The 72089-nt window shown below is 40.7% G+C and overlaps 4 protein-coding genes across 5 annotated transcripts in view; all 4 read right to left on the minus strand.

Moving 5' to 3' along the window:
* Window positions 1-8249: 8249 nt before the first annotated feature.
* On the minus strand, window positions 8250-21860 carry LOC117497001. The gene is made up of 11 exons (XM_034148884.1): window positions 21699-21860; window positions 18085-18290; window positions 17819-17956; window positions 14253-14391; window positions 13927-14158; window positions 9919-10060; window positions 9650-9793; window positions 9486-9557; window positions 9301-9359; window positions 8911-9101; window positions 8250-8654 (listed from the first exon to the last, which is right to left on the minus strand). The coding sequence occupies exons 1-11, from the start codon at window positions 21813-21815 to the stop codon at window positions 8250-8252; spliced, it is 1845 nt and encodes a 614-aa protein (XP_034004775.1). The 5' UTR covers window positions 21816-21860.
* An 8788-nt stretch (window positions 21861-30648) lies between these two features.
* LOC117496995 lies at window positions 30649-41123 on the minus strand. The gene is made up of 14 exons (XM_034148877.1): window positions 40954-41123; window positions 38294-38499; window positions 37997-38134; window positions 37381-37519; window positions 36611-37289; window positions 34929-35070; window positions 34685-34828; window positions 34521-34592; window positions 34128-34186; window positions 33581-33771; window positions 32793-33193; window positions 32203-32302; window positions 31777-31972; window positions 30649-31121 (listed from the first exon to the last, which is right to left on the minus strand). Exons 1-14 carry the CDS (start codon window positions 41068-41070, stop codon window positions 30985-30987), a joined length of 2721 nt encoding a protein of 906 aa, XP_034004768.1. The 5' UTR covers window positions 41071-41123; the 3' UTR covers window positions 30649-30984.
* LOC117496997 (oncoprotein-induced transcript 3 protein-like) lies at window positions 31128-54650 on the minus strand. Of its 2 annotated transcripts, none has more exons than XM_034148880.1 (9): window positions 54603-54650; window positions 54334-54477; window positions 54181-54241; window positions 53995-54054; window positions 53589-53779; window positions 52934-53334; window positions 52414-52513; window positions 51932-52184; window positions 31128-31716 (listed from the first exon to the last, which is right to left on the minus strand). In XM_034148880.1, exons 3-8 carry the CDS (start codon window positions 54203-54205, stop codon window positions 51939-51941), a joined length of 1023 nt encoding a protein of 340 aa, XP_034004771.1. In that variant the 5' UTR covers window positions 54206-54241; window positions 54334-54477; window positions 54603-54650; the 3' UTR covers window positions 31128-31716; window positions 51932-51938. The 2 variants fall into 2 exon arrangements, with proteins under 2 accessions (XP_034004771.1, XP_034004770.1); XM_034148879.1 differs by lacking the exon at window positions 31128-31716 and adding an exon at window positions 49841-50189 and having other exon boundaries at window positions 51992-52184.
* Window positions 54651-71125: 16475 nt separating this feature from the next.
* LOC117497015 overlaps window positions 71126-72089 on the minus strand; it is an 8590-nt gene continuing 7626 nt past the window's right edge. The window contains exon 14 of the mRNA XM_034148900.1: window positions 71126-71517. Within this exon, the coding sequence (XP_034004791.1) occupies window positions 71381-71517 (137 nt within the window). The 3' untranslated portion in view covers window positions 71126-71380. The remainder of the gene's footprint in view (window positions 71518-72089) is intronic.

The following is a 72089-nucleotide window of genomic DNA, read 5'->3' on the forward strand; positions in this document are numbered from 1 at the left end:
GGGGAAGAGAGGAGTCGAGGAGGGGTATTGGGATGAGGCTAGGGAGAACATAACCACAAAACAACACCCATAACAAGACATACAAAACTAAAAACGTGACAAAACATCAAGATCGTGACACTTTCTTCTTAGAGGAAGTACAGAAACACGTAACTCTGGATTTGTTTTAATCTTTGAGGTGCAATAAACGACACAGCAGCTTTTTGGCATGATATAACTATTATTTTCTGCCTCGCTCATGAGAGTAACAGCTGGCGAAATTACAGCCTCGCCTACTGATTTTAATTTAACCATATATCGAGCCCGATTCTCGATTTCAAATGTGTGCTCTAAAATGATATTTATAAATGACTATTATCATTATTATAAGTAAGACAATAAATGGCAAGATATGTAGAAAATAAACGTATTTGAGATACGTTCATAACAAACGTAACTTGGGAGTTAAGGCTGAAAATGTAATAATGACATTTAGCATTATTATGATTGGGCGGCACACATTTCAATCAAGTTTTAAATCATAATGCAGTACATGAAAGAGGAATCACTTGTAAAGCCAAGTAGTAGTACATATCCCGCTTCAATCTCATTAGTATGCATACAAAAGTGACAGGTCACACCTTCTAAGTCCCGCCCCCTAATTATGTTAATGACCCCCCTTTGATATGCTAATGAGCCCCTTTGTTCGAGGTGTTATCGCGTACAGGTGTGACATCCTCCCCGGTAGCCCCCACCCCCATCAGCCCACCCTCCTCCCCCTCACATACAGGTGCTACATCCTCTCAGGTACCCCCCACCCTTCTCAGCCCCCACCCTTCTCAGCCCCCACCCCGCTCAGCCCCCACCCTCTCAACCCACCCCTCCTCATCCCCCTCCTGTCCGGTCAGCAGGGCCGTTACAGTTTAAATCTTACGGACAAAATTAGATATGATTCGATATTAAACAAACTAATTATAGTAGATTAATTAACTATTCAAACGTGTACAGTAATTTATAATAACACGGGAATAATAAAACGGGGGCGCTCTCCCTCCTCTCATGACAACACGCCAGTATCATGCAGCTCGCGGGTCCAATAATGAGTGACTCGACAGTAAAACTAAAACATATCTATAAATAGTTTAGGTAGTTTGAGAGGTAATTAAAATAGCTACGTGTGATATCTACGAGTGTGTTTTGTTCCGCTCACCGCATGCAGAGATGCATGTCGAATAGTCCGCAGCACCGGGGTCTCCCTCCGTCAGCAACAACGGGTCTACTCCGTCAGATTAGACGTTACTAGCGTTTATGTCCATGCATAATCAGCCCCTATAGGACATCTTTTGTCTGTCACACACTATTCTTGTATGTCACATAAGAGGTGCAACTGATGCGGTATTGCGCTAAAGGGGGTATCATTCTGGCCGGAGAGATTTCCCTCCACACACACACACACACACACACACACACACACACACACACACACACACACACACACACACACACACACACACACACACACACACACACACACACACACACACACACACACATACCCGTATTCCCCTCCTACCCCGCTTTTTTTTTTTAAATAAGAGTTGGGTTAATAACTAAGGAGGCTCTCTTGAAGTGTACGGATGGGTCACACACTATTCTTGTATGTCACATAAGTGATGCAACTTTAGATACACTTTTGAAGTAAGCACCACTCTACAACTGGTAGAAAGTTAAGTACTTTGTATGGAATTGGGTTTTCTTTAGAGCTGTTTTCAGTGAGACAATGCAGTTTCTGATCATTTTAAGTTTCAAGTTTCAAGGCTTTATGGCATATGCCCATTAGCTACAGTGTAGATATGTCAATGAAAAACATAGGTCACAGGCTCCTCCAACAGTGCACATAAAACAGATAAAATACTGCAATTTGTGCGTAATTCTCTCACAAAGGAACTGTAAGATACACGTTTATGTATGGAAAACTATATAACTTGGTAAAATATTCATTCATTTGTAATGAATTGAGTTTTCTTCAAGAATCAAACTCTAAATGGAGAGTTTGTGATTTTAACACTGTTTCGATGAAACAATGCAGTTTTGATAACTTGACTAACATTACTTTTTTTAAATATATGTTTTTAGATGCTTTACTTTTGATTTCTTTCATATTATTTTAACACAACATTACTTTTTTCATATTTTTTCAACATACTGTGATATATATATATATATATATATATATTTTTTTTTTTCTCTCCATTATATTTTTGAATATACAGTGATTTGTATCAAAATACAACATGCAACTATTACATTATACAATATTATGGCTTTTTGCGATATTTTCAACACAATATACTTTTTTTTTTTTTGTAGGGCTTCAGGATATTGGGCATGTCATGCATAAAACCGATGTAATCTTTCCTGAAACTGAAGTGCTGTCCGTTTTACAAACAAGTTATCTTTCTGCTTCTTCAACCTCTGAATTTTCCTCCCCCGTCCCTCTTACCTCAGCCATCACAACAGCAATCAAGTCAGATCTGTGAAATTAAACACCTCTTCCCAAAGCGTGACTTCCCTATTGAGGGAGTGGGGCAGTGGGGTCTAACCCGATTTGGCCAAATATACTAACATGCAGAACATATGGTATGTTTGAAAAAAGACTAACCATCTATCCAGTTCAAGCTGTCTTTAAGATGTGACATTGCGCTCTGACTTTTTCCCGTAAAATCGTGACAAACTATTACTTATTAAATTTGACCTCATGCTGCTTGGTTGAAAATGATAGATGAGCATTTACCAACAGATCAACGCGCAATCAACCCATACAGGAGATCTCTCTCTACACATTAATGCTTTTTGCTTTTGTTTTTGTTACTAAGATACTTTTTAGCCTTATGATAGGATGAACTTAAGCTGTAGTCAATAAAGACATGTTTAATAGAGTGTTGCTGTTAGAGAACATACCTGCGCAGCACTCCACCACGTCTTGGCTTTGGCTTCATGGCCTTCACTGTCCTCTCCCTTTGAGTTTTTTCAAAGGCTGGGATACATTTTTCCAAATGATCACTTGTTACCTGGTAACAAACATATGGTTATATAACCTTAAAGAACTAACAAAAAATAATTAAGTATTTGCAATGCATAAACATAGAAGTTATCACTGTCAATATTATTCACCTGGGCATTAGTGGGCTTGAGGGTCTCAGGGAGCGTGGACAAAGTGACTTGTCTCTGTATTTGAGGATTCTCAGTGCAGGCACTAACAGGAAGCTGCTGTGCATTAGTGGAGAGTCCTCTGAAGGCAGCTGTTATTTCATTCACGCACTCATCTGTTACCTGCTGACTCCTCATAGTAAGTCTAGCCAAGTCAGCTGTTAAGTTGTCCATACCATCGCTTGATAACTGGTAACTTTTGATTGACAGTCCAGCCATGGCAGCTGCCAACTCGTCCATATAATTCTTAAGAACGTGGTGACAATACTACAAAAAAGTGTATATATTAGGTCAGTTAACCTTGAAGAGCTAAACAGTTCAAGTGGTAAGTAACTAAGTATTTGCAATGAATAAACATAGAAATGATCACTGTCATATTATATAATCACTTAATATGGAGATAAGTAAAACTGACACAGACAGTTTAAACTGCTTGTTAAAACGCTATTGCTTATTGTGTTTTCTCAGCACACTAACATAAATAAGGATGTATAATATAAAAAACTAGAAAACGATATAGTATTTTCAAGTCTTACTTTAGTATGGTAAAATTAAGAATAAGTCACATTAAAGTGTGTCATGATTTTCCGTAAAAAAGTCAAGTATAGTTTGTCAAAAGAATATGAAAAAATCATTTTGTAGAGTAGTATGTTGAAAATCTCAGTGTTTAACTGAACACACCTACATGTGATAACGCCTCGAACAAAGGGGTAATTAGCATACAAAGGGGGGTCACTAGCATCAGTGCGGGAAAGGTGCTACGGGAATGAACTTTGAGGAGGGGGAACTTGTAAGAATTTCCAGCTTTTGAAGACAATTATATGGTACCCGTCCTTACAGCTAAACAAATCCTATGCCAGGTATTCAACAGACCACAAGAAGCACAAGAAGCCCCAGAAAGGATTACATTCAGAGCTAATAATGGTGAAACCGAAGAAGAAGCAAAGCAGATTATAATCGTTGCGGGTGAAAGGATAGAGAATTTGCAAGTGATGTTAATGCACTTATCTGATATAAAAAATGCATTCATTTACTTCCAAGAGACCCCTAAACATCTACTTGGGCAATGTGAATTGAACGATAAACCGATCACTGTAAATGAAACGCAGAGAGAGGCAGCAGTGCAAATCGTTAAGTCTATTGCCTTGTATGCACTACGACATTAACTTGGTCAAATGTAATATGTCTTTCTGAAGATGTGGCGAATGGTGTGTTTTTCAATTAAACAACCATAACAAATGAAAATGTGTTTTATTTTTGCTTTCATATATAGTAATAGTATTAACTCCTCTGACTAGACTGTACTAAAATAAGACGTTTCACTGTTAAATAAAAATGGAAGTAGAAAATCGAGATAATGATGAGGCTCGTTATGTATCCAGTAACTATGAACAGCAGTTTGAAAATGTTATTTAACCGTTTAACTCTAATTGACAAATCTAAAATAGCCTCTAGCTTATCTATAAGTTTGTGATTTTAACACTTATTCACTGACACAAGGCAGATTATGGCTTTTTTCTCTTGCCAAGATACTTTTAGACACACTCTGAGGTATGCAAAACCTTAAAACTAGAAAATGAAGTACATTGTCTGATTAGTTTTTTCGTAAAGACTGTTTCTCTAAAAGGCAAGTTTGTGATTTTTAACACTTATTTACTGACACAAGGCAGATTTTGACTTTTTTTCTCTTTTCATGTGTTACCAAGATACTTTTTTAGATACACTTTTATGTATGCAATACTTAACAAAGGGGTATAATATGAAGTACTTTGTAAGGGAATGGGGGTTTCTTTAATACCCCTTTTTTTATTTCTAAAAAACACTTGTACAGTTAAATAATGTAGGTTTTTCTCTGATATTCTAGTTATTTTCAGCTACCAAGATACTTTTGTTGATACACTTTTATGTAGGAACATTTGGCAACTGGTAGAATGTCAATTATTTTGTAACAAAAATGTATTTTCTTAAAGACTGTGACTCTAAAAGGGAAGTTGGTGATTTTAACACTTCTATTTTTCCCCCGTTGTCTTTCACTTACTGTTTTGATACAGTTGTATGTATGACAACTTTACAACTGGTAGAAAGTTAAGTACTTTTTCTTTCATATTATTTTAACACAACATTACTTTTTTCATATTTTTCAACATACTGTGATATATATATATATTTTTTTTTCTCTCCATTATATTTTTGAATATACAGCAAACTCCTGGACTACTATCGTCACCACCATTGTGGACACCCACATATTGCTGTACTACTGCTGCTGATGTTACTCCTGGGGCCAAGACGTCTCTGTTTCTGAACATAGTGAAATCGGAGTTGGTTGATATTCTGGAGAGGGTGCTGCATCGGTACAGAGAAGAAATCTGCAATGGATGTCGAGTCAGCCACCCCAGTCAGAGGCAACACGATTGTCTGAATGACATTCCAGAATATTTCTTCAGAAACAATTACAACGCGTTAATGAAAAGACTTTGGCTCGCCGACTTCATTACTGTGATTGACCAGAGTCTTAATGATAAAAACATTTACACGGCTGAATGGAGGATCCAAGGCGCTTCGGAGGCTTTTCTGCACAACCTCAAAAACTGCAGACGCCTCAAGGAGAGACTTGAAAAGATCCATGCCGAGCTGGATGGAGAAGAAGAAGACTAATAACCAGCGGTTGATTGAAGCCAGGGATTTTTATTTTATTTTTTTTTTCCGATACTTTGACTTTTCTTTAAAGTAAAATTTAAAAAAAAAAGGGATAACTACTATGGAAAACAATCTGTATATATTTATCAGAATGCAGTCAATACCTGTTTAATAAGTGTGTTGTTGATGACGATTGAAAACAGAATGAATAGTGATCCCCGTGTAAACAGAATGGCTGAAGTTTGTAAACTAGAAGACATTTTGGATATCGTTCATTCTGGCAGTACTATTCCGGGTCATTGGGAAACGATTGTAAACGAAACATTTAAAGTGGTACTGGAATCTTCATTTTCCGAAACATTCTGTAACATTAGTCAAGTCATAGTATAGTTTGACAAAAAGATCTTGAAAAAGTCATGACATTGTGTGTTGAAATGGTTTTGAATAAACACATCAGTATTTAAAAAAGTAAAATTGTATCAAGTGCATCAGACAACTCAAATTACTCCATTTGAACCATATTATAAATAAGTAAAGAATGGTCATAGTATATAGCAGGGCTGTTTAATAGTTTTCTGTGTTCTGTGTTTCAGTGTGTCAGTGTGTGAGTGTTTCAGTGTTCTGTGTTTCAGTGTTGCAGTGTTTCAGTGTTGTGGGTGTCAGTGTGTCAGTGTTGCAGTGTTGCAGTGTTTCAGTGTTTTGTGTGTCAGTATTTCAGTGTGTCAGTGTTTCAGTGTTTCAGTGTTTTCAGTGTTTTGTGTTTCAGTGTTTCAGTGTGTTTGTGTTTCAGTGTTTTCAGTGTTTTGTGTTTCAGTGTTTCAGTGTGTTTGTGTTTCAGTGTTTTCAGTGTTTTGTGTTTCAGTGTTTCAGTGTTTTTGTGTTTCTGTGTTTTTGTGTTGCAGTGTTTCAGTGTTTTCAGTGTTTTGTGTTTCAGTGTTTCAGTGTTTTTTGTGTGTCAACGATCAAAATCGAGCAAGGGGGGCCAGAGATATAGAAAAAAAAACATTTTCACCCAAATCACCTCAGAGGTGGGGTGGTTTTGGCTAAACCTCTCTAAAAAGGTCAAATGTCACTTGTTTTGCATCAATCTTGATACAGGGTACTTATTATATGTTGAACTTTGGATTCCTAAAGCTTTTAGTCTACTAACCCATCATCCAAGGGTAGTTTTCACTATCTGTAAAAAATAATTTTTGGACGGACACTATAATTTACAGTTTTTTACTATGTAAAATCTGAATTTTCTTTAAAATAAAAAAAAATTATATTGATTCTGACACTACTACATCCAACTCACAGATGTAACCTTGCTTTGATAAAAGAAATTATTCATATAACCCTTTTAGAAGTTAAGTTGTAGTCATTTGTTTTGGGCATGTCATTTTCGAGCCTGAAACATGAAAAACAGGCTAGGTGCTTAACAGGTTAAGTGTATTTTTAGATACCTTTTTTAACCTTTTTCGAAACATACTATGAAAGCAAAGTAGACCAAAAACAATGCATACCATGCATTGTTTTTTTTAGTTTAAAGTGGACCTATCATGCTATATTTGAACCATATATTGTAGGGCCATACCTTTACAAAACATGTCTGTAAAGTTTTCAAAATACCAAACAGTTCACCCATTGTAGCCATCCCTCATACTGCTCAAACCCCTCTTTTGAAACCCAGTTAGAGAAACGCGGATCTTGGGTCCTTAGCTTGAAAAAAAAGAAAGAAGAGGAGGCGGAGCTAATGCCTGATCAGAATTCTACCGGAGATAAAGTTAAATACTGCTGTGATAAAACGCCATCCTGTTTAAACCACGTCAAGGATTATTTCTGAAATAGTATGGAGCTCAAATGCTTTTTCTCTTGCAGGTTTATCACAAGGTAAGTTCTTTTTTTATTTCCTGCTTTTTAAACACATGTGCTCTCCAGTACAGGTTAGCTCTGAGTGTTAGTGAGGCTTGCTAATGTAAACAAAGACGAGATTACGTCCAAAACACGTCAGGCATTGTTTCTGATGACAACTTTCTGTGGGTCCGCTGCCGATTTGACGTCAGTTCGGATGGAATCTGTATCCGCCCGTTGTACACCCGTTTTTAAAAGATTTGGGTACGGAGGAAAAGAGAGAGGGTTTTATTTTCTGACGCTGCGTGAGTTCCCTGACGCACCGGGGACACATATGTATGTATAAAATACATCACAAAGTGCATTTTGCATGATAGGTCCCCTTTAAATTAATAAAATGTTGTACCTGACGGAGGAATGCAGATGAATGTGTTTGCCTGATTAATTCCCATATAAATCCACTGCCTACAAACATCTCATTCACACGTGCGGGCAGTTTAGTTACACACCTCTCTTATGAAAGAAAACCAATGCATTTGTAAATATATGCATTGGTAAAGATATGCCACTAGATGGGGTGCTCATGCCTACCCATTCTCGATGATGGAGTATGTTGGCCAGTAGTTGGGGGTGTCATACGGCGCCGCGCTGCAGGACTCCACAAACAGCTGGGTATTGTTGACGGTAAATTTGGCCTCTATCTGCATGTAGATCCTTTCCGTCACATCGTACTCCAAAGGGTACAGCCCTGGATCAACCATTTTTCTATATTGGCTGTTTGGGTAGAACTCAAACTCATAGGTGAACTTTCCGAAGCCTTTATCCCACACCACCACATTCCTCCTGTGTGCTGTGAAGCCCTGCGACACGTTCCCACGTTTGGGGTACTGGCAGTAGAACTGGACCTCCAGCAGGTGGTTCCTGGTGATCAGGTCGTTAATGTTGTCCACCGTGGTGATTTCATTTTTGAAAACCAGGTTTTCCTCATCTTCCTGCAGAGTTAAAGGGGACATATTGTGTTCAAGTTCATACATGTTTTTGTGGTTTCTACTACAACATGTTTTCATGCTTTAATGTCAAACGTGTCATTTTACTTTCTTTTATTTCTTAAGACCAAGTCACGAAAAAAAATCCTATGGCCCTCATGGTGTTTCCCCTCTAATTATTCAATCCTCATACTCCTAATAAAAAGCAACAATAGTTTAGAGAAAAACCCGACGGGTGATGAAACAGATGCCCGATTGTTACCTCGATCTGAGTGCCGCAGGAGTTGAGGGGTACGACCGCGATGATGTGCGTGCTGTTGGAGTTCCTCTGCAGGTTGCAGGCCGTGTTGCTGGGGTCATTGAGGCGTAAATGATGCTCATGAAGTCCAGGGAGAGAAGATCTGGTAACCTCTACCGTCATTGAGGACTCATGGCAGGTCACATGGGATTTAACTAGAGCAAGAGATAAATAGTTTACAAAATATATACACATGATACCAGGTGGCAATTGTTTTGTTTAAGATTCTACACAAACACAACAGCCTTGCAAAAGCCCAAGAAGCCACGAATGGAATTTAGCCTTTTTGTTAAAATATAATAAAAGTTGTAGTTCTACTATAAAATGTTGACGTTAAACAAAAATTGTTCTTACTTAGTCTTTTACCGATGTTCACCAGAACGCACCTCATCTCGGACTGATAGATTCCGGACCTGAAAAGCATCAGTGAAGATTTATCTTGAATCATTTTTTCTTTTTTTAGGGAGGCATTTGCTTCTGACTGTATTATTTTAAATCCTAATTTGCTATTTTTATTAAAAAAGAAAACTGTTACTTACTGTGGAGATTCGGGGACGTGGACATGGTCCTTGTGATAGGTTTTGGCTGGGGTGGGGATGGTAGAGGCGGGACTGTAAAATGTGTGAAAAGTGAAATCAATATTTAACACACACACATGCAAACTAAATGTATCAAATAGAATATGAATGTAAGGCTCACTCACTCGATTACTGATTCAACAGCAAAGCAGATTGGGTAATGATCCCCCACATCATCAGGGCCAGGCGTCCACCTAATGACAAAGTCTCCACGTGTGCTTCTGTGCTTTCTGGTATTCAGTGGCCCACTGATGATGATATCATGTAGTCTGTGTGAACGCAAAAGAAAGAAACCAGATATTTCCTCCTTCTCGCTGAAGTTATCTCACTAGCAGAAATGCTGATAATGTTCTTACGCCACAAGGCAATACTCATCACGTTGATTCTCACTTACGTTGCATGTGAAGCTTTTGCTCGGACTCTGATCTCCACTTTTTTGTTGTCCTCGGCATTGATGTGTTGTCCATTTGCAGGTGTTGGGTGCACAAACTTTGGCAAGTAGAGTCCATCAACACACGAGGGAGCAGGTGGGTCCACTGCAGTTAAAACAAATAGTTCTTGATCAGTTTTTAAAACCACTTTTTAATTTTCTGTGGCTCAAATATCAAAGCTGTCACAGCAGATTATATTAATTAGCTGTCAAAGGCGAAATATCTGCAGCTTCAGCTTAATTTCTTTCCTGATATTTCAACACACTCTCACTCCCTAAACGTCCAGGAGCGACGCTTGGTCAGGGTCCCGTGGCGTGCAGTTGGGACACGCCGAGGCTCCTTCAGCTTCATAAACGGACGCAAAGAGCTTTCAACTGATTGCATTGTATTCCCATCGGCGGCGTTATTTGACGCTCATGGAAGCACCGCATCGGTCCATGTCTGCGGCCCTTAAAGGCAATGTGAGCGTCCATTCCCATTGGATAACGGAGGATTTTACACCCTGAAGTAACTATTCTCCTTACTGTCGATTGACTTTACAGTGATATCTGCACTACTCATCAACTCAAAAACATCAGATTATCCTTGTTAATTACACAACATTGATTGGTTTAAATTGTGTGCAATGCTTTTGCATTTTACCCCTTCGATTCGGAGAAACAAATATTTTTTCGGAGTTTAGGATGGATACACTACCCAGAATCCTCAGCTATCGTTTAGGACTACACCATGTGCTTTGTTTGACAAACCCCGTGATTAGTTCTCAAGCTCTGTGATTGGTTGACCTCCAACTGCATTCCATATGAAAAAAAAAAACGTAAAAGATAAAATCATACTTTATTCAGCAGTGCTTGCTTTACTCTTTGAAAGTCATCACATGAATGCATTGTAATAAATGGTTCGGCTGCATTAAATATTACACATCTGTCGTAGTTCTTTATTTATCTACAGCGATCGGGCCTCAGAATAGACCGGAAACTATTCTTTTACCGTTCTGTTTTAATTTCACAATAAAGTTAGTAGTAATATTTTGATTTGATATTATTGTTTTTTATTAACTACTAGACCGCTGGGTCATGTTAACACCATCTTTTCTGTGTTGCTGTGGGTTTTTTTCATCGCTTTTGTGTTACAAATATCAAAACAATAACAAAATATATCCGTCGTAAACTAAACCGGAAACAGCAGTATATTTTATTTTGTTAACACTGTAAACTTGACAGCTTTTTAACCCAAACCACCTACTGGTTAAAGCACGTTATTACATGTTTAGAGTAATTGCAATGCAGGTAGATTGTGTTGCTTTTTAATGACTGTTTAAAATGCCTTTTTCTTAATGTCTTTCATTTTTGTAAATAATAATAATAAAATTATAAAATGCAATAATGTGCTTTAACCAGTAGGTGTCCCTTTCTATCAGCTGTGCACAGTTATGGCGTAAATACAGCCTATCTACCAATTGGATCAAATATAAAAGTCAGCCGAATTAGTGTTGATACTGCAAGGAGACGTATTGTGTGAAAAGAAATGTAAGATGTTTTTTAATTGCTTATATATTTATGATCCACGTCACGTTTTCAGTTTTGGCGGCAGTTCTTCCTGTACGGCAGATATGTAATATTTAATGCAGCCGAACCGTGTATTACAATGCCGTTATGTGATGACTTTCAAAGAGAAAAGCAAGCACACTCGGAATAAAGTATTATTCTATTTTTTTTAAATGTGTTCGGATTGCACATCGCATAAACAACAAATCCCAGCGTGCATTGCGGCTAAACCATCCAATCATCGAGCTGAGGATCTTGCCTACGTCTGTTTCCGGTTTCGTTTTCGTTTATGTATTTTGTTATACACACATTCCTTCCCATTTAAATTTTAATTTACATTAAAGTATTTCGTGAGGCCTTCTAACATGTTTTTAAATATAACTACGGTTGTAGTTGAAGAGTTTGTAAATTAACATGAACCGAAGCTGTTGCCTGTTGCAACAGAGGATTGTGGGTAATGTCCGTCAAACTTCCGGGATCCTCCATGGGACCTTATTTCGGAAAAAGTATGCATTGAAGTCAATGGAGAGACAAAGATTATCTTTCGATCCCGTTTCAATTGTGCCACGAATTACACATATGATGTTTGTCAATCTTAAATAATAATTTCCATGTCAAAAAAGTCACAGTTTGTCGTAAAACTGTTGAAATATAAGACTATGAAAAATACGCAACTAGAAAGACTACAAATCCCAGAATCCCGCATGCTAGCTCTTATGAACCGACTGACTCCCCTTGTGTGTATGTACAGCTCTCAACATGCCCAGACTTGTAGTGATTTTCATCTCTTTTAATACTTTTAATACCACATTACATCACACGTTTGATGCGCGCCCGTGATGGAAAATCTCTTTATTTAAAAAATACGGGGAATACGGATCTCGGGGTCTCCCTGCTCCCTGTGCGCAGATGCGACACGTCATATGACGTCACATGTCTCGATTGAATATGCTTTATTTAAAACAAAAACAAGGACAATAAACAAAGCAGTCTTCACAACGGCCGGACAAAATACTTTGAGCCGCCCTATAGCCAAAGCCCGAGACACTGTTTAAAGCATAATAAAGACAATATATAAAGAGCATAATGTTTTTAATGCAATGCAGTCTCGCAACGTATGCTTCAGCAGAGAATGGCCCGCGGCGGGAAGCTCGCGATCTCAAGTCATCTACAACATACGTTTAGGGAGCTATATAGAAGCCTATGGACATCCCGGAAAGTTGAAAATGTACGCTATGGGCCGCCCCCCTTGCGTTGGAAAAAGACCACAGGGGACCTTGACATAACGTCAACATACGCCGATCTGGGAGTGAGGATGTGTTGCCATGAGCGTCAAATACCGCCGCCGATGGGAATACATTGCAATCAGTTGAAAGCTCTTTGCGTCCGTTTATGAAGCTGAAGGAGCCTCGGTGCGTCCCAACTGCACGCCACGGGACCCTGACCAATCGAACAGAAAGCCCTTCAGCTAGCTTCCACTGAGGAAGTTGGCAATGCTAAAAATCACTGCTGAAGAAATCACTCTTTTTGGTCAACTTTTGTAAGGTAATCATATCCTTTTTGACATATTTTAGTGTCAGAGCACTGACAAAACATATTTAGATAACTTGATGCACAAAAAAAAGTTTTAACAAGGGTGTAATTATTTTTTTGAAAATATGCTCAACCAATCGGTCGAATTGGCCTTTTATGGTAAGCTAGTAATATGACTTTTTCAGAGTTTCAGAGATGTTTTCCAATAAAATATCGTAAATAAATGGCTAGATTCATGGTAATATTACTAAATCTAGTACTGCCAGAGTGAAAGAGTGTTAATAATTTATATAGCACCTTTCATGCATGGCATTCAGCCCAAAGTTGCACACAGATGAGCAAGTTAGGCCAACACAGGATATAGACATTTGCTGTTAAGCCAGTGGTTTCTTGTTAGGCCAATTCAGCATATACAGCAAAATGAGAAAGTATTTTTTTTATTATGAAAAAACCTTTACATTACTTTTTTCCATCTTTTTTTTTTTTTACAATTATAATTTATTATCTTTTATGAATATATCTGATTGTATATATTGCTCATTTTCCATAAAAGAAACAAATGTATTTGAGTTAGTGTTTTATTTGAGTTTGATGCATACAAATACTGTACTGTATATGATGATTGTTGAAAATGCACTTTTACCATAAAAGGCCAGCTCGACCAGTTGGTAGAGGCTCATAAAAACAAAACTGTGTGGTCAGTCAAAAAAAAAAAAAAATTGTTTGTGGTTATTTGTGGCCCATTTGATAAGAAAATGCAAAAAAAAAGGGTTAAGTTGCCACTAGAGCTGCAAGAGGTGCATAACATTCTACACCCATTGAAGGCAGTGCAGCAACAGCTTTGCTGTAAGTATGGATTGAATCATTTAGGACAAGTAAAACCTGACTCACCAAGAAAGGAGAATTGCAAAGGCAGTTTACTGAGAGGAGGCGTGGTGCCATGCAGGTATGTATTGTTCAAGGCTCGTTTATGCCTCATGGGAATCAGTGGAGCCTTGTAGGATTGGGTTCCATCGGTGTAGGACAGAGAGATGGGCCTTTGCGGGAAGTCCTCCACCACCAACTCAAATCCAAAAACACTTGGGTCGGCGTTGGCATTGCGGTAATGTAATGAGCAGGAACCCTAACAATGTAAACATTCAGACATTTAGTGAGGCAAAGGCTCTGTCAGGTATTTTCGAAAATGTATAAGGACATTTATTTGTTCTTTTACAAACCTGATCCAAGACAAAGCCTGAAGGTTGGTTACATCCGCTGCACTCTATATTTCTGATATTTCCATATCTGCAGCGAACTGTGTCACCATCAGGGTCGAAGGACATCAGCTTGTAGGTCCGTGGGCAGTTCTGGGGAACTCTTGAAAGGACACATTAACAAGAGTGAGGAACACTCTTCTGCCCATAATCCCATACACAAATGGATTAAATCATTAGTTATAACTGCACATGTGAGTAGATAGACAAATAAAAGAAGTAATATAAAGACAGTGAATGTATTGACTGTAATAAATTATAAGAACAATTAAATAGTGTATTTTATTGGTTTGGTTGAATTATCTTTTGTTCTTTCTTCTTGGAAAGATGGAAAAAAAATCATATTACATGAGCTACAAGCAAGTCAACAACAAGTCCTCCAACTCATACGACCAAATGGGTCGATTGTTCAAGCCCTTATTACGACCAAATATGTTGTTTGTTCAAGCGCTTAATACGACCTATAATTACGTTTTAAAGTTTTTCGCCCTCTAGTGCTCCCATTGAATGCAAACGTTACAGAGGGTCGTTTATTCACAAATAACCCTCTCTGTAAAATCCTATATTGTAGGATAGTTTGGCCATTAAAATGCTTTTTGATTAGATTTCTAGCGAGAAGTGTATATTGTACTTGTAGATTCCACGTCCAGTCGATATGTAGGATCTATAGTTTGATAGATATTACGAAGATGATTTGAGGTTTCGTCAGGAGAACGTGTATATGCGGCAAGCTTCCATGTAAAGTTACGGGTTGAAAACAGTATTTCCGGTCTCGACGTTTTCATAATAAAACCAATGATCAAATGATTTAACAGTGATATCTGCAGTACTCATCCACTAAAAAACATCAGTTTATCCTTGTTAATTATACGACATTAATTGGTTTAAATTGTGTACAATGCTTTTGTGTTTTTCCCATAGGTTTTTCTCTTTAGATTCTGAGAGACACTTTTCTTTTTTCAGAGGTTTTGATAGGCTAAAACATCGAACTACACCCATAATCCTGGATGTTTTAGCCGCAATGCACGTTGGGATTTGGTGTTTATGCGATATGAAATCGGAAAACATTTAAAAAAATAATAATAATACTTTATTCCGAGTGTTCTTGCTTTTGTCTTTGGAAGTCATCACATAACGGCATTGTAATACACGGTTCCGCTGCATTAAATATTACACATCTGCCGTAGTTCTCTATTTATAGAGCCCTGATGAGAAGACTTCTGGACAAACTGGAAGAAATGCCGCCAAAACTGAATACGTGACGTGAATCATAAATATATAAGCAATTAAACAACATCTTCAATTTATTTTCACACAATACGTCTCCTTGCAGTATCAACACTAATTCGGCTGACTTTTATATTTGATCCAATTGGTAGATAGGTTATATTTACACCATAACGGTGCACAGTTGATAGAAAGGGACTTGTAGTTTTTAAAGATATTACTGATTTTCTGAACTACCTTTCCAACTCCTCAAGCAGTTGACTGTTATAGGTCTATACAGGTTCATGGTACAATGCATAAGCTTCAAATCGAGAGACTGAAACTGTATTTTCCTTTACCGTTCTGTTTTAATTTCACAATAAAGTTAAAAGTAATATTATCTTTGATATTATTATGTTTTATTAACTAGACCACTGGTTTTTTAACCCGCACCGCCTAGTGGTTAAAGCACGTTATTGAATTTAGTTGTTGAATATGTTATATTTGATGAAAACATTTCAATATTAAGAGTAGCCTACATACAAAATAGGGGTCAATGATAGAAATATAGAATAGAAAATATCAAGAAGATACTGTAGTGATCTCTACAATAAAACAGTTTAGTGCAGGACGTCCAAAGATATTAACAGGAGGATGTGCAAAACAGACAAACTAATAAGGCTGAATTTTACTCGGGTGTAACTAAAGTCTGATTTAAGGGTTGTTTATATTTCACGTCATTAATCAGAATCTGCAAAGTAACAAAAATAAATGTAGTGGAGTAAAAATACCAGGTTAACCTCTGAATTGTAGTGGAGTAGAACAAAGTAGTACATGCTGCTGTTACAAAAACATTTCCCAACTTGGGATCAATAAAGTATCTTATCTTATCAATTCTTAAGATGATCGATGGCTACTGCCATATTTGCAAAATTTGCCTCTGAACCTATACAAGTGCATGTTTCAGGCTTATCAATTAACAACAGGAGGGGTCACAGACATAAGACCAGCTGTTAAATAAAGCTCTTCTGACCTTAACTGTCATGTGGGTATATTAATGCTGCCCATTATACAAGCAATTTTCACCCATTTATTAATTATATGTTTTAAATGTGATAACACCACTGTGTTTCGTATCCCCTAAACCTCCAGGGGTGTAAACAGTTCAATACTGGCAACTTCTAATTGTGGGAAATACGAAAACGTCTTTTAAAACTACAATTCCCAGTAGAGACATGCCATAGAACATGTTGCGAAACACACAATAGCCAGCATGTGTAGTTCTGGGGGGGAGGGCTGGGCTGGACCCGTCCAAGTCCAGTTTTGGATAGTCTGCCGTGGATCCATTCCATTTCAAAGAGCTGTTGACGCTCGGCGTAACCTTGTCGCACTGCCACTCCAACATCCAATCACATAGCTTGAGGACTAATCACGGGGTTTGTAAAGCAACGCAGATGTTGTAGTCCCAAACGATAGCTGGGGATTCTGGGTAGTGTAGTGTCTTCGGAAACTCTGTAGTGTCTAAACTCCGAAAAAACAATTTGTTTCTCCGAATCAAAGGTTAAAAACACAAAAGCATTGTACAAAATTTAAACCAATCAATATTGTGTAATTAAATAAACTGATGTGTTTTAGTGGATGAGTAAATCAGATATCACTGTGTAATCATTTGACAGTGAGGGGAATACTTCCGGTTTTATTATGAAAACTTCGAGACCGGAAATACTGTTTTCAGCCACGCTAACTTTACATGGAAGCTGCCCCATATACACGTTCTCCTGGCGAGACCTCAAATCATCTTCGTAATATCTATCAAACTATAGATCCTACACATCCACTGGACGTGGATTATAAAAGTAAAATATACACTTCTCGCTAGAAATCTAATAAAAAAGCATTTTAATGGCCAAACTATTCCACAATTTAGGATTTTCCAGAGTGGGTTATTTGTGAATAAACGACCCTCCGGAGCGTTTGCAATCAACGGGAGAATGTTGTTTCTTACACGACCACTAGAGGTGCTACACTTTAAAACGTGACCCTGGGTCGTATTTAGCTACTGAACAATCGACCTATATGGTCGTTTTTTGTAGGAGGACAGGCGGGTAGTCAAAGTACGGATTTTCTGAATGGTTCCAATGTCATTTGTGATTTCTTTAAACATACTGTTGGAAAACAATCCCATTGATTCTGGTATTTATGGACTTTCAAGGCTAATGTCCACAGTGTCTTCTTTTACTGCCATTGGGGGGAACTAAAAAGGTTATTCAACAACATAATAAAAGGTTAGACAAAGCCTTTCATGCTTACTTCAGGGAGCTTACCGTAGGAAAGGTAGAATGGCAATGTCTGGGGATCTGTTTGGTTTGCCAGTGTCAGATCTTGTTCCCAAATCTACTTGAGTTAGAAGTCTCCAACCTGAAACTCTGTTTCGTGTTCTGGTCCAACAACAGCTACTTGCCCTGATAGGTGTGGAAACAAAACTCTTGAAATACTGCATCTTACAGCTGCCTCTTGTTATGTTTGCAATGCAATTGTGGAGACTCCACAAATATAACATTAGCGTGATTTGAGTCAAGAAACAGCTCACCTCATCTGAAACGGTTTGTCAGTTGCGACTTTTCTTTGTTGAACTGTTTCTGTTTCACACCATTGTCTGTTAAATTGCGGTGCATTGGTGCTCCTGTCAATTGTGCCTCTCTGTTGATTAGTGACATAGCCACAGTTGTTGTTGTAACAGCTCCAGGAATGGGAATACTGACACCCATCATAGGTCGCCCTGTTTCGAAAGTCCACCTTTGAAAAGAACATATACATAGTTAGATGTTTTCCTCAAGTTAACTTTTTTTATTAACATTTAGTCTATTTTGTAAAAATCAATAATATAATTATACAATACTGCCAATTTTAAGAAAGGCATGTATCTTTTTGAATCACTGTACTTTCTGAAAGTCTTTCTGCCTTAGTCAAATAAAGTATACATAAAAAAAGGAAAACCAATAATGTTGCAATATGCTTAAGTCACTTATTGGTTCTTGAGAATTGTAAAAGGTAATGAAATCCCTAATCATAACAGTGAAAGTATAAAATACACATCAGAAAAAGGTAAAGACGATAACCAGCACCGACTAAACTACAGTTGAAAGATCCAATAAAATTAAAAGTAATCGTCAGATCAACACATTCTCACTCCCAACTCGGCCTATGTTGACGTTATGTCAGGGTCCCTGTCGTCACTTTCCAACGCAAGGGGGGGCCCTTTAGCGTCGAGTTTCAACTATCAGGGAGTCCCATTGGCTTGCATAGAGCTCCCTGAACGTTGGTAATAGACGAGTTGGGATCGTGGCGAAATGCTCTCCGCAGATCAATTCTCACAGCGTTTATCAACCTTTTTCTTACTCAATATCAAGCCACACTTATTGTTTTTACTTCTTTATTTTAATTGAATAATTTTGGGCTTTTGTTGCTGTCAGTTAGGGGGAGAGTACGGGGCTCAGAATACTGAAATCTGTATTGTTTCATCGTTTTTTCCTTCTAATTTTGTATTCTCTTCTAAACTACACACTGTTCACACTGTTCACACACTACACACTACTCAACAATAAGACACAATTATCCTTGTGTTTATTTATTTGTTTGATTAACAAACACAAGTCGGAGTCCGTCAGGACCGAGGGTCAGAGCAGCTCATAGTAGTTGCTTTAGAGAATTTTACACCCGGAAGTAAGTATTCTCTCCGCTTCGCTTTACAAACCCCGTGATTAGTCCTGAAGCTCTGTGATTGGATGTTTGAGTGTGCGCCGAGGGTTACGCCGAGCGTCGAACAGCACTTTGAAATGGGATGGAACCACGGCAGACTGTCCAAAACTGGATTTGAACGCACCCCGTCCCCCCCTCCCTCACCCCGTCCCCAGAACTACACATGCTGGCTATTGTGTGTTTCGCAACATGTTCTATGGCACGTCTCTACTGGGAATTGTAGTTTTAAAAGACGTTTTCGTATTTCCCATAATAAGAAGTTGCCAGTATTAAACTGTGTACATCCCTGGAGGTTTAGGGGATAGGAAACACTCAAATTTAAAATATATAATTAATAAATGGGTGAAAATTGCTTGTGTCCATAATGGGCAGCATTAATATATACCCACATGACAGCTAAGGTCAGAAGAGCTTTATTTAACAGCTGGTCTTATGTCTGTGACCCCTCCTGTTGTTCATTGATAAGCCTGAAACATGCACTTGTCAAGGTTCAGAGGCACATTTTGCAAATATGGCAGTAGCCATCGATCATCTTAAGATAAGATATACTTTATTGATCCCAAGTTGGAAATGTTTTCGTTACAGCAGCATGTGTAACAGTTGTAAATATGCAGTGGTGTTTATTTGTAAATCATTTAGTATAACCACACAAATTCTGTGTTTTATATTGAATAATTCTGTGCTCTTTATTTATTGAATGTTCAATACCTGACAAGGTCAGAGATTAAAAACTTGGGTCGCAGGTTCCTCAACAGTGCATTACAAGACATCTATCGATATGTGTGTACCTCCACCATTAAACTGTCATATTCTGCACATTTCTTATTCTATCTACATACATCTTATAAGAGTTTAATACATATGTATAATATCAGTTAAAATAAGTGCTTCAACATAGTTAACATTGCAGGAAAGTTGATTGTCAAGTCCCAAAACAAATTATGCAATATATTAGACGTTAAGTACTTTGTTAGGCTTAATATTTATCAGATACCCCCAGAGCTTTTTTCTTATTCAAAAGAAGACCTTAACTTAAAGTATTCTTTAATGTTTAAATAAAGCCTAATTAGTTTGTCTGTTTTGCACATCCTCCTATTAATATCTTTGGACGTCCTGGAATAAACTGTTTTATTGTAGAGATCACTTACAGTATCTTATTGATATTTTATATTCTATATTTCTATCATTGGCCTTCTACTTTCCCCCTATGAAAGTATGTACTCTTAATATTTTTTTTGTTTTCATCAAATATAACGTATCATAAACAAATCAATAACATTCTTTAACCACTAGGCGGTTAAAGCACTCAGGTTTACAGTGTTAACACAATAAAATATACTGCTGTTTCCAGTTTAGTTTATGATGGATGTATTTTTTTATCCACACACATATTGTTTTTATATTTGTAACACCAAACCGACAGAAAAAATATATTATCAAACATAATATTAAAATGAACTCTTATTTTCAAAATACAGCTTCCTGTGTTCGAATGAGCTGCTCCGACCGTCGGTCCTGACGGACTCCAAAAGTCCAACATTATACAATCAAACAAATAAATAAACACAAGGATAAAAGTGTCTTATTGTTGAGTAAATAACAGTGTGTGGTTTAGAAAATAATATAAAATTAGTAGGAAAAAACGATGAAACAATACAGATTTCAGTTTTCTGAGCCCCGTACTCTCCCCATAACTGACGGCAACAAAAGTCCAACATTATTCAATTAAAATAAAGAAGTAAAAACAATAAGTGTGGCTTGATATTGAGTTAGAAAAAGGTTGATAAACGCTGTGAGAATGGATCAGCGGAGAGCATTTCGCCGCGATCCCAACTCGTCTATTACCAACGTTCAGGGAGCTCTATGCAAGTCAATGGGACTCCCTGATAGTTGAAACTCGACGCTAAAGGCAACACCTAAAGGGCCCCCCCTTGCATTGGAAAGTGACGACAGGGACCCTGACATAACGTCAACATAGGCCGAGTTGGGAGTGAGAATGTGTTGGTCAGATATCGAGTCAGATACTAGAATTACACTTTCTGGAACCCATTCCTTTTTTTTTGGCAAATGGGAAATTCCACAGCATTCTTCATTTAACGTGATAAATCGTGCAATCTTTCTTGATATGTGAACAAAAGTACATTTTTGTTTTGAAATCTGAAATTTCTTTAATTTCTTTCTCAGAATTCAGACTTTTTAGAATTTTTCAGAGACTTCGGAATTCATTTCTCAGTTTCCTGAGTTTTCTCTCAGAATTCAGATTTATTCTCCAGATTTTGAAAACATAGTTGCAGGAAAAAATAAGGTTAAATATATCAGACGAAATTGTCATATTCTACAAGCACAATCAGAGTAATCAAATCCAAATAAAATACCAATGGCAATAGTATGAATACATTAGTCAATTGTTAACTGATGCATGGGTTTAAAAGTAGTTTCTCTCACCCTAAATGATCCATCAGGGTTTCTTCCTTTGTAGCTGAAGGACACGGTTCCCCCGTAGTGATGTGCTGCAGACGCCAGTGAGACCAGCTGAAGCAGGAGCAGCAGAGCGGTGGCCATCTTTTCCCGAATCCACCTCTGTCTCCAAGTATCTGCTGCTCACATCCACCTGCAGCATCAATATATACACACCTGGCCATGGCCCCTCCTGCCAAGTTATGAAATCGATCTTTAGGAAGAAGCCGGCTGCAAAACTGGTTCCACAACATTTGACAATGCCTTAATTAAAACGCCCACAACTACAACAAAACTTTTCTTGAAAATAATGTTTGCTGGCAGCATGTGGACCTATTGTTGTATTTGTGAATGTAAAGGAATTGAAACCATGAGCAAAACTATTGTTGTATAAGAGTGCTTTAAACTGACATTGTTGCATTAAATGTACTGAATGCAGGGAAAATGTCAAAATAAGTTGGTATGCAGTCAAAATAATTGCAAATTTTATTTTTCTGGCCGCCCTTTTACCATTTGCAGGATTGGTCAATGTGCAAATGCAAAAACAATCCATGAATTAAATGTTATTAAAAATAACATTACACTTCAATTTGTTTCCCCATATTTTCTGCAATAATACAAAATCACATTGGCTTTGTGTGGAGGGATCCAGGTAGATGCTGCCTTCAGAGTCCACTACAAAACATGGTCGACATGCAAATGCAAATGCAATAACAATCTATCACTAATAAAACACTTCCTCCTCACATCTCTTGACTTAACAATTGTGAAATCCAAATTGTTCTTCTTTCGTCTTTCATCTTGCATCACTTCTTGAAATGTAGGTATTTTCCTTTCTGTCACATTAAGGAGAGGCAACAGAATTTTTTTAAATCAAAACTAAAAACACACTTCTTCTCTCTGGCTTTCTAGTTAGAGCGGAGCACGACTCCTGACTTTTCCGTGTGTTTTATTTTTATTTTGTTTTTTAAGATATATCTGTTGTAATTTATTGTCGTTTATTGTGTTTTGTAGTAATGTGTTTTTATTACATGTACAGCACTTTGGCTCGACCAAAAATCGCTTTTAAATGTGCTATATAAATAAAACCTGATTTGATTTGATTTGAAAGCAGCTGGAGGCACAGAGAAAGCTTTTGATGAAATGTTGATTAACTGTTATGCTGATTAAACACACTCTTTTTTTCCCTCCGCTTAAACATTGACTGTCGGTTTATTGGTCTGTTAAACATAAAATACGTCATGCATGCAGCGCTCCATTAACCCTCCTGTTGTCTTTGGGTCGAATCTGACCGATTTACTACTTTCATCAATCATAACCTTTTTGTTTTACATTTGATTGCATTAAGGCTTTATGATATCCTTCACAGTAGACATTTGAACATAGACAATTGCTGATCACCACTTTCATTGAATTTTGGATGATTTAGTCAACTTTGTAACACCCATGGTGTTCTGCCATAAAGAAAAGGAATTAGTAACCATCCGGATCAGATAAAAGACACACACAAACACACACACACACACACACACACACACACACACACACACACACACACACACACACACACACACACACACACACACACACACACACACACACACACACACACACACACACACACACTCACACACAGAACAATTTGATACATTTCCCACTCTTATGTGCCCATCCCCCCACATGGATCACACCTGGCACACGCGATACATGTTCAGTGTCTATTCTTTGTATATTTACTGCAGTTGTTCATGTATACCAGTAGTCTGATACAATATGTACAGTTTGAAAGGGTGTTAAATTAAATGTGGTGATGATTAATGGTTTTTATGTTAATGTAATAGCAGTTAAAACAGGACCGGTCAGATTTGACCGCGAACACCAAAGTAAGGAGGGGGGGGAAACGAAGACAATAGGAGGGTTAAGAATAACAAGCCATTTCCTGCTTTGGCTTCCTGTAACATTAATAATCAACGCAATCCTGTCCTTACTCTCGGTTAAATTTCCCCATTCTCGTTTTTTTCCTTCCTCATTGTTATTCACTATGATTCTCAAACATTGGCCTTTTGTTCATACCGTGCTTCGACAGTTTTAGCCCTCAACCCTCTGTAATTATCTTCCCCAACCTTCAAATCACATTTTTGGGTTTATTTTTCAGAATCTTTAAACAGTTTTAGGTTGCTTGTTTAAACCCATCTTTACAGGCCTCCTGATTAATCTTTAACCCTGCCATTTTATTTGGTTCTCTCTTGATTGCATGTGCATGTGTATTCTGTATAGTGTGTGTGTGTGTGTGTGTGTGTGTGTGTGTGTGTGTGTGTGTGTGTGTGTGTGTGTATGTGTGTGTGTGTGTATGAAAAAAATAAAATAATACAAGCCAGAGTGAAAAACTGAATTAATAAACGTTAATCTTTTTCTTCTTTTATTGCACTGTGTTTTATATTGTAGTGTCTCCTTATTTCATATGTTGTACCTGTGTGAAGTAATCTGTAACTTTGTGTACTGTGCTATAAATATAAAGCCTAACCGATAAGTACGTATATAGTTACTTACCTTTATTTCACTCTCACTTTCTGAGCGAAAAACAGACATATGAGATGGAAAGTATTGAGAAAGGATTGCAATGTTCCTGCAGAACATGTCATATTGCACTACAACATTCCTCATCTGCCATCTCTTGATGTTATCTCTTGTCTTCGGGTATATCTCATTTGGTTTCTGTTCTACGTAATCCTGTAAAATCGTTTTACTACCGCCCTATTATCAATGGCTATGTTTTTTATGCAAGCATCTGTAAAATCCCCGCGGTTTCCAAGGAAGTTGAAGCTATCTCAACTTTTCTTGTATTGGTTACTCACATTTATATATATGTTACGGTCCTTTTTATGGATGTACACATCACAGTAAATACATTTATTTTACTACACATAGTTTACCTGTACACATCACAGTATGAACATGTTTGTTTCCACCTTTATAAGCATTTTAAATGTTTGTATTATTGTTTTACACATTCTGAATAAATCTAATCAAATTACATTACATTACATGTTACTTGTTAGACGCTTTTATCCAAAGCGTCTTATATACTCAATACTGTGGGCAATCCCCACAGGAGCAATTTTGGGGTGAAGTGTCTCAGGGACACAACGACATGCTGACTGCAGTGGGGTTTGAACCTGTGACCCCCTGATCCAAACACCAACGCAAAACCGACTGCGCCACACACCTCCATCAAATCAAATAAGCTGATAATTCATCACAGTACATATGTGTATTCAATCTTCTATATATACATATCTACATATATGCAGTGGAGGAAATAAGTATTTGATCCCTTGCAGATTTTGTAAGTTTGCCCACTTACAAAGAAATTAACAGTCTATAATTTTAATGGTAGGTATATTTTAACAGTGAGAATAAGAATATCAAAAAGAAAATCTATAAATTGACATTATATAAAAGATAAAAATGGATTTGCTGTGGGAAATAAGTATTTGCTCCCCTTGCAACCCTGGTTGCGGTCGAATAGTCCAAAAATCAGCTCCTAAGTTCTAACCCTATCGTCTATTCCTTGACCTCTGAGTGAAACGTCATGGGGTTAAGGGATAGTGGATAGGAGAATTCAAAAGGATTTAGGAGAAGAGACTGTGGTACTTTAGAGAATCCGACTGCACTTTCACTATCCGACGTGTTTATGATGCGCCAGCGGAGGTCATAAATGTGCGCCTGCTGCTGTGGGGAAACTATGGAAACTACAGTTTTCTATACAGCGGACTACAACAGGGATGTTTAATAAGAACGAGGGACTACTGTAAACTCATCTAGAGACTCTGCACCGTGCTCTGATGCTGTTGCTTTATGCTTTATGAATGTGGACAACAGAAAAACATATTCTTCATGACCAAAGTTGGAATTGAAATAAAAAAGGAAAGTGAAACTTATGCTCGTCACCCTCTCCCTCCGGTCCACATTAATACAAATGATCCCAATAGGTATGATTGTATGAAAAGATCTTAAAATCAATACAAATGTGTTTATTATAAACGTTAGTCCTTAACATCTATCACTGTGTATATCCCCATTCAAACATCTTTTAAAAGTTGAACAAACCCCACACAGCTCAGTAAAGACTGTGAAATGTTGATTTTATTTGATCATTTCAGTAAAAACTAACGTTCATATTTCTCTTTTTGATTATAATACTGATGAACGTTCAAAACAAAGCACTTTGGCAACTTACCACATACGTTTTAAAATGCTTAATAAGCACCGTAACTTTCATGATATCATTTCTCGTTCATAATCGGTTGTTTCCGTGAACGGCCGACTGTTGTGTGACGGCAAATGCCGCGGCCGCAAGGCATTGTGGGGCAGCATTTTCTCCTCTCCTTTAGGTTAGGGAAGTCCAGTGGTTCCTAAGCTAAAGGAGGTTATAAAGGAAGTTTGAAACCTCCTTTCCTTTCATTTAGAGAATTCGAACGGCACTTATCATGGCTGCCACTGAGGGACTTCCGGGTCATTTCACTCCGTTAGGAAGGTTCCTAAGCTAAATGGACTATTCGACCGCAACCCCTGTCTCCTAAAAATTACGTTCCCACAGAACTAAACTGCATTCCCAATGACGTTTAGCTAGAAACTTATTTTCTCCCACGTTACGTTTGTTATGAACGTATCTCAAATACGTTTATTTTCTACATATCTTCTAGAAACATATTTTCCCCCACGTTACGTTTGTTATGAACGTATCTTAAATACGTTTATTTTCTACATATCTTTGCCATTTATTGTCTTGCTTATAATAATGATAATAGTCATTTATAAATATCATGTGAGAGCACACATTTGAAATCGACGATCGGGCTCGATATATGGTTAAATTAAAATCAGTAGGCGAGGCTGTAATTTCGCCAGCTGTTACTCTCATGAGCGAGGCAGAAAATAATAGTTTTAACATGCCAAAAAGCTGCTGTGTCGTTTATTGCACCTCAAACATTAAAACAAATCCAGAGTTACGTATTTCTGTAAGAAAGGACAGTAACAGAAGAGCTCTGTGGCTTCAGGCTTGATTGCCGTTCAAATGACAGCGTTGGTTTCCCCAAAAGTGGGCGGGGCTGTAAAGTGACGTAGATTTTACTCTCATCTATTATTCAAAACCATTCTATTTATTCTAACGTAAATTACATGCCAGTGTTTTATCTTTTTATTTAGCGATTTGTTTTTGCACTGGGAATGTTTTCATGTGGAACCAGAAGTACGTCACTTCACTTTGTCTTCTTCGTCCCTTTTACGTTCCAGACAATGCATGGCTCAGCATAACAGACTGAACAGCGACCCCAGGTGTGTCTACATTGGAATTACATCTTCATTACTGAAGGAAAAATACTTTACCTAGTGTTTGTTAACTGGGTTTTTAAATGCAGTTGGCTTTTCTTAATGGTTACAATATTGCTATGAGTTGCAGTATATCTGAAGCAAATTATGTTTCTGAAGATGTGTAGTCGATTCCACCCTTCAATGTAGCATAAATGTGAACTCTCATTACAGGAACAATACCGGAAACAGACGTAGGAAAGATCCTCAGCTCGCTGATTGAATGTTTTAGCCGCAATGCACGTTGGGAGATGGTGTTTATGCGATGTGAAATCCGAAAACATTTACAAATAAAATAATACTTTATTCCGAGTGTTCTTGCTTTTCTCTTTGGAAGTCATCACATAACGGCATTGTAATACACGGTTCGGCTGCATTAAATATTACACATCTGCCGTAGTTCTTTATTTATAGAGCCCTGATGAGAAGACTTCTGGACAAACTTGAAGCACTGCCGCAGAAACTGAATACGTGACGTGGATCATAAATATATAAGCAATTAAACAACATCTTACATTTATTTTCACAAAATACATCTCCTTGCAGTATCAATAGTAATTCGGCTGACTTTTATATTTGATCCAATTGGTAGATAGGTTATATTTACACCATAACGGTGCACAGCTGATAGAAAAGCACTTGTAGTCTTTAAAGATATTACTGATTTTCTTTGAATATAAGAATGTAAATACTGAGTTGAGAGAATAGTCAGGAGTTTTGGGTGATGGGAGACACACCTATGGAATCACAATTTCAATAGCTTACCATTAAATGACGGATATACCTTTCTGTCTGTGATGTTTTACAAATCAGATATTAATGTGTAGAAGTAAAACATGAGAAATAGTATAGCAATATCCTGTAAAATTATGTAAAAACATGAATAAAACTACACATCTTCAGATGTTATACATACATAAGTGTCTTACACTAATAATACAAAGTTATTATTAGTATACTGTGTGTACCTTGTGTGCACCGCCTAGTGGTTAAAGCACGTTATTTAATTATTTTTGTTGAATAATGTTATTTTTGTTGAATAATGTTATTTGATGAAAAATATATTAAGAGTACATACTTTCATAGGGTGAAAGTAGAAGGCCAATGATAGAAATATAGAATATAAAAAATCAAGAAGATACTGTAAGTGATCTCTACAATAAAACAGTTTAGTGCCGGATGTATAAAGATATTAATTTTTTCTTATTCAAAAGAAGAACTTAACCTAAAGTATTCTTTAATGTTTAAATAAAGCCTTATTAGTTTGTCTGTTTTGCACATCCTCCTATTCATATCTAATAATATAATTATAAAATGCAATAACGTGCTTTAACCAGTAGGTGTCCCTTTCTATCAGCTGTGCACTGTTATGGCGTAAATACAGCCTATCTACCAATTGGATCAAATATAAAAGTCAGCCGAATTAGTGTTGATACTGCAAGGAGACGTATTGTGTGAAAAGAAATGTAAGATGTTGTTTAATTGCTTATATATTTAAGATCCACGTCAAGTTTTCAGTTTTGGCGGCAGTTCCTGTTTGTCTAGAAGTCTTGTCATCAGGGCTCTATAAATAGAGTTAATTACGGCAGATATGTCATATTTAATGCAGCCGAAACATGTATTACAATGCCGTTATGTGATGACTTTCAAAGAGAAAAGCAAGCACACTCGGAATAATGTATTATTTAATTGTTTTATACAGTCTATGGTTGCTACAGAGGATTATGGGTAATGTCATGTCTTCGGCCATCCAAAACTCATAGAAAACGACTTGTTTCTCAGAATTGAAGGGGAAAACGTGACAAAAGCATTGTACACACACTAAAACCTATCAATGTCGTTTAATTAACAAGGATAATCTGGTGTTTTTGAAGAGAAAAGCAAGCACACTCGGAATAATTAAATAAGAATAGTACAATATTACTTTATCCCAATTAGGCTAAATCTTACTGTAGTTCAAATTGTAATTAAGCTATGTGTCTAGACTGGTTATGTTGAAGTAAAGCTATTTAATAAGTGTTTTAATATGATGTATTAAACCACATACTTCTTTCTAAGTAGCAACAACAACAAAAACCACTACCAATGATGCTGATGCTTGGCCATGGCAGCTACCACACAGTGGTATGTACACAAGTCTGTATATAAGTCTGTATAAATCTGACGTATTTTTTACATAATTGTGTCTCTTCCATAAATGCAATCCAGACTCTGTCGATCTAAAGATCAAGAGAAGGGCATTTGACATTGTCAATGCAATAAGGAGGCTTCAAGAGGAGAAGAAGATTGTTCTCATTGAGATGGACCACCATTGGAGAGCTCTTTAAACCCGTGGTGATGGCCTGAAAGAGCTGTCCTGCCTGCTTTCCAGTGAGACAATGCAAAGTATGTATTTAAATTATAAATGTCATAAACAGAAAAACATTATTACAATTATGTTATTCCAACACTGGCTTTATCTTATTTTGTTTTACTTTTAAGATTTGCCTTGGGTCCTAAGTGAAGAGGGGTTGAGAGGTCTGCAGAGCACCATCCTCAGAAAGTGGCAGAACATCCAACCCAGTCTCACGGCATTTCGTGTTATAGTCACGACATGTAATCTATTGATTCGTGTTCACCAACACGATTTCCCCCTTTTTTTTTCGTGTCACACAGAACGATTTTAAAAGCAATGTATTTCTATTGGTAGTATGTTTCGTGCCTGCACCACGTCTTTTTGTCCGTTCGGGTCTTGGAAGACCGGAAGCTGTGTGGTTCATAAAAACATGTTCTTACTCAATATCAAGCCACGATTATTGTTTTTAATTTTAAATCGTATAATGTCGGACTTTTTAAATGCTAAATGAAAGCTTGATAAAAAACGAAAAAAGTTAATGTAGAAATGTTCACATTGTGCTTAAATATATAAAAATAATCAATATGTTAAAATGTGTATATCAAAATATATACAGTGATGTTTAAGTATTAATAAAACCACAATTTTGCTTGAATAGTACGGTGTAATATTGTATGTTTTGTAATTTTTATGTTACATTGGGTATTATGTTAAAATATCTGATAACTATTATGTTGGTTTCACAATAAAGAGAATAGTGGCGCCATCTTGTGGCATATCAACAGAATAATACATAATGCAGAATCTCTACATTATAATGTTACTGAGAGGATTCAATTACCCCGTTTCTACAACTGAACTTTAGCTTAAATATGGGTTTAAAAACCTTATAATTGCAATAATTTGACAAATGGGACTGTTTTCATTCAATCGCTGAAACCTCAAACTAATCTACTCTTTATAATCAGGATTTATAAACTTATGTTATATCAAGTTGTTTTATTAAACACTTTTCTCCCTCATATCTATATGACAACTTTCCTTTACCAGTCATCTTCAACAGTGAATAAATACAGAGCTCAATCCCAGGTGAAATGCACACTAAAGGGTAATAATGAGGTTCAGTAACAGGAAAGCATTACAAATAATGCCATTTGTATTATAATAAATAAACTATCCAAGATGTGTGTTTGGTGCAAGAGAGAAAGAGAAATAAATTGGACAAAAGCAAAAGAGATTTGAGAGAGTTTTTATTGATACATTAAGCCTAAATGAGTTAGGATAAGGCGGAACAATGAAGTTTGACATGTACTATTAGCATTAAGCATTATAATGATTGGATACACATATCAATCAAGTTTTAAATTGTAATGGAGTACATGATAGAAGAATCACTTGTGAAGCTACATAGGATTACACTGTAAACAGTGGTTAACACCACAATAAACACCACTTATAACCCATAAGGCACCAATGAAGACTCATTATATGATAGCATTAAAAAACAAGAAGCTTAATGTAGTCAAATGCAACCGATAAAAAAATGGGTATTCTCAAATGGCCGCTTTCTTAGTTTTCAAAAGAGGGCAACGGTTGGTATTTGACCTTTGATGCTCTGACTTTGTACAGGGCCACTGCACTGATCATGCCAACGGCTGCAAGAAGACATCCAACGATGAACACCAGGTTCAGATTCAGGGGGGTCACTGGAGAGAAAGAAAAGCATTATTTTAATTTGACATTTCCAAAGACTAACTCCTCAGAGGACGTGGTCGAATTGTCTTATTAGTTCAGGAAGGTTCCTTACAGAGTGAAATGACCCGAGTTCCTAAGTGGCATCCATAAAAACAGCTTTTTAAAATATCAATGATAGGAAAGGAGCTTCAATGCTTAATATCTCCTTTAGGATACACTGGAAAATCCTGTCCCACAATACCTAAGGCCCATCAAGTTTTACACTAAGGTTAGAACCTAATCTGCTCATTCTCATATCAGTATCTAGTGTCTCTACTGGGACATGTCTCCATGCTTTAATGTTCAAAAATATCTTTATTTGTCTCATTCTGCCTGTGCTGCAGTACCTCTTTTCACCCTCTGTCTGAAACCAGAGCACAGTCTGCTCTGATTGGTTAGCTGGCCAGCTCTGTTGTGATTGTTCAACCACTTAGAGATGACCGCCCCTTAGCCTATCACATAGAATGTGTTGCAGCGCCAGCCAATAGGAGCACAAGTGTTACATAGTGATGTCACTATGTTCCAGAAGTCCCGTTAAGGAAAAGTGGTTAGGAAAAGACATAGGACCTGATTTTCACTTTTCAACCGTAGCCTCAAAGTAGGCAGGTGTTCTGAGGGAAAACGTACCTGGGCTCCCGGTGCTCTCCGCTGATCTCTTCAAACGCAGAGGACCCTGGGAAATGAAGTGCCTGGCGCTCTGAGTGATGGCCTCTCTCTTGCGGTGATGATGATGCCCAGTAAGGGGGGAGTTGATGCACCCCTGTGAGCACCTTGTGCCGCTGCTCCCTGCCTCACACATCAGCACTGAACAGCTGATGTACACCTGAATGCAACACAACACGCTGTCATTACATCAGCAGATATACAGACTTTTCTTCAAGTGGAGAAATAACAGAGCTGTGGTTGGATCAAAGACAAGATATATTGACACGTTGTACTTTTAATTTAGTAAAAATGCCAGACTACATGCAACAGAGTATTCCTACACTGTGGTATTAATTATTTGTATTAAGTAAAAGATCAGAGAGTATAGCCACATATTAGATAGTTCACCTGGTCGTGCAAGCCGATGAATTTGAAGGCCTCCATGCTGAACCTGAACTGTCCCTGGTTGGCGCTCGGATGCACCTGAACCGTTTGGTCCAAATTACACCTACAGTAACAACAAAAAGAAAAGTTAAGAAATATTGCTTCTGTGAGTCCATGCCTCACAATTGGTAATCGCTAAAATTGCCAATCTAATGCTAATTTTGATACATTAAAAGGAAATACATTCAGACACTAATAGCCACATTTGGCGTAGAGTATATTTGGATGCCTTTTTTTTTAAATTGGAAAAAAACAGTTTCATTTTTGAATGCACAAAAGTGTGTACCTGATGGAGGACTGCAGATGGAAATGAGTTAAAAGCAAGCATAAATGTTCTCTTTTTGAGATTAGTGTATTTGTATTTATGGTCCTTGTTCAATAAAGACTATAATAATAATAATTGTTTTGCCTGATTAAATCCCATATTAATCCAATGCCTGAAAACATCTCATTGCCACCTACGGGCAGTTTAGTTACAAACCTCTGACATAGCACATCTTTCTCAATGCATAGTTATGTCCCCTGTTGCCACTAGATGGCGTGCTCATGCCTACCCATTCTCGATGATGGAGTATGTTGGCCAGTAGTTGGGGGTGTCATATGGCGCCGCGCTGCAGGATTCCACAAACAGCTCGGTGTTGTTGACGGTAGATTTGGCCTCTATCTGCATGTAGATCCTGTTCTTCACATCGTACTCCAGAGGGTACAGTCCTGGATCAATCATTTGTCTATATTGGCTGTCTGGGTAGAACTCAAACTCGTAGGTGAACGATCCAAAGCCTTTATCCCACACCACCACATTCCTCCTGTGTGCTGTGAAGCCCTGCGACACGTTCCCACGTTTGGGGTACTGGCAGTAGAACTGAACCTCCAGCAGGTGGTTCCTGGTGATCAGGTCGTGTACGTTGTCCACCGTGGTGATTTCATTTTTGAAAACCAGGTTTTCCTCATCTTCCTGCAGAGGTAAAGGGGACATATTGTGTTCACGTTCATATGTGTATTTGTGATTTCTACTACAACCTGTTTACAAAAACATTAAAAAAACGTGTAATTGTACTTATACTATATAAAAACTGTTACTTTGGTAAAACTTAAAAAATGAGGCAACAGTTTCAAGCAATTTTATGAGTTGTTGTGAACTTTTGCATTTTGCATTTTTTTTGTTGGTTAAACTGACTTTTGTAGTTTTCCTGAATGTGTTTCTTTCCTAGGCAGGTTGGAAGGCACCCCTGATACCCACATTTGTCTGCACAAGCACTAATAACTGAGTTTTTCATACTCCTAATAAAAAGTAGTTTGGAGAAAAACCCGGCGGGTGATGAAACAGATGCCCTATTGTTACCTCGATCTGAGTGCCGCAGGCGTTGAGGGGTACGATGGCGATGATGTGCGTGCTGTTAGAGTTCATCTGCAGGTTGCAGGCCGTGTTGCTGGGGTCGTTGAGGCGTAAATGATCCTCATGAAGTCCAGGGAGAGAAGATCTGTTAACCTCTACCGTCATTGAGGACTCATGGCAGGTCACACGGGATTCAACTAGAGCAAGAGATAAATAGTTTACAAAATAAATACACATTACACTAATGGCTAGTCTACAGGTGGCAGTAACGCTCCAGAACAGACAAGAAGAAGACTGCAAAGCTAGTTAACAAAGATTTATATTGACTTGTTTGCTCCTTAAATATTGTTTCACCAAAAAGAAAGGTTTCAGTTCATATAAATTCAGGACATGCACAGTGTTTTTCGCCTACAGTAATGGGTTTGATTTGATCAAACACAACGGCCTTGCAAAAGTCCATGAAGCGACTAATGGAATTTAACATTTTGACATTTAACTTTTTCAGTTGTAGTTCTACTATAAAATGTTGACATTAAACAAAAATCGCTCTTACCTCGTCTTTTACCGATGTTCACCAGAACGCACCTCATCTCGGACTGATAGATGCCGGACCTGAAAAGCATCAGTGACCAAAGATTTATCTTGAACCATTTTCTTATTTTTTTTAAGGAGTAATGCCTGTTACTCATTCAGTAAGGCAGAAATGTCTTATCAAACCATCACAGGTGTTTGAATTGGAGGTAACTTCAACCTCATACTCACTAAAATCAATATGCAGATGATGTATTTGTTTATGTCAATGTCTCTGGCAGAAGCAATCATCAATTGGGATTTCTAACTTTTTAAACACATTTGCATCTGACTTCTGTATTCTTTAAATCCTAATATGATTCTTAGTCGTTCATAGCTTTTTAAGTTTTAAAAAAAATATCAAACTGTTACTTACTGTGGAGATTGGGTGACGTGCAAATGGTAACCGTAATAAATTGTGGTTTGAGGGGGGAGAGTAGAGGCGGGACTGTAAAATGTGTGAAAAGTGAAATCAATATTTAACACACACAAATGCATACTAAATGTATCAAATAGAAAATAAATGTAAGGCTCACTCACTCGATTACTGATTCAACAGCAAAGCAGATTGGGTAATGATCCCCCACATCATCAGGGCCAGGCGTCCACCTAATGACAAAGTCTCCATGTGTGCTTCTGTGCTTGGTGATATTCAGTGGCCCACTGATGATGATATCATGTAGTCTGTGTGAAAACAAAAGAAAGAAACCAGATATTTCCTCCTCATCGCTGAAGTTATCTCACTAGCAGAAATGCTGATAATGTTCTGACGATTCTCACTTACGTTGCATGTGAAGCTTGTGCTCGGACTCTGATCTCCACTTCTTTGTTGACCTCGGCATTGATGTGTTGTCCATTTTCAGGTGTTGGGTGCACAAACTTTGGCAAGTAGAGTCCATCAACACACGAGGGAGCAGGTGGGTCCACTGCAGTTAAAAAGTGCAACAGTTCTTTAAGAGTTCTTGATCAGTTCTTACAACCACTTTGTCAGTAAATGTGGCTCAAAACATCAAAGCTGTCACAGCAGATTATATTCATTAGCTGTCAAAGGCAAAATATCTACAGGTTAGGGTTTTGAAGAGGGAAATACAAAAATTGCTATGTTACAATTACGGCCTTCCACTAGTTTGTGCAGATTGTTGCAGAACGCTGTGAGGCCGTATTATTCCTGACATTTTACCGCACCCCCATTCATTTTCAAATGAAGCCCATCTTCAAAACCAGAATTGTTAGCTCCTTGATTCTGGCCTCTTGTTAAGGCACCGACACATAGACAACATTTTGAAAATGTTATAAAAAAACAAAATTCCACCAGATGGCGCTATAAAACACTTGAAAGAAATCAAAAACGACTGCTTCAAAATACGGCTTTGTAAATAAAAAACATTTAAAAAATCCAACAATCCTGGCATTTTTCCCGATTTATAAATTTCACAACCCTAATCCCTAACATTCCTATTTTTTTAACCTGAAAGAGCCGTTAATGTATTTGCATAAACCTAAGAAACCTAAGGAAAATCGCAAATCCATAATTGTGAGTCAACCTCACCTAAGGGTTAGGGTTAAGGCCCGGACACACCAACACCAAATAACTGACACAGACGGACCACCGACTGTTGTGTCGCCTCGCGTCTCTTCGTCTTGGCCATGTGTCGCACTGGAACACACCGCAAAGACTTCAGCCGACGGCCAAGAAGCAAGTATGAACTGCGCATGCGTGAGTGGCAATAACTCTCCTTACCAGCAGACAGCGGTAGTGTGTATTCGTCATTCAAAAGAGGCAACAACCGGAAGACAGACTGCGTGATAACCGAGAGAAGAAGAACAGACTGCGTGATATAAACAAACAACAAATAGCGTGTGCGTTCCATTTTCACTCTACAACGAGAAGCTCATGGGGCTTTCCCGAACCTGTGTCGAGAGCTGGAGTTAAATGAAATCTCAGATTTGCCTTCTTAATAGTTTGTTTGGGTCCCTCACTTCCGTTTTGCTTCTCATGCACTGATTCGCTAAGCTGAACAGCCAATCAGAGTGATTTCTTTTGCCGACTGCCTTTGGTCGACTGCCCACAAATTCGACATGTTTAATCGGTGGGTTTTCGGCCAAAAAGGTGTCGGCACGGCTGAAAAGACACAACGGTGCGGGACACACCAATCTGAGTAGGTCGTGTCGACTCATCGTCGGCCTGACGCCCATCGACGGCCAAAATCGGTTTGGTGTGTCCGGGCCTTTAGGTTTTCAGAACAACTAAAATGTCTCTATGCAGGTGTAGAACATGTACTTACTTCTTATGCTAAAGAATGTATTTAGAACCAAAATGTAGAACAAAAAATAAGACGTTGCACATTAAGTTGTCACTAGAGCTGCAAGAGGTGCATGACAGGTTACACCCATTGAAGGCAGTGCAGCAACAGCTTTTCTGTAAGTATGGACTGACTAATTGAGGACAAATAAAACCTGACTCACCAAGAAAGGAGAATTGCAAAGGCAGTTTACTGAGAGGAGGCGTGGTGCCATGCAGGTGTCGGTTGTCTGTTGTGGTTGGAGTTGTATGCAGCCACGGCCAGTATGTGGGTATAGGTGGGGCTGGTGTCTGACGTGTAGTTGTTGCTGGAGTTGGATGATGATACCACCACCACCATGGGGTTGTGGTTGGTGCTGCAGTCGTGGTCGGTGATGGAGCTGGATGATGATACCACCACCACCATGGGGTTGTGGTTGGTGCTGAGGTCGTGGTTGGTGCTGGAGGTGAATGATGATACCACCACCACCATGGGGTTGTGGTTGGTGCTGCAGTCGTGGTCGGTGCTGGAGCTGGATGATGCCACCACCACCATGGGGTTGTGGTTGGTGCAGCAGTCGTGGTCGGTGCTGGAGGTGTATGATGATACCACCACCACCATGAGTGTGTTGCTGGTACCATAGTGTTTGGTGCTGGAGTCGTGATTGGTGCTGAAGTCGTGGGAGGATATGTGTGGTAGTAGGATCGTTTATGCCTCATGGGAATCAGTGGAGCCTTGTAGGATTGGGTTCCATCGGTGTAGGACAGAGAGATGGGCCTTTCCGGGAAGTCCTCCACCACCAACTCAAATCCAAAAACACTTGGGTTGGCGATGGCATTGCGGTAGTGTAAGGAGCAAGAACCCTAACAATGTAAACATTCAGACATTTAGTGAGGCAAAGGCTCAGTCGGGTATTGGAAAATGCATAAGGAAATTGATTTTTAATTTACAAACCTGATCCAAGATAAAACCTGAAGGTTGGTTACATCCGCTGCACTCTATATTTCTGATATTTCCATATCTGCAGCGAACTGTGTCGCCATCAGCGTCGAAGGACATCAGCTTGTAGGTCCGTGGGCAGTTCTGGGGAACTCTTGAAAGGACACATTAACAAGAGTGAGGAACACTGTTCTGCCCATAAAACCCAAAAGGATTAAACAATCAGAGTTATAACTGCACATGTGAGGTAGTAGAGTAAGCACGGCCACAGTGACTTCTTTTAGGGTGGCGCCAAACCCACCCTCAAATAATTTAAATTGATACTAATATGCATATTACACAACCTTTTCAAAGAATAAACACAACGCGAGTTGACCTTTTTTTAATGACTATAATTTCATTCAAATGAATGGAAGCAGTAGACACAGTTATTACATAGAGGCAATTGTAAAGCAATCATCTAACAACTGTTTTGGGAAAGAGGTTTCAGCCCAGGATAAGGCAGAACTGTAAAGGTTAACACACATGTTGTTACTTTACTTTGTGAGTGCAGAGCAGAAACTGTCTGCAGGACTGCACCTTCATGATACAGAGCGATTTAATCAAACAACAAAATAAAGAAGGAGCTTACCGAAGGAAAGGTAGAATGGCAATGTCTGGGGATCTGTTTGGTTTGCCAGTGTCAGATCTTGATCCCAAATCTACTTGAGTTTGAAATCTCCAACCTGAAACCCCGTTACGTGTTGGGATCCAACAACAGCTACTTGCCCTGTTAGGTGTGCAAACAAATACTGCATTATACAGCTGCTTGTTTTTATTTATTATTATAGGATAAGCATCAAAACAACAAATACAAGTGTTTCCAATGCAATTCTGGAGACTCCACAAATATAACATTAGCAGGATTTGAGTCAGAGAAAAAGCTCACCTCAGCTGAAAAGGTTTGTCAGTTGGGACTTTTCTTTGTTGAACTGTTTCTGTTTCACACCATTGTCTGTTGCTTTGCGGTGCATTGGTGCTCCTGTCAGTTATGCCTCTCTGTTGATTAGTGACATAGCCACAGTTGCCAGTGCTACATGTTTGGTAATGGGAGTACTGACACCCATCATAGGTCGCCCTGTCGCGAAAGTCCACCTTTGAAAAAAATAAAAAGAATAATATTAATGCATATTTGTATCACTATTTCCAATGTATGTTGTGCTTTGACATATACCAATCGAGGTAACAAGCTAGACAACACAATTAAAAGAAAACATTGAGGTAAACTATATTTAATGTAAGTTTTTGCAAGCTAAGCTTCCAAAAACAAGACCACAAATAGTTTTTAAACGTGATTTTAAACATTTCTGCGAGCAAGCATTTTTTCATGACCTGTGGGATTTTGATTGGAACAAGATCTATCTCATTAGTGATGTTGAACTGGCATGGGATTATTTTCATGAGGCTTTTACTAGAATTATAATGTAATAAAAAACTCATTTGGAACAGAAACTAAAAATAAATTACCAGCCTGCATTGTTACAGACTCGCAAACTCTCACTGACAAATCGGCCATTCTCAACTGCTTTAATTAACATTTTCTTTCTTTCTTAGTTCTTTGTTTGAGTCCCTACATTCGGACCCTGAACAGAACGTTGATTCCTCACCACCTCCATCCCATCCCGTGGCTCAGCCATTCAATTTAACTTTTATCGAGGCGATAGAGGTCCATAAAGCATTGCAATCTGGATCCACACAAATCGGCAGGTCCGGACAAACTTCCTCCTCATTTTCTTAAATTAGCTGCAGACTTTATAGCTGAGCCGCTTACTTATCTTTTTAATTTATCTCTTTCCAACAATGAGATACCTAACATATGGAAATCTGCATATGTTCTTCCTTTAGTGAAAGGAGGGGATCCCTCATCTGTTAATAATTATAGGCCAATTTCAAAATGATGTGTTGTAGCGAAGGTCCTTGAAAAGCTTCTCAGTGAACAACTTAAATTATTCTTGGACACAAATTATATTTTGTCAGAGCACCAATCCGGTTTTAGAAAACAACACAGCACAACAACTGCTGCTATTAAAGGGGTGAACAACATAATTGAGGCATTGGACTGTAAAAAGTATTGTGCAGCTCTATTTATTGATTTGTCAAAGGCGTTTGACACAGTTGATCATACCATCCTGGCGGAAAGACTTCACAGTATCGGCTTATCTAAGCATACTGTAGGTTGGTTTTAAAATTATTTATCAGCGAGAACCCAATGCGTCTAATTTTCTGGGTCCTCTTCTTCCTTCCTCCCGATAGCAAAGGGTGTGCCACAAGGTTCCATATTAGGACCGATTATTTTTACCATATATGTAAATAACCTATGTAATAATTTAGCAAATGCTTCTTACCATTTTTATGCAGATGATACTGTTATTTATTGTTCCTCCTCTTCTATAGAGCAAAGTCTAGATTTCCTCCAGTCTGCCTTTGATGTCATACAAACCCATTTATATCAACTAAAGTTGGTATTAAATGCAGAAAAATCCAAAGTGATGATATTTTCGATGGCAAAAAGTGACCTTCTATTCTACCCAAGATTTGTACTGCTCAAGGGACTGACATTGAGAGGGTCACTACTTACAAATATCTGGGATTTCTTATTGAACAGAACTTGTCTTTCAAGTTACACACGGAAAATGTTGTTTCAAAGCTAAAAATAAAATTAGGTTTCTTTTACAGAAATAAATCCTGTTTCTCTTTTCAGACAAGGAAACATTTGATATCTGCAACGTTTTTACCTGTATTAGATTATGGTGATCTGCTATACATGAATGCCTCCGACCAGTGCCTAAAGAGCTTGGATACTGTGTACCATTGTGCCTTACGATTTATTACTGGATGTGGATATCGAGTACACCATTGCACTTTATATGCTGCTGCTAATTGGCCATCTTTGTCTGCTCGCAGACTTTCCCATTGGTTGGGTTTTATTTATAAATCTCTGCTTGGGTTGGTTCCCTCCTACATTTGCACATATATGTGTCAAAGAGAAAGTCTATATGGCCTGCGCTCCCAATATTTTATTCAGATGCTGGTTCCTACAGTGAGAACAAAACTGGTTAAAACAGCTTTTAAATATGCTGCCCCCACAGCTTGGAACAATGTACAGAAGGAGATGAAACTCTCAGATTTAATCACTATGGGGGAATTCAGGTCCATCTTAAAGGACAGAGAACACGACACCATTGGTAGATGTGAGTGCTCGTATCTCCTAAAATCGTTTTAAATGTTGCCAGTTTTTAATGATTTTTAATAGTTTGTTTTATTTCGCATATTGACTGGTTAATTTATTTGTGTTTTACAGCTGTATTTGTCTGCCTGTCTTGTCTGTGTTTTATCTGTTGTAACTTCGTTCATGCTGCTCTTCTTGGCCAGGTCACTCTTGGAAAAGAGATTTTAATCTCAATGAGTCTTTTTACCTGGTTAAATAAAGGATATTTAATGTATGGCAAAAACTTTAACAGAAGTGAGTGTAAAAATAACAACGGCATAAATATGAATAAATTAGTTAATTATAAACTGATGCAAAAGTTTAAAAGTAGTTTCTCTCACCCTAAATGATCCATCGGGGTTTCTTCCTTTGTAGCTATAGGTCACGGTTCCACCGTAGTGATGTGATGCAGACGCCAGTGAGACCAGCTGAAGCAGGAGCAGCAGAGCGGCGGCCATCTTTTCCCGAATTCACCTCTGTCTCCAAGTATCTGCTGCTCACATCCACCTGCAGCATCCTTTTATACACACCTGGCCATGGTTCCTCCTTCCAAGTTATGACCTTCATCTATTGAATCAGACCAGCTGCATAACTGGTTCCACAACATTTCACTGTAAATGCTTTAATACACCCACAACGATAACAAAGCATAACATTTGATGATAATGAACATTTGCTGGCAGCGTGTTGACATATTTTTGTCATTGTGAATGCTAAGGAATCGAAACCGTAAGCATATCTATTATAGTGTAAGAGCACTTTAAAATGACCCCGGTGGCCTAAGGCCGTGACTCTTGTCTGGCATGTCAATTTTGGAGCAGATCAGACAATGTTTAGCCAATGTTTAAATCCTCTAAAATGAGCCGTTTCTCATTTCTCTGATTTGCAGCTGTGTGTCTGTGCTGCGCGCGGCGGCACATTTGAATTACACCGGGCCAGCGGCAGTGAACTGTCAGGAAGACTCGGGTCTAACTCATGGTCTAACTAACCTTATTTAACAGAAAATAAAATGGCAACAACAGGGCTTGGGAGGAGTGGTCGCGTTAACCGAATACCCCCCCCCGTCAGCGTGAGTGAGTGACGAGTTGTGTACCAACCTGGTCTCACCAGAATGCGTGACATACTTTATTCAGCAGTGCTTGCTTTACTCTTTGAAAGTCATCACATGAATGCATTGTAATGAATGGTTTGGCTGCATTAAACATTACACATCTGTCGTAGTTCTTTATTTATCTACAGAGATCGGGCCTCAGAATAGACCGGAAACTATTCTTTTACCGTTCGGTTTTAATTTCACAATAAAGTTAGTAGTAATCATTTGTTTTGATATTATTGTTTTTTATTAACTACTAGACCGCTGGGTCATGTTAACACCATCTTTTCTGTGTTGCTGTGGGTTTTTTACATCGCTTTTGTGTTACAAATATCAAAACAATAACAAAATATATCCGTCGTAAACTAAACCAGAAACAGCAGTATATTTTATTTTGTTAACACTGTAAACTTGACAACTTTTTAACCCGCACCTCCTACTGGTTAAAGCACGTTATTACACGTTTAGAGTAATTGCAATGCAGGTAGATTGTGTTGCTTTTTAATGACTGTTTTAAAATGCCTTTTTCTTAATGTCTTTCATTTTTGTAAAGCACTTTTGAATGTGTTATATTTGATGAAAACATTTAAATATTAAGAGTACATACTCTTAATATAGTGGGAAAGTGGAAGGTCAATGATATAAATAATATAGAATAGAAAATATCAAGAAGATACTGTAAGTGATCTCTACAATAAAACAGTTTAGTGCCTGATAGGAGGATGTGCAAAACAGACAAACTAATAAGGCTTTATTTAAACATTAAAGAATACTTTAGGTTAAGGTCTTCTTTTAAATAAGAAAAAAGCTTTGGGGGTATCTACAGATACTAAGCCTGACAAAGTACTTAACGTCTAATATATTGCATGGTTTGTTTTGGAACTTGACAATCAACTTTCCTGCAATGTTAACTATGTTGAAGCACTTATTTTAACTGATATTATACATATTAATTATACTCTTATAAGATGTATGTAGATAGTATAAGAAATGTGCAGAATATGTTTAATGGTGGAGGTACACAGATATCGATAGATGTCTTGTAATGCACTGGTGAGGAACCTGTGACCCAAGTTTTTCATTCATTGCATAACTACACCGTAGTTGTGTATGATATGTCAATGAACCTTAGAAAATCTTGAAATCTTGAAAGGGATGTGCAAAATAGCCATTATATACAGTTTTTAATTAACTATTAGTAGAGAATAACGAGTAATGAATATACTTTATAGGGATCTGCAGATAAATATTTAGCCTTCTCAAGCACCCACTACCAAATATCTCGCCTGATTGTTGGCACTTGACAATCACCTTCACTGAATTTTACTCAGGTGTAACTAAAGTCTGATTTAAGGGTTGTTTATATTTCACATCATTAATCCAAATCTGTAAAGTAACTACAATAAATGTAGTGGAGTAAAAATACCAGGTTAACCTTAAAGAAAGCCCTCAGGATTATAAAAGACCCCCATCACCCCAGCCACAAACTGTTCTGTCTGCTGCCGTCTGGCAGGCGGTACTGCAGCATCCGGACTAAAACCACCAGACTCAGGGACAGCTTCATCCCACAGGCCATAAGACTATTAAACACCTGAACTTTGAAACAACATCCATAACATTAATCTGGCTGCTACTTAGAAATTATTTATCTAATATATCATATTCAATCACTTGTATATAGACTCTTATTGCACTATTTCACTTTTTACTATTTTACTATTTTTATTTTTGTATTTACTGCACTATTTTGTCTGTGTATCTGTTTTATTGTGTTGCACTGTTGGAGGAGCCTGTGACCTAAGGGGGGGGGGGGGGGGGGGGGGGGTAGGACACGTTCTAAGCACATGGTGTAGTCCCATAGCTGAGGATTCTGGGTAGTGTAGTGTCTTCTGCCATTCATACACTACGAACAAATATTTGTTTCTCCGAATCGAAAGGGGAAAATACAAAAGCATTGCACACAATTTAAACCAATCAATGTTGTGTAATTAACAAGGATAATCTGGTGTTTTTGAGTCGATGAGTAGTGCAGATATCACTGTAAATAAAATCAATCGACAGTAAGGAGAATACTTACTTCCGGGTGTAAAATCCTCCGTTATCCAATGGGAATGGACGCTCATCGCTCTTTGGGTCCGTAATACAATAAAGGGGACATGATCAAATAGGAATATAATTATCTTTTAAATAACGTTAACTAAAGGGAACAATCTATTTGACACAGCTGAAGCTCTGGCCTTCCTTAAAAACTAACTAATTTAATAAAAATCACAGTTGTATTACACACAATGCACTGTTTTTTGAGAAAAAAAATTGGTAAATAATGCACCATAATACATTCTGACGAAAAATAAAAATGATTATGAATACAAATAAAATAAAAGAAGCCTCCCGTGAGTTACTAGAAGCTATAAAGTAGATTTTAAAAACGTTTTATAGAATAAAAGCTCACTGCGGGACGTTGTAGAAATGCGTGTGTGCACCACGACAAAGGAGCCTCATTCACTTTACATTGGGGTTGTTTGCGTGGTGCAGACACGTAAATCTAGCAAAGTTCGTGACTCCACCACGCACTGCGGTGTTAAGGAGTCGTGGTGGAGTCACGCATTCTGGTGAGACCAGGTTGTTGTGTACAGACTCGACAGGTAATAATGGATTATGACGGAAATGTTACGATCCTGTCCGTCAAAATGACTGACAACGAAAAAGTCTAACGCCACCACTGCTTGGGAGAAAGAAACAATGTGATATTTGGGCCCATTTTCGCTACAATGAGGCGGAGAAAAAAAGCGAATGCATTGTTTTATCAGAAGGGAAGCAATGTGGCCATAACACAGCTGGTAAAAACACCACAAACCTGACCAGATACTCTCTGCAAAGCTCCTTTCTTAATCATTCAACCAGTGTTTTTCATCAAATAAGGACAAGATATAATCTTATTGTGAAATAAGTTTGACTAAAATGACAAATTATTGGTTTTGGCTAGTTTGACTGAAATGTTCTATATAATCTGATGACTAAAAAAGACTCAACAGTTTTCATTGACAAAAAGTAGACAAAAATAATTCGTTTTCTTTGACTAAAATAAGACTAAAATGCTCAGACTTTTAGTCGACTAAAACTTGACTAAATAAAAACAGGATGAAGGTGACTAAATATGACTAAAACTAAAAAGGAAATTGAACACAGGACTACACAGGACACTAAGACTAAAACTAAATAAAAAAATAGCTGACGAAATTAACACTACTACTGAGCTGTTTTAATAAAAATAATCAGCCCCCTATGGACCAGGATGAAAATGCTTTGGTATGCCTATCTTCCAAGACAAACTGAACATATCCACCAAAATGTGTGATAATTGGATAAATCGTTGATAAGTTATGAGTATTTCTTTCTATGCCATGCCTTTTTGCAAAGACGTTTTGATTAATGGCGGCCATGTTTTTGTACTGACCTTGCACATTTCTTATGGATACATATTTGACCCCCCGCTGATGATGCATGACAAATGTGGTGTGTTAATAGACAAAACATAGAGATTTAGATACATATTTAACTGTTTTTAGCATTATGCTAATTAGCACAACATATAAGTAGGCGGAGCTTAGGGGCTCTTGAGGCTTTTTTGTAGAGCAGCTCCAGCCGGATATGTGTTCCTAATTTTAGGTCAATCGGACTTAGGTTGCACGCTTCAGAATTGTTCGAATATTTGATTTTCATAGGGGGCGCTAGACAGCCAGCTTTCAACTTTTGAGCAATTCCAATGCATTTTATCTTTTCTGCACCAGACCTGACGTCCGTGCAAATTTCACAACTTTCCGAGCATCGGAAACTGCCACCCAACAGGGAGGAGTTCATCACGGCCCCGCAAGGAGACTAAACTCTTTCTTAATGCCCACCGCTTATCGTTCTCTGGTGCTGTCATTTGCTCATGACAATCCATGGTCAGGTCACATGGGGGTCATATAGAGCAGGGGTTCCCAAACTTTTCAACCCGCGACCCCCGAAATAACAGTGCCAGAGACTGGCGACCCCCAACGGAAGGGGGGTGCTAGTGAATTGTCAACCGGGGGGGAACCTCGCTGCGGGGAAATTCTACTGATGACCAGTCCGCCCCTGAAAAATGTCTATGTACACGTTATTAATAATAATAATAATAATAATAATAATAATAATAATAATAATAATAATAATAATAATAATAATAATAATAATAATAATAATACAAATAATAATAATATTTAAAAATAAATTGTAATTTAAAAAAAAAAAACCTTGCGACCCCCCCTCGGGCTCTGTGCAATTAGAGAAATTAGATGTCCTTCAAGATGGCGTGCTGACATCGATTTCCGGGTCACTACCGGAGGACCGAGGAGTCGAGGAGTCGAGGAGTCGAGGAGGCGAGGAGGAGGAAATCAGAAAAATGAGAAACGGCTCATTTTAGATGATTTAAACATCGGCTAAACATTGTCTGATCTGCTCCAAAATTGACATGCCAGACAAGAGTCCCGGCCTGAGGCCACCGGGGTCATTTTAAAGTGCTCTTACACAATAATAGATGTGCCTACGGTTTCGATTCCTTAGCATTCGCAATGACAACAATATGTCAACACGCTGCCAGCAAATGTTCTTTATCATCAAATGTTATGCTTTGTTATCGTTGTGGGTGTTTTCAAGCATTTACAGTGAAATGTTGTGGAACCAGTTATGCAACATGGTCTGATTCAATAGATGAAGGTGATAACTTGACAGGAGGAACAATGGCCACTTATTTTCCACCAGGACTCAGGTCTGGTGTTGTTTGACATTGCAAACCGGCCATATTTATCAAGTTACTAGAAAACCAAATCAAGTGATTCAAACTTCTCTTCTCATCTTCATTATAGTAATGGGTGAAACATTTGGGCACTGGTTCAAATCACGCTGCAGTAAACATTCAGCTGTGTCCTTGGGCAAGACACTTCACCCCAAATTGCCACAGTGGGGATGGCCCACAGTCAGAGTTGGGTGTAACCATGGATGTATAATAAGAACTGGATACAGCGTGGGAGGCGGGGCCTCATTCATTCCTATGAGAGTTGCTCATTCGCGCATGATGATAAAATGGCCCAACTTTTGAGAGAGCGAAACGTCACAGATTACCCGGCATGCCTTAGAAGTACCCGTATGTGCGCTCATAGCGCATGCGCAACTTTAACCATGCCCCCCAAAATGCTCGTTCACATCAAGCACGTCAATTTGCGTACACGTAACAGCACCGCACGTTCATGACAGCATGGTAATGGTTTGTTATTATGATAGATTTGATATTAACGAGGCGGCAGTTAGCAGCTAGCGGTTAGCTAGTAATTATGCTAATTTACACATCAATCGTTATGTACTTTTATATTACGCTGTAACAGGATCTAGTGATATCCAAGCAACAGAGCTTCATTTAGCATGAAAGAATTATTGCACTGTATATATATATATATATATATATATATATACAGTGCAATAAGCTTCTTAGTGCAATAAGAAGCTACAGGGACGTTAATCTACGTCGGTAATATTAACTTTATTTAATACAACATTTACGGTACAAGATTTAATCATACAGCCCATGTAGTATCATATTTTACAAATGATGAATTACAACAAACATGTGCAATATATCCATTATTATAGCTCCGTGGGCGATATGGGTCCGTTCTTATTGTGCATCCATGGGTAAAGATAAACGCATGTAGTGCTGAACACGTAACATGAACGTGCCGGGCGGCGCGGTCCCGTGGGTTAGATGCGCGTTCATAATGCAGAGGGAAATAACTCGCAGAATAACGTTATTAGCACATTTTTACAACTTGAGGAACGAATGTTTTTAATAAGGGCTATACAAGTGTTCATACTGGGTAGTTTATTTAGTTTAAAAAAAATTATCCAACGATTTACAGACCACTCTTTCCCCATGGAAGTCAATGGGAAAAAGTGTTTCCGGGCCTGGCAACCAAAAGGAAGTGTAGTACCGCCGTTTGGCCAGCACGAATATTTTCATCTGAGTCCGGCGCACTTCCTGGGGGCTTGGGTGTAACGCGTTACAAAGTAACGCGTTACTGTAATAATATTACTTTTGTCGGTAACGGAGTAGTGTAACGCACCGACACGCGTTACTTCGTTACTTTTATAAAATCAGTCATAATCACACTGACAGACAAAAGGGGTTTCCGCCACAGGTTTATATGTACGTAATCTGCGCGACTTGCGCGTCCACATCTCCACGTGCAGTGCTGCATAAACATGGCAGAGTCAGCGATAACTTTCGAGGGGTGGAGGTATGCCCATTATTTTGAGTTCGTCCGAAGAATAGACAGGAATGTGACGGTGAGGTGCAAACTGTGTCCAGGCCAGAAGCTGTTATCCACTGCTGCAAACACCACGTCAAACCTCAACAAACACCTGCAAAGAACACATGCTAAGGTGAAGCTAATAGCTAAGGACCCCCGAACCCAGAGTGAGGATGATGTGAGTGCGCCGCCGCCGACTCCGAAGCAGCACAAATTAGAATTTGGAGGACCGGTAACCAAAGCAGAGATGGACAGGCTTGTAGCATCCTTCATAGTAGAGGTAATGTTGCCCATTTGCACAGTGGAATCACCATCGCATCGTTCAGAGATATACTGCGCAAAATACAGATAGCAGGAGACAGAGGACAGCCATAGTCAGAGCTATCTGGATCAGTCTTGACATCAGACAATGGAAACTGAACTAAAGAGAACATTTGAAACTTTAGCAGTCTGCGTGATCTGCCTGTAGGGAGGGGCTGGCCGGCCCTGCGAGTAAAGTAACGAGTAAAGTAACGAGTAAAGTAACGAGTTACTTTATGTAGAGAGTAACGAAGTAGTGTAATATATTACTTTTTTTTAAAGTAATATGTAATATGTAATATATTACTTTTTTTAGTAACGACCCCATCTCTGCCCACAGTATTAAATGTATGTAAGTTGCTTTTGGATAAAAGCGTCTATTAAGTCATTCATTTGATCACTGTTGTGATTACTTATACAGTCAAGCTGCTGTTCAACGTTATCATACCAAACATTACCTTATTTTGTTTGAGTCCCAAACCCTCGGTAATAATCTTCCTCAACCAGTCAAATTGACCAAATATTTTGACTGTTTTAAGCTGTTTTTTCAAACCCATTTACAGCCACAGCCAAGTCACACAATCAATCTGGTGAGGCTGCTTTATGGTTCTTAACTCCGAGTTTCATCTCCATTGCTTCAGAAGTTTCCACCACATTCATTACTTAATGATTACTGCAGGTGTTAAAGGAGAGGTGTCATGCTTTTCCGGTTATTACCCGTCCCCTTGTGTGTTATGAAGGTTTTTATGCATGTAAACGGTGTGCAGAGTCAAAACCCTCAAAGTACACCCTGTAGCGAGTAAAACTCTAACACAGAAAATACCTCCCCAAAACGCCTCGTTGGAGATACGTCATTGTCCATTTGATTCTTCCGGGTACGGCATGATGTCAAGCTCTCTGCAAACCCATTCTCACAGAGTTTATCAACCTTTTTCTTACTCAATATCAAGCCACACTTATTGTTTTTACTTCGACTGTGAGTTTGTGTGTGCTCAGGATGAATTTGGCTGTGTTTCGCTATGTATCCTAAACAAGGAAACAACACCTCCACGGAGCTCAGCGCGATTCACAACGTCCCGACCAATCAGAGCACACTGTGCTCACAGGGAGGGTGGGGGCTGGAGCTATTGGAGCTACAACGAGCCGTTAAAGGCAGAGAGTGAAATTCAGTGAATACAAGTAGTTTACAGAGATGCTGTATGAGACCAATGTGAGTTTGGAAAATTGCACAATATAAATCTATTTTAGTAGACCTCAACAATGGAATTATGATCAGTGGAAATGGCCATGACACCTCTCCTTTAACATTTGATCGGTTGCTGCACGACTTCTAAAACATAATGAGGTTTAGTAAAGAAACATTTATTTTTGACTAACTTAAAACCAGATTATCCAAGATGTGTTTGTTTATGTGCAGAAGAAAAAGATAGTAAATTGGACAAAAGCAAAAAGAAGATTTAAGAGAATATGTTTTTATTGAGACATTGAGCATAAATGACTTGACGTTAAGGCTGAAAATGTAATAATGACATTTAGCATTATTATGATTGGGCGGCACACATTTCAATCAAGTTTTAAATCATAATGCAGTACATGAAAGAACAATCACTTGTAAAGCCATATGGGATTACACAGTAAACAGTGGTTAATACCACAATTAAAACCACTTCTAACCCATACGGCAGGAACAATAAATGGATATTCTCAACTAGCCGCTTTTTTTAGTTTTCAAAAGAGGCCAACGGTTGGTATTTGATCTTTGATGCTTTGACTTTGTACAGGGCCACTGCACTGATCATGCCAATGGCTGCAAGAAGACATCCAACGATGAACACCAGGTTCAGATTCATGGGGGTCCCTGGAGGAAAAGAGAAGCATAATTTAAATGTCAACATTCGGCTGTCCACAGAAACTGTTACGCTTCCCGAGAAGTGACTGGAGATGAGAACCTGCTACGCAAACACTAGACGGAGACAGTGGTGAAGTGTCAAACAATAGTCTTTATTTGACCACGGCACAGGCAAGGTGTAGAGAGGAGCTCAGAGAAGACAGACGTGGAGCTGGATAGCTCAGGGGGAGACGGAGGTGCGGAGATGCACGGAGGGAGCACCGGCGTGGAGAGCCGGAGATCCAGAGCTGGCGAATGTAGACAGGATGAGCTGGTGTGCGTGGAGGCACGGAGGACACCGACGAGGAGAGCCGGGAATCCAGAGCTGGCGAACGTAGTCTGGATGAGCTGGTGTGCGTGGAGGCACGGAGGAAACACCGACGAGGAGAGCCGGGAATCCAGAGCTGGCGAACGTAGTCTGGATGAGCTGGTGTGCGTGGAAGCACGGAGGGAACTCAGACGAGGAGTCGGAGGCTGGACGTGGCAAGCAGAGCGGCAGGTGTGTGTAGGTCACTGAAGGATAAACGAAGAACTGGCGAAGTCTGAGGATGGGAACCAGGGTTTTAAGCAGGTGCAGGTGAGTAGTGGCAATCAGTGAGATTTACAACAGCAGTGGAGATGAGTTGGCGGGAATCAGAATGTAGGTCAGCCACGCCCAGCCAGGAAGACAAACAAACATAGAAGTGGCAAAGAAGGAGGAAGTACTGCAGATCCTCACAGAAACAACCAATCGTGAAGAAAAACTCAGATCATGTCAGTTACTGTGCTTATTAGGTATTTTACAATATTATATATCATATGTTTTTATGTCATATATTGCCAAAGTGCTTTTATGTAACTTTCAACAATATGTTAAACCAAAAGGAGAACTATGCTAACTACTGTAAAATGATTTAATTAAGTTTAACAATTTTTACCCAGTTGTGTTTTTTAATCTATGCATGTTTAAATAAACATGTTCGAATGGTGATTTTCATAGGAATAGATGTGTAGGCCAAACAAGTTACAACAGTAATACATTTCAATGGCTACGTTGATTGCCTCTGTTAAATCCCCAGTGTTTAAGAAAGTTGAAGCAGTTGCAACTTTACTTGTATTGGTTACTCACATAATCATATTACTAGCCTATATATAGATGAACACATGCTAGAAAATACATTTATTTTACTACCCTTTATATACCTGTACATGTTAAAGTATATACAATGAATTATACTAACTGCATACCTGTACACATGTGTTTTACCACATGTATTTAAGCTGATAATCCATTATATATGTACATACTGCACAACATATTCAAATCACCACCTATTTACATTACAATTTACATTACATGCTTCCTTTTGGCAACATAATTAACCATAATAATGTAAAATATCATTTTTTCGCTGATGATACTCAGCTTTATATCTCCACTTCACCAGGAAACCCCAGTTCTTTAAATGCAATTCTAATTTAGGAGTAGATGTGTAGGCCATGTGTAGTAGTTGGAGTAGATGTAGAAGTGTAATCCAAACAAGTTGTACTGTACGTTTATAAAGTCCGAAAAACATGATAAAAATACACGGAGCCAAAGATGCGCTCTGAGTAGTCAGCTGTATGGTAACATAAGAGTCTGCCAGTGTCAGTGGAGTCTCTTTTCCTAAGTCCTGATGAATCCTCTTTCACATATTTCCTCAGGGAAAAGTGGTTAGAAAAAGACATAGGACCTGATTTTCACTTTTCAACCGTAGCCTCAAAGTAGGCAGGTGTTCTGAGGGAAAACGTACCTGGGCTCCCGGTGCTCTCCGCTGATCTCTTCAAACGCAGAGGACCCTGGGAAATGAAGTGTCTGGCGCTCTGAGCCTCTCTCTTGCGGTGATGATGATGATGCCCAGTAAGGGGGGAGTTGATGCACCCCTGTGAGCACCTGGTGCCGCTGCTCCCTGCCTCACACATCAGCACTGAACAGCTGATGTACACCTGAACGCAACACAACACGCTGTCATTACATCAGCAGATATACAGACTTCTCTCAGAATAGCAGAGTTGTTGTCAGAAACACCACAATACTTTGACTTAAATAACATTTTGAATGCCAGAACATTACCTGCAACAGAGTATTCCTAAACTGTGGTATTGTTTATTTTTATTAAGTAAAAGATCAGAGAGGTTCCTCCACCAGAGTATAACCTCATATTTCATTCTTCACCTGGTCGTGCAAGCCAATGAACTGGAAGGCCTCCATGCTGAACCTGAACTCTCTGGGGTTGGCCTTCAGATGCACTTGAACCGTCTGATCAACAGTACACCTAACAGAAAAACAAAAAAAAGATGTAAGAAATATTGCCTCTGCCTCCATGCCTCACAAACAGTGCTACATTTGGTGTCTGATGTATTAAAAGGAAATCTTCAGACACAAATAGCCATATTTCATCCTTTAAGTGTATTTTGAGATACCTTTTTCAACCTTTTTCGAAACATACTATGAAAGCAAAGTAGACCAAAAACAATGCATACCAATGCATCGTTTTTATTAGTTTGAATTAATAAAAGGACTGCAGATGGATGTGTTTGCCTGATTAATTCCCATATAAATCCACTGCCTACAAACATCTCATTCACACCTATGGGCAGTTTAGTTACACACCTCTCTTATGAAAGAAAATCAATGCAATGGTAAATGTATGCATTGGTAAAGATATGCCACTCGATGGCGTGCTCATGCCTACCCATTCTCGATGATGGAGTATGTTGGCCAGTAGTTGGGGGTGTCATATGGCGCCGCACTGCAGGACTCCACAAACAGCTCGGTGTTGTTGACGGTAGATTTGGCCTCTATCTGCATGTAGATCCTTTTCGTCACATCGTACTCAAGAGGGTACAGCGCTGGATCAATCATTTTTCTATATTGGCTGTCTGGGTAGAACTCAAACTCGTAGGTGAACGATCCAAAGCCTTTATCCCACACCACCACATTCCTCCTGTATGCTGTGAAGCCCTGCGTCACGTTCCCACGTTTGGGGTACTGGCAGTAGAACTGGACCTCCAGCAGATGGTTCCTGGTGATCAGGTCGTGTACGTTGTCCACCGTGGTGATTTCATTTTTGAGAACCAAGTTTTCCTCATCTTCCTGCAGAGTTAAAGGGGACATATTGTGTTCAAGTTCATACATGTATTTGGGGTTTCTACTAGAACCTGTTTACATGCTTTAATGTCAAACGTGTCATTGTACTTTCTTTTATTTCTTAAGACAATGTCCCGAAAAAACCCTATGGATCTTATGGTGTTTCCCCTCTAATTGTTCAATCATCAAACTCCTAATAAAAAGCAACAATAGTTTAGAGAAAAACCCGGCGGGTGATGAAACAGATGCCCGATTGTTACCTCGATCTGAGTGCCGCAGGCGTTGAGGGGTACGACCGCAATGATGTGCGTGATGTTGGAGTTCCTCTGCAGGTTGCAGGCGGTGTTGCTGGGGTCATTGAGGCGTAAATGATCCTCATGAAGTCCAGGGAGAGAAGATCTGATAACCTCTACCGTCATTGAGGACTCATGGCAGGTCACATGCGATTCAACTAGAGCAAGAGATAAGTGGTTTACAAAATAAATACACATTAGATTAATGGTTCTAGTCTACAGGTGGCAGTTGTTTTGTTTAAGATTCTACCCAAACACATCAGCTTTGCAAAAGTCGATGAAGCCACTAATGGAATTTAGCATTTTGGTTAAAATATAATAAAAGTTGTAGTTCTACTATAAAATGTTGACGTTAAACAAAAATCGTTCTTACTTAGTCTTTTACCGATGTTCACCAGAACGCACCTCATCTCGGACTGATAAGATTCCGGACCTGGAAAGCATCAGTGAAGATTTATCTAGAATCATTTTATCTTTTTTTAGGGAGGCATTTGCTTCTGACTCTATTATTTTAAATCCTAATTTGTTATTTTGATTAAAAAATAAAACTGTTACTTACTGTGGAGATTCTGGGACGTAGACATGGTCCTTGTGATAGGTTTTGGATGGTAGAGGCGGGACTGTAAAATGTGTGAAAAGTTAAATCAGTATTACACACACACACATGCACACTAAATGTATCAAATAGAATATGAATTTAAGGCTCACTCACTCGATTACTGATTCAACAGCAAAGCAGATTGGGTAATGATCCCCCACATCATCAGGGCCAGGCGTCCACCTTATGACAAAGTCTCCATGTGTGCTTCTGTGCTTTCTGATATTCAGTGGCCCACTGATGATGATATCATGTAGTCTGTGTGAAAACAAAAGAAAGAAACCAGATATTTCCTCCTTATCGCTGAAGTTATCTCACTCGCAGAAATGCTGATAATGTTCTTACGCCACAAGGCAATACTCATCACGTTGATTCTCACTTACGTTGCATGTGAAGCTTGTGCTCGAACTCTGATCTCCACTTCTTTGTTGGTCTCTGCATTGATATGTTGTCCATTTTCAGGTGTTGGGTGCACAAACGTTGGCAAGTAGAGTCCATCAACACATGAGGGAGCAGGTGGGTCCACTGTAGTTAAAAAAAATTGTTCTTGATCAGTTTTTAAAACCACTTTTTAATTGTCTGTGGCTCAAATATCAAAGCTGTCACAGCAGATTATATTAATTAGCTGTCAAAGGCGAAATACCTGCAGCTTTAGGTTATATGATTTTTATATTTCTTTCCTGATATTTTGGGCGGATAAGGGAATGCTCTGGTTTTTGGACAAAATTAACATGGGATCACTCCCGTCACCGGACGTACTTCGTCTCACTGGAATAGTAACGGTCATAGTGAATATAAAATCGTCCCCATGTATCCGGCCAATGACGGGAGAGTTTTGAAAGAGACAAAACACTGTTCCATACATTTAAAAACACTTAAACAATTAAACAATGTTTACCCCAGGATTCAGGCCTCTTCCCTGGCTTGTAAAGTGCAGTTATGCGCCTTGGAGGTATTGCACTATTTACAAAATGTATACCCAGGATTCTGGCCCCTTCCCTGGCTTGTAAAGTGCAGTTATGCGCCCTGGAGATATTATACTATTTCAAACAACTTTTCCCCTCCTTTCAAACACTTATTCCTGGGTACAAGTGTTATATTTCTTCCCCCTGGGTGTGTGTGAGACAAGTGAAGTGAGTCAGCCTGCCAACAAGCAGCAGTGTGCTGTCATTTCAAACATGTTACCCCACTGTTTAACACACTTTTACCTGTGTTTTGAAGACTCTTTCCTGGGTCAATGTGTGCTCAAATGTGCCCTCTTTCTCCCCCCTGGGTGTGTGTGAGACAAGTGAAGTGAGTCAGCCTGCCAACAAGCAGCAGTGTGCTGTCATTTCAAACATGTTACCCCACTGTTTAACACACTTTTACCTGTGTTTTGAAGACTCTTTCCTGGGTCAATGTGTGCTCAAATGTGCCCTCTTTCTCCCCCCTGGGTGTGTGTGAGACAAGTGAAGTGAGTCAGCCTGCCAACAAGCAGCAGTGTGCTGTCATTTCAAACATGTTACCCCACTGTTTAACACACTTTTACCTGTGTTTTGAAGACTCTTTCCTGGGTCATTGTGTGCTCTTTCACCCCCCTGGGTGTGTGTGAGACAAGTGAAGTGAGTCAGCCTGCCAACAAGCAGCAGTGTGCTGTCATTTGAAACATGTTACCCCACTGTTTAACACACTTTTACCTGTGTTTTGAAGACTCTTTCCTGGGTCAATGTGTGCTCAAATGTGCCCTCTTTCTCCCCCCTGGGTGTGTGTGAGACAAGTGAAGTGAGTCAGCCTGCCAACAAGCAGCAGTGTGCTGTCATTTGAAACATGTTACCCCACTGTTTAACACACTTTTACCTGTGTTTTGAAGACTCTTTCCTGGGTCAATGTGTGCTCAAATGTGCCCTCTTTCTCCCCCCTGGGTGTGTGTGAGACAAGTGAAGTGAGTCAGCCTGCCAACAAGCAGCAGTGTGCTGTCATTTCAAACATGTTACCCCACTGTTTAACACACTTTTACCTGTGTTTTGAAGACTCTTTCCTGGGTCATTGTGTGCTCTTTCACCCCCCTGGGTGTGTGTGAGACAAGTGAAGTGAGTCAGCCTGCCAACAAGCAGCAGTGTGCTGTCATTTCAAACATGTTACCCCACTGTTTAACACACTTTTACCTGTGTTTTGAAGACTCTTTCCTGGGTCATTGTGTGCTCTTTCACCCCCCTGGGTGTGTGTGAGACAAGTGAAGTGAGTCAGCCTGCCAACAAGCAGCAGTGTGCTGTCATTTGAAACATGTTCCCCGACCTTTTAACACACTTTTTACCCATGTTATGCGTCCTGGAGGTATCAGCCTATTTTAAACAACTTTTCCCCGCCTTTCAAACACTTATTCCGGGGTTTTAGTCAGTCATTTTGCGAGATATCATTTAACATTGACAGTCTCCTGAAAAAGCACATATTCTGTGCATTTTCAGGAGAGCGTCTATGTTAAATGATTTCGTGCAAAATGACTGTCTAAAACTCTCTTCCAGACATTTAAAAATACTTTCCCAGACCATTTAAACATTATTTCTGGCTTGTAAAGTGCAGTTATGCGCCCTGGAGATATTATACTATTTCAAACAACTTTTCCCCACCTTTCAAACACTTATTCCTGGGTACAAGTGTTATCTTTCCCCCCCTGGGTGTGTGTGAGACAAGTGAACTGAGTCAGCCTGCCAACAAGCAGCAGTGTGCTGTCATTTGAAACATGTTACCCCACTGTTTGACACACCTTTAGCCACGTTTCAAGCACTTACTGCTGGGTCAATGTGTGCTCCAATGTGTCCTCTTTCACCCCCCTGGGTGTGTGTGAGACAAGTGAAGTGAGTGCAAGGTTATGGAAGTCCCACTGTTGGGGACTGCTGCTGGAGGTCTATAGTCCGTCCTTGGGGGCTCTGTGAGCGGGCTAGAAAGGTGACCTCTCTGGGTGATTTAGTCAGTTTATGGAGCTTAGCCCACAAATCCTGGATGATCCAGGCCGAATTTGGGTGCTCATAGGCGGACATCGAATCACCATAAAAACCACCCCCCTTGTAGAGTCACCAGGGGCACGAGAATACCCTCCACAGAAGGGGGGGTGATGCCGTGAAGAAGGCCGAATATGGATGCTGATGGGCGGACATCGAAGCACCATAAAAACCACCCCCCTTGTAGAGTCACCAGGGGCACGAGAATACCCTCCACAGAAGGGGTGGTGGTGCGTCAAGAAGGCCGAATTTGGGTGCTCATAGGCGGCCTGCTGCAGTCATTTTCAGGCTCCTCTCCACAATTGTCCCCCTAAAATGATTTAAAATCATTATTTTTGCATTTAAATGCATTTATTCTATCATTTATATGGTTCCCCAACACAATGCACATAGTCTGGAGCTCACTGGGGTCCTGCATATAATTTAATCAGGCGTTTTAACACTTTTTCCCATGAAAATGATTTTTAATCACTATCATGGGGCTATGAAAATAAAATTCCGGGTAATGCAGAGCACAAGTGCACCTTTTACTATTTAAATGTATTTGTATATATATATTTGGGCTAGAAAGGTGACCTCTCTGGGTGATTTAGTCAGTTTATGGAGCTTAGCCCACAAATTCTGGATGATCCAGGCCGAATTTGGGTGCTCATAGGCGGCCTGCCAGGCGCTCCCACCCGTGGAAAGCAAAAAAAAAGTGAAGAAAACGCTTAATTATAACTTAAAATAATCAAAAATGAAGTTTTGAAAAATTGTCAAAAAAATGACAGAGTGCCAACGGGAGAAGGGGCCAGACTATTGGCGCTTCGGGCCGATTCGGGGGACTCCTGCGGGGTCATGAGGCACTATTTTGGGGTACAATTTTTACATTTTGACCCCTTTTCCCGGTTCTCACCAAAGTTGAGTTGGATGATTTCGACCATGGAGGAATGTCAGGGGAGTCCGCGGGGGACTCCTGCGGGGTCATGAGGCACTATTTTCGGACACTTTTTTCCCATTTTCCCCCCTTTTGCCTGGTTCTTTTTATTTTTTATTTTTTTTCCTGTTTTGGCCCGTTTGACCCGGTTCCTTCTGCCGGGGGCACTGCCCGGTCCCGGGTGCCCCCCAAGGGCTCGCGTAAAGCTGTTTCACCCCCCACATTGACGGATTTTGACCATTTTTGGCCGGCTCTCACAAAAGTTGAGTTTGTTGATTTTGACCATGGAGGAATGTCAGGGGAGTCCGCGGGGGACTCCTGCGGGGTCATGAGGCACTATTTTCGGACACTTTTTTCCCATTTTCCCCCCTTTTGCCTGGTTCTTTTTATTTTTATTTTTTTTCCTGTTTTGGCCCGTTTGACCCGGTTCCTTCTGCCGGGGGCACTGCCCGGTCCCGGGTGCCCCCCCAGGGCTCGCGTACAGCCGTTTCACCCCCCACATTGACGGATTTTGACCCCTTTGCCCGGTTCTCACCAAAGTTGAGTGTGATGATTGCTGAGTCATGATGCACTATTTTGGGGTACATTTCCCCCATTATCAACACGGACTAGAGATGTCTCGGAGATGGCTCGGAGCCCACACCCTGGTTCTATGTAACCCTGGAGGAATGTCACATGAGTCGACAGGGGACTGCTGCTGGCTAATGAAGGACTATTTTGGGGTACATTTCCCCCATTATCAACACGGACTAGAGATGTCTCGGAGATGGCTTGGAGCCCACACCCTGGTTCTATGTAACCCTGGAGGAATGTCACATGAGTCGACAGGGGACTGCTGCTGGCTAATGAAGGACTATTTTGGGGTACATTTCCCCCATTATCAACACGGACTAGAGATGTCTCGGAGATGGCTCGGAGCCCACACCCTGGTTCTATGTAACCCTGGAGGAATGTCACATGAGTCGACAGGGGACTGCTGCTGGCTAATGAAGGACTATTTTGGGGTACATTTCCCCCATTATCAACACAGACTAGAGATGTCTCAGAGATGGCTCGGAGCCCACACCCTGGTTCTATGTAACCCTGGAGGAATGTCACATGAGTCGACAGGGGACTGCTGCTGGCTAATGAAGGACTATTTTGGGGTACATTTCCCCCATTATCAACACGGACTAGAGATGTCTCGGAGATGGCTCGGAGCCCACACCCTGGTTCTATGTAACCCTGGAGGAATGTCACATGAGTCGACAGGGGACTGCTGCTGGCTAATGAAGGACTATTTTGGGGTACATTTCCCCCATTATCAACACGGACTAGAGATGTCTCAGAGATGGCTCGGAGCCCACACCCTGGTTCTATGTAACCCTGGAGGAATGTCACATGAGTCGACAGGGGACTGCTGCTGGCTAATGAAGGACTATTTTGGGGTACATTTCCCCCATTATCAACACGGACTAGAGATGTCTCGGAGATGGCTTGGAGCCCACACCCTGGTTCTATGTAACCCTGGAGGAATGTCACATGAGTCGACAGGGGACTGCTGCTGGCTAATGAAGGACTATTTTGGGGTACATTTCCCCCATTATCAACACGGACTAGAGATGTCTCGGAGATGGCTTGGAGCCCACACCCTGGTTCTATGTAACCCTGGAGGAATGTCACATGAGTCGACAGGGGACTGCTGCTGGCTAATGAAGGACTATTTTGGGGTACATTTCCCCCATTATCAACACGGACTAGAGATGTCTCGGAGATGGCTCGGAGCCCACACCCTGGTTCTATGTAACCCTGGAGGAATGTCACATGAGTCGACAGGGGACTGCTGCTGGCTAATGAAGGACTATTTTGGGGTACATTTCCCCCATTATCAACACGGACTAGAGATGTCTCGGAGATGGCTCGGAGCCCACACCCTGGTTCTATGTAACCCTGGAGGAATGTCACATGAGTCGACAGGGGACTGCTGCTGGCTAATGAAGGACTATTTTGGGGTACATTTCCCCCATTATCAACACGGACTAGAGATGTCTCGGAGATGGCTCGGAGCCCACACCCTGGTTCTATGTAACCCTGGAGGAATGTCACATGAGTCGACAGGGGACTGCTGCTGGCTAATGAAGCACTATTTCCGGGTACTTTTTTTTCATTTTCACCCAAATTTCCCTGGATGAAATATTTTTTAGTTTTTTTAGTTTTTAGCCCAGTTTTGGCCACAGCGTTGCCTGGAGGATAGGACCGAGATATGACAGACTCTCTGGCCGCCTCACAAGTCACTATTCACACTTTCTTTGCTTTACCCCGGTTCTATCACTCTTTCCTCCTTTGACCATACAACCCGTTTCCTGCTGGGGTGGTGCCTGGTTCCGGGGTACCCCAAACCCTCTCATGGTCGGGGCACCATGTATTGATGCATCGGACCCAATGTTGCCATCACCAGCCCCGCGTTGGTGCGGAAGTGGGACCATCTGACCCGGTGGTAACCCAATACTTCCCTTCGTCCATGCACCATGAATTGATGCATCGGACCCAGTGTCGCAACCACCGCTCACGCTAACGCATATAAACGGAGAACTATAACATAATTTTGATCAAATTCATTATGTGTGTTTCAGGAAGGATGTCATCTGAATGCCCGGTGTGCAGACTCTTCTATCTGGCATTGAACAAACACCTTAAGCACAAGCATGCAGTGCGGAACTTGGAGGAGAGGGGAATCCTCCTGAAAATAGCCAGTGGAAGGATAAATGTTCGGACCAAACCCTGTCCCATCGCTGGGTGTTCGTACGCTGGGAAGAGACTGGACCGTCATGTAAAACATGACCACCCTGAGTTGTCCCGACATGAGGCACATCAGGTCATGGCAAGGCTGAAGCATAGTGTGGCACTGCAGTTGCTCCATGACCTCCGTGAGACTAACCCCATCATTGGAATGGCTACATCATTGGATATAGACAATGAGGAGGAATACCCCGGGCACCCTCCACCCTTCTCCCCACATACCGAGTGTGACAACGAGGACTGCAGGCAGGTGATGCTGGAAAATGTGGCATTGAGGGCTCAGAAGGATGCCCTCAATGATGAGGTGAAGACCCTGCGCTCCAGGCTGAAAAAGGAGCTAAAACCCAGGAAGCAGAGTGCTGCTGTTCTTGAGGAAGAGGACGAATGTATACGATTTAAGGGCCTGGCAATCCCAAGTACCTCCGGCATAAACACAGTAGCCTCAGGCAGCAATACCCCTGTGAAGAGCCCGGTGAAGACTGTCATGCAGTCCCCAGTAACCTCCGGTAGCGAGACCCCTGTGAGGAGCCCGGTGAAGACTGTCATGCTTGCAGTAGCCTCCGGTGGGAAGAGACCGGTCAAGAACCCTGTGAAGAGCCCAGTGAAGACTGTCATGCTTGCAGTAGCCTCCGGTGGAAAGAGACCGGTCAAGAACCCTGTGAAGAGCCCAGTGAAGACTGTCATATTACCAGTTTCCTCCGGTAGCGAGACCCCTGAGAAGAGCCCGGTGAAGACTGTCATGTTTGCAGTAGCCTCCGGTAGCGAGACCCCTGTGAAGACCCCGGTGAAGACTGTCATGTTTGCAGTAGCCTCCGGTAGCGAGACCCCTGTGAAGACCCCGGTGGAAACTGTCATGTTTGCAGTAGCCTCCGGTAGCGAGACCCCTGTGAAGACCCCGGTGGAAACTGTCATGTTTGCAGTAGCCTCCGGTAGCGAGACCCCTGTGAAGACCCCGGTGGAAACTGTCATGTTTGCAGTAGCCTCCGGTAGCGAGACCCCTGTGAAGACCCCGGTGGAAACTGTCATGTTTGCAGTAGCCTCCGGTAGCGAGACCCCTGTGAAGACCCCGGTGGAAACTGTCATGTTTGCAGTAGCCTCCGGTAGCGAGACCCCTGTGAAGACCCCGGTGGAAACTGTCATGTTTGCAGTAGCCTCCGGTAGCGAGACCCCTGTATGCCGGAAGACCCGTGCCTCTAAGCTGGCTAATGACTTGCCCTCTCCCTCAAATTACTGGTCCACTGGGTGTGGACGGGGGAATACCATGCGTGAAATCACGTTGCCTAGAAGCATGGAGGCGTACCTTCAGACATACTTGGATCACTGTTTGGGTGTCGCTCCGACAGTAAAACAGAAAGACAATGTTGTGTCGAAGATCAGCCGGATAAAGAACTTCATAGTATACATGGCCCATGGTGTTAACCGCCTGTCAGACTGGCTGTTCCTAAGAAACATGAAGATGATCCGTGGCTGGAGCGAGTATATTGTAAAGCCGGGCCGGGCAGTCACAACATCAGAGTTCTTCCTGAAGAATGTGCACCAGTTCATGGGGTACATGTCTGAGTCAAAGCCCCGGGGGTGCAAGCTCACCCAGTCTGATATGACCCACATAATGAGAGAGGTGAAAGCCAACATGAAACACTTGAATAAGGCAGTCACTCTACATCAGTTTAAGGTGAAGAGGAACAAACTGGATCGTCTGCCGAGCCAGGCGGAGCTTCTCGCCGCCATGGCGGCCGCTGAGAAGCGCATCCCGGAGCTCCTCGACCTGATGGCCGGCACGCCGACCTCAACCACCCAGAAGCTTCTCTATGGCTATCTCACCCTCCATTGGAGCCTCCTGTATGGCCACCGTACGGGCGTGTACGCAAACATGAAAAACAGTGAGGTCTTAGAGGCAGCCATAAGGGGAACTGCTGAGGGCTACATCATCCATGTGCAGGATCACAAGACGGCCAAGACATATGGCGAAGCACAGCTGGCGCTTACAGTAGAGGAGTTTAGCTGGGTCATGCGGTGGATGGGGATTAAAGAGGCATTGCTGGGTCCTCAGAATGAATTCTTCCTTTTCACAAGGGGGAATCGGGCCTCCAGGAACCTGAACGCTCACTTGAAGAGGGCATGGGCTGATGCTGGGCTAGAAACAGCCGTCACCTTCACAATCCTGCGCACTGCCCTGGCTGACAATATCAAGCATCACCAAGATCCAGAAAGCCGGTCGATTCTCGCCAGGTTTATGTGTCACGACGTAACCACGGCGGACCGGTTCTACGCGAATGCGCCAGGTATAAAGGAGGCATTGAGAATCCGCTCCATGTTCAGGGCGTCATCAGATGCGGCAGCAGCTGCATCATCATCAGAAGGATGTCTACCGCTGTCAGATGGGGAGACCTCCGAAGAGGGCTGCTATAACAGTACTGCTCTATCATCTTCACCTGATGGGTCATTGGAGCGGCAGCAGCAGCGGAAGCGGAAGCGGGAGGGAAAGAGGCCAATGAAGTCGGGACCGGGGCTGGTTGACACTCCTGATGATGGGGCAGGGGCCGTGGACTCAACCTGTTTGCCCTGGTGCACCGTAAGAATTAGACGCCTAATTTGGTCCCCTGAATCCCGCTAAACATTGTGAATATGTATTCCGTGTATATAATTATTATTATAATCCTGTGTATACATTTTGTAAATAGTACAATATCTCCAGGGCGCATAACTGCACTTTACAAGCCAGGAAAGGTGCCAGAATCCTGGGCATACATTTTGTTAATAGTGCAACACCTCCAGGGCGCATAACTGCACTTTAAAACGTAGGTTAAGAAATGTAGTAGTACTGTTATAGCAGCAGTAGTACGTGTAAATAGTTTATGTTTTAGGCTCTGTGTACTGTGGTTTTTGTTAAAATAAAATAAAAAATAAAAAAAAAACAATAACCTTGATGGTTACCAGGGGCAGAAAAAGTGCCACTTTCCATCAGCACCGGGGAGGCACTCTCCTTGGTGCTGAACCCTGTGATGAGCGCTCAAGTGTTGGCGGAGGAGGTGTAAGCCAGAGGAGGGTGAACAAAAGTTAAAGTGTTTGAACCTCCAGCCCAGAAGGGGGGGTGATGCCGTGAAGAAGGCCGAATATGGATGCTGATGGGCGGACACAGAAGCACCATAAAACCACCCCCTTGTAAGACCACCAGGGGCACGAGAATACCCTCCACAGAAGGGGGGGTGATGCCGTGAAGAAGGCCGAATATGGATGCTGATGGGCGGACACAGAAGCACCATAAAACCACCCCCTTGTAAGACCACCAGGGGCACGAGAATACCCTCCACAGAAGGGGGGGTGATGCCGTGAAGAAGGCCGAATATGGATGCTGATGGGCGGACACAGAAGCACCATAAAACCACCCCCTTGTAAGGTCACCAGGGGCACGAGAATACCCTCCAGCCCAGAAGGGGGGGTGATGCCGTGAAGAAGGCCGAATATGGATGCTGATGGGCGGACACAGAAGCACCATAAAACCACCCCCTTGTAAGGTCACCAGGGGCACGAGAATACCCTCCACAGAAGGGGGGGTGATGCCGTGAAGAAGGCCGAATATGGATGCTGATGGGCGGACACAGAAGCACCATAAAACCACCCCCTTGTAAGGTCACCAGGGGCACGAGGTTCTGGTGGGTGTGAATACCTGTGTTTAGTCCGTGGGGGAGTGCTTAACTGTGGGGGCCCGGGGACTCAGGGTGTGCAAGGTTATGGAGGGTCCCACTGTTAGGGGCCCATGCTGGAGGTAATTAGTCCGTCCTTGGGGCTCTGTGAGCGGGCAAAAAGAGGTGATTTCCCCCTGGTCTCTGCTGGAGGTGCAGAGTCCCACTGTTAGGGGCCCATGCTGGAGGTAATTAGTCCGTCCTTCGGGGCTCTGTGAGCGGGCAATGAGAGGTGATTTTCCCGGTCTCCGCCCTGGAGGTGTGAAATAAACAGAGTCCCCCTGTTAGGGACTGGTGCTGGAGGTCTCTAGTCCGTCCTTCGGTGCTCTGTGAGCGGGCAGAGAGAGGTGATTTTCCCCTGGTCTCTGCTGGAGCTGTGAAAGAAACAGAGTCCCACTGTTAAGGGGACATGCTGGAGGTCTCGAGTCCGTCCTTCGGTGCTCTGTGAGCGGGCAGAGAGAGGTGATTTTCCCCTGGTCTCTGCTGGAGCTGTGAAAGAAACAGAGTCCCACTGTTATGGGGACATGCTGGAGGTCTCGAGTCCGTCCTTCGGTGCTCTGTGAGCGGGCAGAGAGAGGTGATTTTCCCCTGGTCTCTGCTGGAGCTGTGAAAGAAACAGAGTCCCACTGTTATGGGGACATGCTGGAGGTAATTAGTCCGTCCTTGGGGCTCTGTGAGCGGGCAGAGAGAGGTGATTTTCCCCTGGTCTCTGCTGGAGCTGTGAAAGAAACAGAGTCCCACTGTTATGGGGACATGCTGGAGGTAATTAGTCCGTCCTTGGGGCTCTGTGAGGGGGCAGAGAGAGGTGATTTCCCCCTGGTCTCTGCTGGAGGTGCAGAGTCCCACTGTTAGGGGCCCATGCTGGAGGTAATTAGTCCGTCCTTGGGGCTCTGTGAGCGGGCAGAGAGAGGTGATTTTCCCCTGGTCTCTGCTGGAGCTGTGAAAGAAACAGAGTCCCACTGTTATGGGGACATGCTGGAGGTAATTAGTCCGTCCTTGGGGCTCTGTGAGGGGGCAGAGAGAGGTGATTTCCCCCTGGTCTCTGCTGGAGGTGCAGAGTCCCACTGTTAGGGGCCCATGCTGGAGGTAATTAGTCCGTCCTTGGGGCTCTGTGAGCGGGCAGAGAGAGGTGATTTTCCCCTGGTCTCTGCTGGAGCTGTGAAAGAAACAGAGTCCCACTGTTATGGGGACATGCTGGAGGTAATTAGTCCGTCCTTGGGGCTCTGTGAGGGGGCAGAGAGAGGTGATTTCCCCCTGGTCTCTGCTGGAGGTGCAGAGTCCCACTGTTAGGGGCCCATGCTGGAGGTAATTAGTCCGTCCTTCGGGGCTCTGTGAGCGGGCAATGAGAGGTGATTTTCCCGGTCTCCGCCCTGGAGGTGTGAAATAAACAGAGTCCCACTGTTAGGGACTGGTGCTGGAGGTCTCTAGTCCGTCCTTCGGGGCTCTGTGAGCGGGCAGAGAGAGGTGATTTCCCCCTGGTCTCTCCTGGAGGTGTGAAATAAACAGAGTGCTACATTTTGTAAATAGTGCAATATCTCCAGGGCGCATAACTGGACTTTACAAGCCAGAAATAATGTTTAAATGGTCGGGGAAAGTATTTTTAAATGTCTGGAAGAGAGTTTTAGACAGTCATTTTGCACGAAATCATTTAACATAGACGCTCTCCTGAAAATGCACAGAATATGTGCTTTTTCAGGAGACCGTCAATGTTAAATGATTTCGTGCAAAATGACTGGCTAAAACCCCGGAATAAGTGTTTGAAAGGCGGGGAAAAGTTGTTTAAAATAGTCTGATACCTCCAGGGCGCATCACCAAAAATGTACAAGCCAGGGAAGATGCCTGAATCCCGGATACTTTAGGTCTGTCACTTAGGGTGACCGCACCACTCCGACGCTCCCGAGAGCGGACGTCCATTGTTTGTAAGGCACCTAAGAGGGAATAGGGTTAGGGTTAGGGTTTTCAGAAGAACTAAAAAGTCTTTATACAGGTTTAGAACATGTACCTTCTTCTTAGTACAGGACGTTGCACATTAAGTTGTCACTTGAGTTGCAAGAAGTGCATAACATTCTACACCCATTGAAGGCAGTGCAGCAACAGCTTTGCTGTGAGTATGGATTTAATCATTTAGGACAAGTAAAACCTGACTCACCAAGAAAGGAGAATTGCAAAGGCAGTTTACTGAGAGGAGGCGTGGTGCCATGCATGGGTCGGTTGTCTTTTGTGGTTGGAGATGTATGCAGCCGCGGTTTGGTTGTGGTGGGTGGGAGTGAGGCTGATGTCAAACGTGGGGTTGGTGTGGTAGTAGTATGATGATGCCACCACCATGGGGTTGGCGCTTCAGTCGTGGCTGTTGTTGAAGTTGCACGATGAAGCCACCACCATGGGGTTGGGGTTGGCACTTCAGTCGTGGTTGTTGCTGAAGTTGCACGATGAAGCTACCACCAGGGGGTTGTGTTTGGCACTTCAGTCGTGGTTGGTGCTGGAGTTGGATTATGATGCCACCACCATGGGGTTGGGGTTGGCACTTCAGTCGTGGTTGTTGCTGAAGTTGCACGATGAAGCCACCACCAGGGGGTTGTGTTTGGCACTTCAGTCATGGTTGGTGCTGGAGTTGGATTATAATTCCACCACCAGGGGGTTGTGTTTGACACTTCAGTCGTGGTTGGTGCTGGAGTTGGATTATGATGCCACCACCAGGGGGTTGTGTTTGACACTTCAGTCGTGGTTGGTGCTGGAGTTGGATTAGGATTCCACCACCATGGGGTTGGCACTTCAGTCGTGGTTGGTGCTGGAGTTTGATTATGATGCCACCACCATGGGGTTGGCGTTGGCACTTCAGTCGTGTTTGGTGCTGGAGTGGCATGATGAAGCCCCCACCATTGTTGGGCTCGTTTATGCCTCATGGGAATCAGTGGAGCCTTGTATGATTGGGTTCCATCGGTGTAGGACAGAGAGATGGGCCTTTGCGGAAAGTCCTCCACCACCAACTCAAATCCAAAAACACTTGGGTCGGTGTTGGCATTGCGGTAATATAAGGAGCAGGAACCCTAACAATGTAAACATTCAGACATTTAGTGAGGCAAAGGCTCAGTCAGGTATTGGAAAATGCATGAGGACATTTATTTGTTCTTTTACAAACCTGATCCAAGACAAAGCCTGAAGGTTGGTTACATCCGCTGCACTCTATATTTCTGATATTTGCATTTCTGCAGCGAACTGTGTCGCCATCAGGGTCGAAGGACATCAGCTTGTAGGTCCGTGGGCAGTTCTGTGGAACTCTTGAAAGGACACATTAAGAAGAGTGAGGAACACTGTTCTGCCCATAATCCCATACACAAATCATCAGAGTTATAGCTGCACATGTGAGTAGATAGACAAATACAAGAAGTAATATAAAGACAGTGAATTTATTGACTGTAATAAATGATAAGAACAACTAAAAAGTGTATTTTATTGGTTTGGTTGCATTTTTTTTGTTCTTTCTTCATGGAAAGATGGGGGGGAAAATCATATGACATGAAAACAGGATGAAGGTGACTAAATATGACTAAAACTAAAAAGCAAATTGAACACAGGACTAAGACTAAAACTAAATTAAAAAATAGCTGACGAAATTAACACTACTACTGAGCTGTTTTAATAAAACAAATCCAGCCCCCTATGGACCAGGATGAAAATGCTTTGGTATGCCTATCTTCCAAGACAAACTGAACATATCCACCAAAATGTGTGATAATTGGATAAATCGTTGATAAGTTATGAGTATTTCTTTCTATGCCATGCCTTTTTGCAAAGACGTTTTGATTAATGGCGGCCATGTTTTTGTACTGACCTTGCACATTTCTTATGGATACATATTTGACCCCCCGCTGATGATGCATGACAAATGTGGTGTGTTAATAGACAAAACATAGAGATTTAGATACATATTTAACTGTTTTTAGCATTATGCTAATTAGCACAACATATAAGTAGGCGGAGCTTAGGGGCTCTTGAGGCTTTTTTGTAGAGCAGCTCCAGCCGGATATGTGTGCCTAATTTCAGGTCAATCGGACTTAGGTTGCACGCTTCAGAATTGTTCGAATATTTGATTTTCATAGGGGGCGCTAGACAGCCAGCTTTCAACTTTTGAGCAATTCCAATGCATTTTTTCTTTTCTGCACCAGACCTGACGTCCGTGTAAATTTCACAACTTTCCGAGCATCGGAAACTGCCACCCAACAGGGAGGAGTTCATCACGGCCCCGCAAGGAGACTAAACTCTTTCTTAATGCCCACCGCTTATCGTTCTCTGGTGCTGTCATTTGCTCATGACAATCCATGGTCAGGTCACATGGGGGTCATATAGAGCAGGGGTTCCCAAACATTTCAACCCGCGACCCCCAAAATAACAGTGCCAGAGACTGGCGACCCCCAACGGAAGGGGGGTGCTAGTGAATTGTCAACCGGGGGGTAACCTCGCTGCGGGGAAATTCTACTGATGACCAGTCCGCCCCTGAAAAATGTCTATGCACACGTTATTAATAATAATAATAATGATAATAATAATAATAATAATAATAATAATAATAATAATAATAATAATAATAATAATAATAATAATAATAATAATAATAATAATACAAATAATAATAATATTTTAAAATAAATTGTCATTTAAAAAAAAAAAACCTTGCGACCCCCCCTCGGGCTCTGTGCATTTAGAGAAATTAGATGTCCTTCAAGATGGCGCGCTGACATCGATTTCCGGGTCACTACCGGAGGACCGAGGAGTCGAGGAGTCGAGGAGTCGAGGAGTCGAGGAGGCGAGGAGGCGAGGAGGAGGAAATCAGAAAAATGAGAAACGGCTCATTTTAGATGATTTAAACATTGGCTAAACATTGTCTGATCTGCTCCAAAATTGACACGCCAGACAAGAGTCCCGGCCTGAGGCCACCGGGGTCATTCTAAAGTGCTCTTACACAATAATAGATGTGCCTACGGTTTCGATTCCTTAGCATTCGCAATGACAACAATATGTCAACACGCTGCCAGCAAATGTTCTTTATCATCAAATGTTATGCTCAAATGTTATGCTTTGTTATCGTTGTGGGTGTTTTCAAGCATTTACAGTGAAATGTTGTGGAACCAGTTATGCAACTGGTCTGATTCAATAGATGAAGGTGATAACTTGACAGGAGGAACAATAGCCACTTATTTTCCACCAGGACTCAGGTCTGGTGTTGTTTGACATTGCAAACCGGCCATATTTATCAAGTTACTAGAAAACCAAATCAAGTGATTCAAACTTCTCTTCTCATCTTCCTTATAGTAATGGGTGAAACATTTGGACACTGGTTCAAATCACGCTGCAGTAAACATTCACCTGTGTCCTTGGGCAAGACACTTCACACCAAATTGCCACAGTGGGGATGGCCCACAGTATTAAATGTATGTAAGTTGCTTTTGGATAAAAGCGTCTATTAAGTCATTCATTTGATCACTGTTGTGATTACTTATACAGTCAAGCTGCTGTTTAACGTTATCATACCAAACATTACCTTATTTTGTTTGAGTCCCAAACCCTCGGTAATAATCTTCCTCAACCAGTCAAATTGACCAAATATTTTGACTGTTTTAAGCTGTTTTTTCAAACCCATCTTTACAGCCATAGCCAAGTCACACAATCAATCTGGTGAGGCTGCTTTATGGTTCTTAACTCCGAGTTTCATCTCCATTGCTTCAGAAGTTTCCACCACATTCATTACTTAATGATTACTGCAGGTGTTAAAGGAGAGGTGTCATGCTTTTCCGGTTATTACCCGTCCCCTTGTGTGTTTTGAAGGTTTTTATGCATGTAAACGGTGTGCAGAGTCAAAACCCTTAAAGTACACCCTGTAGCGAGTAAAACTCTAACACAGAAAATACCTCCCCAAAACGCCTCATTGGAGATACGTCATTGTCCATTTGATTCTTCCGGGTACGGCATGATGTCAAGCTCTCTGCAGACCCATTCTCACAGCGTTTATCAACCTTTTTCTTACTCAATATCAAGCCACACTTATTGTTTTTACTTCGACTGTGAGTTTGTGTGTGCTCAGGATGAATTTGGCTGTGTTTCGCTATGTATCCTAAACAAGGAAACAACACCTCCACGGAGCTCAGCACGATTCACAACGTCCCGACCAATCAGAGCACACTGTGCTCACAGGGAGGGTGGGGGCTGGAGCTATTGGAGCTACAACGAGCCGTTAAAGGCAGAGAGTGAAATTCAGTGAATACAAGTAGTTTACAGAGATGCTGTATGAGAAACCAATGTGAGTTTGGAAAATTGCACAATATAAATCTATTTTAGTATACCTCAACAATGGAATTATGATCAGTGGAAATGGCCATGACACCTCTCCTTTAACATTTGATCGGTTGCTGCACGACTTCTAAAACATAATGAGGTTCAGTAAAGAAACATTTATTTTTGACTAACTTAAAACCAGATTATCCAAGATGTGTTTGTTTATGTGCAGAAGAAAAAGATAGTAAATTGGACAAAAGCAAAAAGAAGATTTAAGAGAATATGTTTTTATTGAGACCTTAAGCATAAATGACTTGACGTTAAGGCTGAAAATGTAATAATGACATTTAGCATTATTATGATTGGGCGGCACACATTTCAATCAAGTTTTAAATCATAATGCAGTACATGAAAGAACAATCACTTGTAAAGCCATATGGGATTAAACAGTAAACAGTGGTTAATACCACAATTAAAACCACTTCTAACCCATACCTCAGGAACAATAAATGGATATTCTCAACTAGCCGCTTTTTTTAGTTTTCAAAAGAGGCCAACGGTTGGTATTTGATCTTTGATGCTTTGACTTTGTACAGGGCCACTGCACTGATCATGCCAACGGCTGCAAGAAGACATCCAACGATGAACACCAGGTTCAGATTCATGGGGGTCCCTGGAGGAAAACAGAAGCATAATTTAAATGTCAACATTCGGCTGTCCACAGAAACAACCAATCGTGAAGAAAAACTCAGATCATGTCAGTTACTGTGCTTATTAGGTATTTTACAATATTATATATCATATGTTTTTATGTCATATATTGCCAAAGTGCTTTTATGTAACATTCAACAATATGTTAAACCAAAAGGAGAACTATGCTAACTACTGTAAAATGATTTAATTAAGTTTAACAATGTTTACCCAGTTGTGTTTTTTAATCTATGCATGTTTAAATAAACATGTTCGAATGGTAATTTTCATATGAATAGATGTGTAGGCCAAACAAGTTACAACAGTATTACATTTCAATGGCTACGTTCATTGCCTCTGTTAAATCCCCAGTGTTTTAAGAAAGTTGAAGCAGTTGCAACTTTACTTGTATTGGTTACTCACATAATCATATTACTAGCCTATATATAGATGAACACATGCTAGTAAATACATTTATTTTACTACCCTTTATATACCTGTACATGTTAAAGTATATACAATTAATTATACTAACTGCATACCTGTACACATGTG

Source organism: Trematomus bernacchii, unplaced genomic scaffold, assembly GCF_902827165.1.
Source record: "Trematomus bernacchii unplaced genomic scaffold, fTreBer1.1, whole genome shotgun sequence".
NCBI classification, from domain to species: Eukaryota; Metazoa; Chordata; class Actinopteri; order Perciformes; family Nototheniidae; genus Trematomus; species Trematomus bernacchii.

Coding starts and splice junctions, on each gene's coding strand:
- LOC117497001 (XM_034148884.1), bottom strand. CDS start 21,815: ATGGCCACCGCTCTGCTGCTCCTGCTTCAGCTGGTCTCACTGGCGTCT. Junction 18,291..21,698: donor ACCCTGATGGATCATTTAGG/GTGAGAGAAACT, acceptor TTCTTTTCAAAG/GTGGACTTTCGAAACAGGGC. Junction 10,061..13,926: donor TTTGCAATTCTCCTTTCTTG/GTGAGTCAGGTT, acceptor TTTTAACTGCAG/TGGACCCACCTGCTCCCTCG.
- LOC117496995 (XM_034148877.1), bottom strand. CDS start 41,070: ATGGCCGCCGCTCTGCTGCTCCTGCTTCAGCTGGTCTCACTGGCGTCT. Junction 32,303..32,792: donor TACTCCATCATCGAGAATGG/GTAGGCATGAGC, acceptor TTGTTACTGTAG/GTGTAATTTGGACCAAACGG. Junction 31,122..31,776: donor GGAGAGCACCGGGAGCCCAG/GTACGTTTTCCC, acceptor CTTTCTCTCCAG/TGACCCCCCTGAATCTGAAC.
- LOC117496997 (XM_034148879.1), bottom strand. CDS start 54,205: ATGTCTACGTCCCAGAATCTCCACA. Junction 52,514..52,933: donor TACTCCATCATCGAGAATGG/GTAGGCATGAGC, acceptor TTTTTCTGTTAG/GTGTACTGTTGATCAGACGG. Junction 52,185..52,413: donor TCATTGGCTTGCACGACCAG/GTGAAGAATGAA, acceptor TGTTGCGTTCAG/GTGTACATCAGCTGTTCAGT.